The following is a 72089-nucleotide window of genomic DNA, read 5'->3' as shown; positions in this document are numbered from 1 at the left end:
CTAAATAATTGCTAATCCTGAGTTTTCATCTCATAATACAATGAATGTGCCACCAGGAGCACATTTAAAGTTGGTATGTTCGCTCGTGCATCAGATTTTCTGATCTTAACTTTCAGTGAGCCAGTTGCTATTTCCAGAGAAACTTCCCTGAGTAGTAATCTTAAAATTAATAATGATGCTACAAGTGTCTCTGTGGAGTGGTAGTGAGAAAGTGGGTGGATGAGTCCGGGTAATTTCCCACTGATTGATAAGCCACCTTAGAGCACACCCTCAAGCTCACCAGCTGTAAAACCTGTCGTATAAACTGACTATCTCTCAATTTATTTAGCAATTACGTTTAAAAATCTTGAGAGCTATAAAAAAAGTCACAAATCCAAATTGTTTATGTTATTTTAAAAAAAATCAGAGAACTAAAAAAATCCATGCATGCTTAAAAACAAGAAATAAATATACAAATAAACAGAAAACTTTTAGTTACCATTTAAAACTGTGTTTGAACTTGTTCGATTCTCTTCCCCATTCTGGAGGCCTCTCGGAACTACCACTAAAGCCTCTTCCAGTAATGAAATGAACTTTAGTCCACTTTAGCACCACAGTCCCAGAAAAAACAACCATATCACTGGGAAACCCCATTCATACTGTTCGGCCATGGTAGGTGGTGGGGTCTTGCTCTGCTAAAGCCAGGTTTTTCACGCATGATTAATATTGTCAGCTGCACCAACGCAACCCAATTCACCAGGGATGATTTTAAAACAGTAATACATGAATATTGGTGGAACCAAATGTCTATTTCTTATATTTCTGTCTTCTATGCATAATACAACCAGTCACCAATGACTTGTGTGGGAAAATGACCCCCACCCTCCCGTCTCCACTGGCCAGTGATGTGATGGACCAGGGGGTCTGGACCAATCGCTGACAAGTCCTGCCCCCCGGCAACGTCATGTTCGTTATTTGAGTTTTCTGTTGAGCGGCATTCGGTTCGTTGGCTTGTAGGCAACGCAGCCTTTCAGGGATGGTGGCGTTTCGGCAGAGCGGCCATTCAGTGAGTTTGCTTTTAGGCGACGCAGCCCTTTGGTTAGTTGGCTTTTAGGCATCCCGCCCTTTCAGTTAGTTTGCTTTTAGGCGTCCCACCCTTTTGGTTAGTTGGCGTTTCGGCTTCGTACGCTTTTGGTTATTTGGCGTTTCGGCTTTGTTTCCATTCGGTTATTTGACTTCCACTTCTTTGCTTCGGCTTCTCGTCCTTCGACGCCACGTCTGCACATGAATACATCCATTTGACCAAATTTACTGGTCAGTGTAATGCTTGTGGTTTAGAATGAACTCGAATCGTGGGACAGGGGTTTTAGTCTGAAGAAGGGTCTCGACCCGAAATGTCACATTCCTTTTGTCTTGAAATGCCACCCGACCCACTGCATTTTGTGTCTATCCTTTAATCTTTTAGCCTGATATAGCAGAATCTCCCTGAATTAGCTTGTGCAAGAATCTTAGATACAGAGCAAAATTGTCTTAAATCTGGATCAAGGACACAAAAAAATCCAGCTATAGCTTCATACACCAGCCTACAAACCTAATTACTTCTGCCAAAGGTTAGGTCAGTTTCATCAATCTCCAGAACAAATACAGAAGACAGGAACACAATGTTACCGAATTTATTTACTATTTATTTACTATTATTGACATTCTTGTGATTTCTCTCTGCTTCACCTACTTCATTCAACTCCAACCTGTCTCGTTTCATTCTCCAATTTCATTATCGCTGTTGCTGCAATTTTCTGAAAAAAGGCAAGTGTGTGGAAACATGTTACGGAAATGGCGCTGAAGTTTACCCATCACCTACTACGGCTTTTTTGCGGAGTAAACTATCTTGCTCTGCTGTATGATCTTTGGTAAACTGACCAACATATAAACAAGGAAATATAGAAAATAGGTGCAGGAGGAGGCCATTCTTCCCTTCGAGCCAGCAACGCCATTCATTGCGATCATGGCTGATCGTCCCCAATCAATAACCCGTGCCTGCCTTCTCCCCATATCCCTTGATTCCACTAGCCCCTAGAGCTCTATCTAACTCTCTCTTAAATTCATCCAGTGATTTGGCCTCCACTGCCCTCTGTGGCAGGGAATTCCACAAATTCACAACTCTCTGGGTGAAAACGTTTTTTTTCTCACCTCAGTCTTAAATCGCCTCCCCTTTATTCTAAGACTGTGGCCCCTGGTTCTGGACTCACCCAACATTGGGGACATTTTTCCTGCATCTAGCTTGTCCAGTCCTTTTATAATTTTATATGTTTCCATAAGATCCCCCTCATCCTTCTAAACTCCAGTGAATACAAGCCTAGTCTTTTCAATCTTTCCTGATATGACAGTCCTGCCATTCCAGGGATCAATCTCGTGAACCTACGCTGGACTGCCTCAATCACAAGGATGTCCTTCCTCAAATTAGGAGACCAAAACTGCACGCAATACATAGAAACATAGAAAATAGGTGCAGGCCATTCGGCCCTTCACCGCCATTCAATATGATCATGGCTGATCATCCAACACAGTATCCTGTACCTGCTTTCGCTCCATACCCCCTGATCCCTTGAGCCACATCTAACTCCCTCTTAAATATAGCCAATGAACTGGCCTCAACTACATTCTGTGGCAGTGAATTCCAGAGATTCACCACTCTCTGTGTAAAAAATGTTTTTCTCATCTCAGTCCTAAAAGATTTCCCCTTTATCCTTAAACTGTGACCCCTTATTCTGGACTTCCCCAACATCGGGAACAATCTTCCTGCATCTAGCCTGTCCAACCCCTTAAGAATTTTGTAAGTTTCTATAAGATCCCACCTCAATCTTCTAAATTCTAGCGAGTACAAGCCGAGTCTATCCAATACTACAGATGTGGTCTTACCAGAGCCCTATACAACTGCAGAAGAAACTCTCTACTCCTATACTGAAATCCTCTTGTTATGAAGGCCAACATTCCATTAGCTTTCTTCACTGCCTGCTGTACCTGCACGCCAACTTTCAGTGACCGGTGTACAAGGACACCCAGGTCTCCCTGTACCTCCCCCTTAACTAACCTAACCCCATTGAGATAATAATCTGCCCCCTTGATTTTGCCACCAAAGTGGATAACCTCACATTTATCTATATTATATTGCATCTGCCACGCATCTGCCCACTCACTCAACCTGTCCACGTCACCCTGCAACCTCCTAACATCCCCTTCACAGTTCACACTGCCACCCAGCTTTGTGTCACCCACAAACTTGCTAGTGTTGCTCCTAATTCCCTCTTCCAAATCATTAATATATATGGTAAACAGTTGTGGCCCCAACACCGAGCCTTGCTGCCGTCCTAAGGGCCGTCCTTAGGAGGTGCGGGGCCCAATTGGGAATTTTTTTGGTAGATATATAAATAAATAATTATAAATGAGTCACGTGGGGTGAGTAACATGACAATTTGGGGGAGAGTTCCTTTCACAGCGTGTGGGGAATCTAGCCAGGGATAAATTTGCGATGAGGGAAGGAGCGTTGAGAAGGAGGGGGTCGGGGTTCATGCCAGTAACTCACTCATTCACCGCTGCCGCGGCGCTCCGGGCGCCACCACATTGTGGCTGGGGAGGGAAGCAGCTCGTGTGGCTACGAGCGGCCTCCATCACCGGCCAGCGGAACAGACTGCCATCTCAGCGCCTTCTGCCGGCCCGCTCACCTATGGCACGCTCTCAGTCTGAACAGTGAGGGGACCAGCTCAAGAGCAAAGATCATAGAGCGGAGTGGGTCAGCGGGTGATGGATAATATCACAGCGGGCAATGGAGCTTACTCCTGTGTCAGCGCGATCAAGGGATCAATTGAGGTTACGCGCACTGACATATGGAGTAAGCTCCACCGCCCGCTGTCCTATTATCCATCGCCCGCTGACCTGCTCTTAATCGCCCGCTGACCTGCTCTTGAGCTGGATGATCCGCGGCCGACCCCCTCCATCTCAACCCTCCTGCCCTCCTCGCAACTTTACCCCTGGACAGACTACCCACACGCTCTGAAAGGAACTCCCACCTCCCAGCAGCGCTGTCCTTTTGCAGCCGCTTCCCACTTTACAGCTGCTTCCCATCAGCTGCTAGCAATGAGGGATAGACTTGGCAACATCGTTCTTGATGTTGCTGTACCGAGGGATAACGAAGTCTATCTTTCTTGGCTAACAACCTATTCTTCGGCCTCCAAGATGCAGGTACATTTTCTAGCAATGTTACAAAATTTTGAGATTTTAAAAATCAAGTCTGCAATTTATCCCATCAGATAAAGCATAAAAAGAAGTTTAATTTGACACCTAATTCACTTTCATATCACATTCATCCAATGTGATCATGGCTGATCATCCCCAATCAGTACCCCGTTCCTGACTTCTCCCCATATCCCTCGACTCCGCTATTTTTAAGAGCCCTGTCTTGAAAGCTTCCAGAGAACCTGCCTCCACCGCCCTCTGAGGCAGAGCACTCCACAGACTCACCACTCTCAGTGGGAAAAAGTGTTTCCTCGTCTCTGTTCTAAATGGCTTACTCCTTATTCTTAAACTGTGGCCCCTGGTTCTGGTCTCCCCCGACATCGGGAACATGTTTCCTGCCTCTATCGTGTCCAAGCCCTTAACAATCTAATATGTTTCAATGAGCTCTCCTCTCATCCTTCTAAACTCCAGTGTACAAGTCCAGCTGCTCCATTCTCTCAGCATACGACAGTCCCGCCATCCCGGGAATTAACCTTCTAAACCTACGCTGCACTCCCTCAATAGCAAGAATGTCCTTCCTCAAATTAGGGGACCAAAACTGCACACAATACTCCAAGTGCGGTTTCACTAGAACTCTGTACAAATGCAGAAGGACCTCTTTGCTCCTATATTCGATTCTTCTTGTTGTGATAATTGCATAAATGATATTATTGTCTAAGAATAATTGCATTAAAGGTATTATTGTCTAAGAAATTTGGTGTGGAATGATAATCCATCTCAGTACCCATTTAGGCAAGTCCCAAGCTATAGATACTTTTCCCCCACCCCCAATCCCCCTCGCCCGATCTTCATTGAACCTGCCATTTGACCGATCTTTTACTCAGCTGCTGTAATGTTTCCTTCCTATCAAAATCTTTGTGTAACATCTCTGTCCCCAACTTCCAATTCCCACTTTGAAATAAAATACAACTTTCGACTTAATAAATTCGCAGCAGGATCGCGATATAAATGCAAATCAATGGTATTTTATCCTAGCATCTCCCCACCCCCCTTACCACCACACAAGAAGCGTAACTTGAAGCGTTTGCATTTGGAGAAGTTCGATACGGACCAGGAATGGAAATTAATAGCTATGAATCGATTAAAAGCGAGCTACGAGGTGAGTTTGAAACACCTGTCAGAGGGCTAAGAAACAATCCTGAGTTGACGGCATATTGTTTTAAGTGAGCATTTTGCAGCGACCTCACCATATTCTGGTTAAATATTCTTTCCACCAAAATCTCCTATTTCACTTTGAAATTATATTCATTTATAACCGTTTGTAACATCACCTTAATGTTCGTGCGTTTAGTACCGGTTATGCTTGAAACTATTTATTGTAATGTACTGTATATTTTTTTTTAAACTATATCAACCAGGTATGATAATTACACTGAAACGAACAATGATTGAAAATGCATGGGAATCGACTAATTGCGATCCTGCAGCGAAATTCTTAAGTCGAAAATTGTATTTTATTTCAAAGTGGGAATTTGAAGATAGGGACAGAGATGCTACACAGAGATTTTAAACTCGGGAGAGCTCTTGGGTGAACTCGCACGGTGGGACAGGGCTTGAGGCAGCATCTATGGAGCGAAAGAAATAGCCAACATTTCGGGCCGGGTCTGAAGAAGGGCTTCGACCCGAAACTTTGCATATTTCCTTCGAGAGGGAGGGGGAGGGAGGTAGGGAGAGGTAGGGAGAGGGATATCTAAAGGGTAACTGGTTTTGGTCTCCAATCACATCACAAAGGGCAGCCAACAGTGGTGGTGAGGCAGAAGGGAGAACTCTTCCTCTCTCAAATTCTCTCTCATCTCCCCCCTTCTCTCCCCCTTTCCATCTCTCCCCTTCTCTCCCCCTCTCTCTCTCTCCCCCCCTCTCTCCGCCTTCTCTCTCTCTCCTCTTTCTCTCTCCAATTCGCTCTCCCCCTCCTCTCTCCCTCTCCCCCCTTCCTCTCTCTCTACTCTCCAAGTTCCTCTCTCTCTCTCCCTTTCTCTCCCCCTTCCTCTCTCTTCTCTCTCAAATTCTCTCTCTCTCTCCCGCTCCCCCCCCCTCTACCCCCAGCCACGTTTATATCTACAGTTCACTCCACAAGTGTGTGTGTGTGAGAGCCGAGCAGTGTTTTTCATTCTGACTCTGCTCCATGAGCTGCTCGTATTGTCAGTAATCGTGTCCAACTCTTAACTGAAAACGTGTGGTTTGCAACTGAAAATCCCCATCTCTCCACGCCCCCCACACACACACAGACAGAGACACACACACACAGATAGAGACACAGAAACACAGCCACAGAGACACAGAAACACAGCCACAGAGACACACACACACACACACACACACACACACACACACACACACACACACACACACACACACACACACACACACACACACACACACACACACACACACACAGGGTTAAATCCCACCCGTACCCCAGCCCAGACATTAATCCTGACACCAATGTTAACACAGACTCAAACCTCCAACCTGGTCTGCTGTTGTACCGGCACCGAACGAGTTAACACAACCCCCAGATCTGTTTATCCACAGAGTGTCTCCCTATCGCACTTAACCGGCCTGTTGTCTTTCGTTTCTGCTTCAGGTCTTTTAACTCTATCCCCCCCCGACCAAGAGCGGGCCGGTACGCCGCCGATTTCATACATATCTGACCCTTTCTCGTCCCCCCCCCTCTCTCACGCACACACCGCCCGCCTGCCCGCTCCCGGCGTTTAGCGTTGAATACTCACGGCTGAGTTCGCTGCGGTGCTGGGGCTTGCTGCCTGTAGACTACCGCCCCCCCCCCCCGGGTCCAGACCAGAGTCTCGGCTGCTCCTGCGGCAGCGAGTGACACAATTTAACGCATTTACTGAGGAATGTGTGGATCGATATGCATTGATGACCCATTGTATAACTACTTGTTAACTACTGGTTATTAACTGCTACACATCGTTTATTATTCACAGAGGTTGTTATCCATGTTCGTTTTGTAAAAAAATCCGTTTGGCGAATGTTTTTTTTTAAATTTTTATTTAACATAGCCAATTTGTATTTCCATATGAAATATGGAAAATTAACGTGGGGCCCCCTTTGGGCATGGGGCCCAATTTTGAAAAATCGGTCCAATCGGCCTAAGGCCGGCCCTGCTTGCGGCACTCCACTCGCCACTGCCTGCCATTCTGAAAAGGACCCGTTTACTCCTACTCTTTGCTACGTGTCTGCCAACCAATTTTCTATCCATGTCAACACCCTACCCCCAATACCATGTGCTCTCATTTTAGTCACCAGTCTCCCGTGCGTGACCTTATCAAAGGCTTTCTGAAAGTCTAGATACACTACACCCACTGGCTCCCCTTCATCCATTTTACTTGTCACATCCTCAAAAAATGCCAGAAGTTTAGTCAAGCATGATTTTCCTTTCATAAATCCATGTTGACTTGGACTAATCCTTTTACTGCTATCCAAATGCCCCATTATTACCTCTTTAATAATTGACTCCAGCATCTTTCCCACCACCGAAGTCAGGCTAACTGGTCTGTAATTCCCCGTTTTCTCTCTCGCTCATTTATTGAAAAGTGGGATAACATTAGCAATCCTCCAATCCACAGGAACTGATCCTGAATCTATTGAACATTGGAAAATGATCACCAATGCGTCCACTATTTCTAGAGCCACCTCCCTGAGGACCCTGGGATGCAGTCCATCAGGCCCCGGGGATTTATCCTCCTTCAGTCCCATTAGACTACCCAATACTATTTCTCGCCTAATGAAAATTTCTTTCAGTTCCTCTATCCACTTAGATCCTCTGTCCTCCAGTATTTCTGGGAGATTGTTTGTGTCTTCCTTAGTGAAGCCAGATCTGAAGTACCTGTTCAACTCTTCTGCCATTTCCCTGTTCCCATAATAATAGAAAGGCTTCACGTAGTCACTCACATGACTTCGATATAAAATAGAAAGATTAAACGAGAACTTACCATTTGAAGCTTGATCTTTATTTTATGAGGTTGAAGTGAGGGACTACGTGAAGAGCCCGCCAGCCCGCATACGCGTCAATCTTCAGAGCAACTGTATGAAACCACAGACCACTGGCCCGAACTTGAACTATAGAAAGATTAATAATCGTTGACTTACCGAATTATCTTTATGAGATTCAGGGTTGGGAGTGGAGGGCACGTAGTTCCTCACTTCAACTTCTCATAAAATAAAGATCAAACTTCAAACGGTAAGTTCTCGTTTAATCTTTCTATTTTATATCGAAGTCACGTGGGTGACTATGTGAAGCCTTCGAAGCTCCGTGGTTTCATGCAGAAAACCAATCTGTGTGTGAAACACTTAAACAGATAAACCATAAATGTTAGAAAAGACATGGGTTATTAACAACATGATGCTAACTTGCATACATGCCCATTGCCCTTAATCGGACCACAGTCCCAATTGGCTTTGAGTTATTGGCTTAGACAATAACTCATGCAACACTGTTCAGAATTCTATCTGCAATCATCCAGGCATATTCAACCAAATTTTATTACTTCTGAAAGTGCACTATGTAAGCCTCCTGCTGTTGCAAGAAGATGATCAAATGGGAATATCCATTCTATTGGCTGCTAATGAGCCAGCCCCTTGGAAGAGTGAGACTTGAAATTATTTGAATTAACACTCGCTATTAGCTGCTTACACTCTATTCATGTTAAGATGGTCTGCACCAGCAAAACATTGAGAAAACTATTAAATAACAATGAAGAAACTATCCTTCATCTCATAGGTACTAGCAAGCTCAGTGTACCTGTATACATAATAACACCCCAATCTCTGATCTGGTGGGTATGCTGTCAACTACAAATTGTACTCAATCGTGCCCGTTTAGCTTTATGAGGTCATTCCCAAAACAAGCTACCCTCATGTCAGTTTTGACCCAGAGACCGAGCCGGAGATTGAGTAAAGACTGTGTTCTTTGTGCTGAAATCAGTTGCTAAAAGCATAATCAACTTAAAAGATACTGCTCCTATTTGGAATACAATAGATGAATAACTGCCTAATAATTTACTGATACACATTTTACACTACTATGAATCTAGCTTTAGAGCGTAAGTGGCGGCGCGGCTCTGGCTGCAGCGGCTCTCCGGCAGTCCTGTTTGTTTTGTGTTTTTTGGGTTGTTTATTTTCGTTTTGGTTAGTCTAGTTTTGGTTTTTAGTTTCTGTTTGGGGGGGGGGGGGTTGAAACGGGGCTTGCTGTCTCTCCCTGCGGGGGAATGCGACTTTTATGTCGTATTCCCCTTCTCTGCCTCCGTCTGCGCTGAGGCCTAATGGCGGAGCTGGCGACCTCGAGGCTCAGGAGGCAGAGCCCGCCAGGACTCGCACTGAGCTCGCTCCCGTGAGGACGGCCCGGCTCGGGGCTGGAACAGTGCTTCCGTGAGGGGCTGTGACGCTACCTGTGAGGACGGCCGGCCCGAGGAAGGAACGGTGCTCCCGTCGGAGTGGCCGAGCTCGGGGAGGTACGGCGTTCCCAGCCCGAGGGAGGAGCGGCGCCCAGTCGGGGCGGCCCAGCCCGAGGGAGAAGCGGCGCCCAGTCGGGGCGGCCCAGCCCGAGGGAGAAGCGGCGCCCAGTCGGGGCGGCCCAGCCCGAGGGAGGAGCGGTGCCCAGTCGGGGCGGCCCAGCCCGAGGGAGGAGCGGTGCCCGGTCGGGGCGGCCCAGCCCGAGGGAGGAGCGGTGCCCGGTCGGGGCGGCCCAGCCCGAGGGAGGTGCGGCGCCCTGTCGGGGCGGCCCATCATATAAAAGACACCTTGCATAACGTTAGTCAACAGTGGGTGAATAATCAATCATTTATTGTCCCACATGGTACTAGAGAGAATGACAAAGCAGCACAAGCAGTGTCAATTGTGCTATAACATAATCGCTTCTCTAAGCCCAAATTGAAAGAAACACAAACCTCTGCTACTTCTGTTTAAAAGTAGCTCACATGTCTTCTTCACAATCTTCCCATACAACTGTGCAGAGCTAGCTGCACGAGAAATAGGCTGAACTAGCCATCACTCATGACTTTGAGTAAATAGGATCTTCTTTCAGCCGCCTTTTGCAATGGACGCCCTGAATGAATAGGCTAAATTGGCACTATTAAAATTCATGTCGCCTCATCTTTAATATCGTAAGAGGCATCTACTGATAAAACCCCTGAGTCTTATCAGCTACAAAAGCATGTCGTCTATAAACTCCATGACACAATGCCCTTTTGATCTGAGTAGGGCAGATTTAGCTTTAGAATCTTTGTAAATAGCCTAGGCCTGAAGACAACCCCTAGGTAGAGTCTAAACCTTCCACCACTGGCTTTGTCATCAAAAATACCAGATATATCTGTGCCTCTTGTGTATAGATATGGAAAAGTATGCATCTTCAAGATCGATTGAGGCCCTAAATCCTCTGAATCAGCTAAATTGCTGAAAGACAATTATCCATCTTAAACTGGTTAACCAAACACATGATCAAACTAGCCAAATCCTAACCTGATTTGGCATGCCCCACTTTTCTTCAACCTTGAGAAAATATTAGAAATATACCCCTCTTGTTCTTGGGCAGACTACTCATCCTTTGTGAGATGTCTCTGTTTCTACTTGGATAACCATCGTTTCCTCTATTGACCATACGGATGGAAATTTTGGCTTCACTTGCAGCGGAGGATGGATTTATTTATTTATTTATTTATTTATTTATTCGCTCATAACATATAATCAGATCCTTATGACTAGAGCTGAAGCACAACATCCACTTGATGTGGGAATACAAGTTCCCTGTCAACTCTTCACCGTCAGTCACCACAAATCGTCAGCCTCCTTCCTCAGTGGAAAATAGCATAATGCAACCCTGAACCAGGAATTGCTCCGCAGTCCTCTGACTGAAACCACCTGTCAGTCACCAGTGTGCGCAACAAACTCTCTTCGACCAGCCACTCAATCAGGATTTCTGGTATTGAGAGCCTACAGATTATTATATATATATTTTCTAGAGTGGACGCTGGCACGATTTGGTTGCCGCTGCTCTCTCTTCACACTGTGTTTTTGATTTTCTGTTTTTGGATTGAATTCTGTTTTTAATTTGTGTCATTGTGATGTCTTTAATTACTTGTTTTACTCCGATTATATGTTTTTATTCCGATTACTATATAAGGTGTCCTTGAGATGTATGAAAGGCGCCCATTAAATAAAATTTATTATTATTATTATTATTCACAACATGAACCTGCAGGTCAGATAAAAAATGCTACATGCCAGACCGGCTTTCTGCTAGTAGCTACCTATCCCAGAGAGGATGGCAATGATGTTTCCATGGAACTGGCAACTCTACTAACTGAGCTGAAAGAATTAAACATGTGTTGAGGGAAACCGCAGACTACCTCACTCTACTGAGCAGCCTGATAACCTCAATCACAGATGTTGAGGCAGTGCTTACCTGGTCAATATGTTCCATATGGCCAGCCAGTTCCAAGTTGGTCTACCCTGAACCAGGGTAGCCAAACTGTTCCTACTTGGAACTTACAGAGGTTGCTATGCAAGGCACCCTGCCAATGTCTCTGCATCAACCTGCTCTTCTCCAGAGACAGTGAAAGGTACTAGAGACCATGCTGCCAGTAAATCCAAACCCGGGGCGACAGACTGCTCCATTTCGGAGTTTTACGGAGGTTAGTAAAGAGACCTTACCTGCCAGCGTCTCTGAGCCCAGGTCGACCTGCTTGTTGGAGCTTCAGCGAAGTTCCATTGCAGACCATGTCTGACCACACCTTCAGCCCCACGCTTGCTAAACAGCTCTTTTCCAGAGCTCAAAAGCGACATTTCTGAGCCCAATGGGCAGACTACTTTTTCGGCCTACAGCTTTTTTGGAGCCTTGCTGGAGCTTTACTGTGCAGGTCACACTACCAGTTACTCCCAGCCTGGTTTGACATGCCGCTCCTTCGGCCCCTTCTGCTCCTTCGGAGCCTTAGCTGAGCTCATTGAACAGGCCGCGCCTGCCATTACTTCGAGCCTACCTCGACAGGCTGCTCCTGTGGGCCTCATGCCTTTTTTGGAGCTTTTGCTGGAGCTGACTGTGCAGATCGCGCTGCCAGTTTCTCCCAGCCTGGATCGACAGGCTGCTCCTTTGGCCAGCTGCTCCTTCGGCGCCTCAGCGGGGCTCACTGGACAGGTCACGCCTGCCATTACTGCAAGCCTGGTTCAACAGGCTGTTCTTGCGGGGCCAGCTAGTGACTCCCGACTGCTCCTTTTCGGAGCTTCAATGACGCTTCCTGCCCCTTGAATACAGGGGTGAAAACCAGCCAGAATACTGGAGCTTTACCCACATAGGATGGTACTCCACCCCCGCAGCTGCCTTAAATTCCCCCTGCAAGTCATCAACTTGCTACATAAGTCCTCTCTGAAGAGATACTGTGCAGGCTGCACGTTACTGGCCCTGTAAAAATGAGCCATTTTGGGAATTATCTCATGCCTTATAGCATTTTTGCGAAGGCAATAGCCCCAACTGCGTATTACAGAGAAGTGTTAATGCAGCTTTCTGCACTTCCGAGAGTTGAGACCCATCTACTGGCTTGCAAAAGGTGTTAATGACTCCAGTGAGCAGTTTTTGGACTCGCTGAAATAATTATGAGAGATCCCAACTGATTAAATTGACTTATGGAACATCCAAAAGTCTGGCAGTTATCTGGACTGGCATATTTCCCAGCCGTATCCTGCATATTCCCCGTTAGCTAATGAGAAGTTAAATCCCTGATGCTCTTAGCCAGATCTTCCTCCAGTGAATCTCCTTTCCCCAAAGGGATGGCAAATATGTGACAACAGCTGGTAGCTCCTTCATATGATTAAAATGAAGCATATCCCCCATTAGTTCAAGGGATTTGAATTCCTTATCGATATCCACATAGTTGGCATCACCTATGTAATAATCTCCAACACTCCCCTCTTCTGAGCGGGAAATATTATAACGCAACCCTGAGCCAGGTGTTGCTTCCCTTCTTCTGAGCGGGAGATATTCTAACACAACCCTGAACCAGGTGTTGCTTCCACAGGCATCTGACTGGCACAACCTGTAAGTGTCTCCTGAGCCAGGAGCACATTTCCTTCTTCCATTTTATTTATTTATTCATACATTTATTTTTCATTTATTTATTTGTTTGTTTGTTTATTTATTTATTTACTCACTAGACAGGTTGCGCCTGCCAGTGACTCCGAGTCCGGCCTTGCTCCCTTCTGGAGCCTCAACGGAGTTTCTTAGGGGAGGAATATAATGCAACCCTGAACCAGGTGTTGCTTCCTCAGGCCTCTGGCTGGCTCCCTTTCTGAGTTCCAAAGGAGGTGTCTGAACAGGCCTCGCCTGTCAGATGCTCTGAACAGCCACATGCTCCCGTGGAGCCCCATTCCTCCATGGCGGTCGCTGTCCCGGCCGAGCCGTCAGCCGCTATTTTTAGCCGCCAGCTTTTATGGAGCCTCCACGGCGGTCGCTGTCCCGGCCGAGCCGTCAGCCTAAAAATTTAAACCGCCCGCTCTTTACTGAGCTTCCAAGACGGCAGCTGCACAAGCTGTGCCAGCTTTTCCGGGCTCACTGCCCCTATTTTCGGAGCAGCGGCCCGTTCCTGAAACAATAAAAACCCTTACCTGCCGGAACAGTCTCAAACTGCTCCGATTCTCGCGCCATGCGTCGACATATTGACGTGCATGCGGGCTGGCGGGCTCTTCACGTAGTCACTTCGATATAAAATTTCACCCGTGTTTGCCTTCTAGGGACCCACATTTGACTTTGCTACTCTTTTTCCCTTAACATATCTAAAGAAGCTTTTACTGTCATTCTATATATTCCTGGCCAACTTCCCTTCGTACTTCATCTTTTCAGCCCGTATTGCCCGTTTTGTTTCCTTCTGTTGTCCTATGAAAGTTTCCCAATCCTCTGGCTTCCGGCTACTCTTTGCTGTGTTATACATCTTTTCTTTTAGTTTTATTCTATCCCTAACTTCTCTTGTCAGCCACGGATGCCTCCTACTCCCCTATAATCTTTCTTCCTTTTTGGAATGAAATGATCCTGTGTCTTCCGGATTATGCCCAGAAATTCCTGCCATTGCTGTTCCACCATCATTCCTGATACGGCCTGAACGAGTTCTACTGCAGGTTGGATAAACAGAAACTTAACCCTGGAACCCCCTCCCCAACCAACACTTCACACCTACTCGCAGCCCGACTCCAGTCTGCAAAGACTGGGCCCTCGTCCACTACCCACACCCTCCTTGCTGCCCAACATCAGTCTGGACACTTCTCCATCACCAGCGATAGAAATTGAGGTGGAGAGGCTACTCAGAAGACAGAAAAGCCAGAAATCTCCAGGACCGGACAATGTTTCCCCCTCTACCCTCAAGCTCTGTGCCGAACAACTGCCACTGGTCTACACAGACATTTTCAACCAGTCCCTGCAGACCTGTACAGCCCCTGCCTGCATCAAAGTCCCCCCCATTGTCCCTGTACCCAAAATGATAAGGATTACTGGTCTTAATGACTACAGGCCTGTTGCACTGACTTCTGTAGTCAGGAAGACCCTTGAAAGACGTGCTGGCCAAGATGAAAAAATTCACAAACCCCCTGCTGGACCTATGCAGTTTGCATACCGGGCCAATAGATCTGTGGATGATGCAGTCAACCTAGACCTGGACTTCATCCTCCAGCACCTAGACCGCCAGGGGGCCTATGCAAGGATTTTGTTTGTTGATTTTAGCTCTGCATTCAACACTATTGTGCCAGAGCTACTACACTCCAAACTCTCCAAGTTGACTGTGCCTGAACCCCTCTGTCAGTGGATCACCAACTTCCTGACAGACAGGAAGCAGCTCAACTCCTCTGTTGTGCTTCTCAAGTTTGTGGACGACACAATCCTGATTGGACTGATCCAGGATGGATAGGAATCTGTCTACAGACAGCAAGTGACACAGCTGGAATCCTGGTGCCTTTGTAACAACCTGGAGCTCAATGCTCTTAAGACAGTGGAATTGATAGTAGTGTTTAGCAGAGCTCCCCCTCCCCTCCCCTCCCCCCACTCACCATCAACACCACAGTCACATCTGTGGAGTATTTTAAGTTCCTTGAAACCATCTCCAAGGACCTGAAATGGGGGGCCACCATCGACTCCACAGTCAAAAAGGCGCAACAGAGGATGTACTTCCTGCGGCAGTTGAGGAAACACAATCTGCCACAGGCAATGATGGTCCATTTCTAAACTGCCATCGTAGAATCTGTCCTTACCTTCTCCATCATGGTCCGGTTTGGCTCAGCCACCAAGCACGACATCCGGAGGCTGCTGTGAATCGTCCGATCAGCTGAGGTTGTTAGAAACATAGAAACATAGAGGTTGTTGGCTGCAACCTTCCCCCCATTGACGAACTGTACACTGCAAGGGCCAGGAAGCGAGTGGGTAAGATCATTTCTGACCCCTCTCACTCTCGCCACAAACTCTTTGAAGCATTTCCTTCTGGAGGCCGACTCCGGACTGTCAAAGCCACCACAGCCAGACATAAAAACAACTTATTTCCACGGGTAGTAGCTCTACTCAATAACCAAGTCTGTAGCCTCCTTTTGAGATGGTATTGTATTTCATTCACATGTTTAAACTATAATGTTTTATTATTAATGTTTTATGTTTTATGTGTCATTCATAATTGTTACTGTATGTCGTGTTGTTACTTGCGAGTGGAGCACCAAGGCAAATTCCTTGTATGTGTACATACTTGGCCAATAAACTAATTCATACATTCATTCCAAGGGCTCATATCTGGCTGTGATCTGTATCTATGATCTGACTGGAAGATCGAAGGTAGAATGAATCTTTGCCTTCGCTGGGCTCCCAGAAATCCTCCTCAAATGCGGGCCCAGCAGACGAGGTAAACCAGTAGATCAACTAATATACGGTGCGTTTACTATGTAGTGAAGAATGCATGTGCAGTTTGAGAATATTTACATAGTCCACATAAACATTGCGGAGAAGTGTCAGTCAGTCACAGTCTACACCACAACAGAAGGGGGAGGAGTTTGATAGCCATGGGAAGAAGGATCTAATTGAATCCCAGTGAATGTCATTGCATATGTTGCCGTCCTTTCGCCTCCCAGTAACATAAATACACATTTCTGTTATTTTCAATGGTGAAGAGTACAGAAAGGAAATTTGTTCATACAAAAGGATTTTTATTTTATCAGTTTACCTACTTTTATTTTTAAATAGTTTAGATAAAAATATGTTCTGGACTCCCCCAACATCGGGAACATGTTTCCAGCATCTAGTGTGTGCTAGATAATTTTATATGTTACTTTTATTTTTAAATAGGTTAGATAAAAATATGAAAACTTATTCACAGGGGTAAATAATATCAGTGATAGACACAAAAAAGTTGGAGTAACTCAGCGGGTCAGACAACATCTCTGGAGAAAAGGAATAAGTGACACTTCGGGTCGAGACCCTTCAGGCTGAGAGTCAGGAGAAAGGGAACAAGATATATAGACGGTGATATAGACTAATGAATAAAAGATATGCACAAAGCAACGATGATCAAGGAAAGGCGGAGCCCACAAATGTCCATTGTTGGCACTTGTTTAGGTGATAACAATTTATACAGACAGTGAAACTCAACAGGGCGACAGTGAAACAAGTACGATGACTAGGATGGGGGAGGGACGGAGAGGGAAGGGGGATGCAAGGGTTACGAAGTTGGAGAAACCAATATTCATACCTCTGGGTTATAAGCTGCCCAAGAGAAATATGAGCTGCTATTCTTCCAATTTGCATTTGAGCTCAATCTGACAATGGAGGAGGTCCAGTACAGACAGGTCAGTATAGGAATGGGAAGGGGAGTTAAAGTGTTTGACAACCACAAATTCTTCATCTGTACACCATTTTGTGCAGTATCTTCCAAAGATGTACAGGACCTTGGTGAGACCGCACCTAGAGTATTGTGTGCAATTTTGATCTCCTAATTTGAGGAAGGACATTATTGCTATTGAGGGAGTGCAGCGTAGGTTCACCAAGTTAATTCCCGGGATGGCGGGACTTACATATGATGAAAGAATGGATCGACTGGGCTTGTATTCACTGGAATTTAAAAGGATGAGAGGATATCTTAGAGAAACATATAAAATTCTTAAAGGATTGGACAAGCTAGATGCAGGAAAAATGTTCCTGATGTTAGGGGAGTCCAGAACCAGGGGTCACAGTTTAAGAATAAGGGGTAGACCATTAAGGACTGAGATGAGGAAAAACGTCTTCACCCAGAGTTGTGAATCTGTGGAATTCTCTGCCACAGAAGGCAGTGGCGGCCAATTCACTGCATGTTTTCAAGAGAGAGTTAGAATTAGCTCCTTGGGCTAAAGGAAATAAGCGATATGGGGAAAAAGCGGGAACGGGATACTGATTTTAGATGATCAGCCATGATCATATTGAATGGCGATGCTGGTTTGAAGGGCCAAATGGCCTATTCCTGCACCTATTTTTCAATGTTTCCAACCAACCAAATTTTAGATACATTGTCAATAGGTGCAGTAGGCCATTCGAGCCAGCAACGCCATTGAATGTGGCTCATCATCCACAATCAGTATCCCGTTCCTACCTTCTCCCCATATCCCTTGATTCCACCAGCCCCAAGAACTCTATCTAACTCTCACTTGAATACATCCAGTGAATCAGCCTCCACTGCCTTCTGAGGCAGAGACTTCCAGAAATTCACAACTCTCTGGGTGAAAAAGCTTTTCCTCATCTCAGTTCTAAATGGCTGACCCCTTATTTTTAAACTGTGCCCCCTGGTTCTGGACTCCCCCAACATTGGGAACATTTTTCCAGCATCTAGCGTGTGCTAGATAATTTTATATGTTTCTATAAGATCCCTTCTCATCCTTTTAAATTCCAGTGAATACAAGCCCAGTCGCTCCATTCTTTCATCATATTTCGCGCTGCACTCCCTCAATAGCAAGAATGTCCTTTAGGGGACCAAAACTGCACATAATACTCCAGGTGTGGTCTCACCAGGGCCCTGTACAATTGCAGAAGGACCTTTTTGCTCCTATTATGAAATCCTCTTGTTATGAAGGCCAACATTCCATTAGCTTTCTTCACTGCCTGCTGTACCTGCACGCCAACTTTCAGTGACCGGTGTACAAGGACACCCAGGTCTTGCTGTACCTCCCCCTTACCTAACCTAACCCCATTGAGATAATAATCTGCCCCCTTGTTTTTGCCACCAAAGTGGATAACCTCACATTTATCTATATTATACTGCATCTGCCACGCATCTGCCCACTCACTCAACCAGTCCAGGTCACCCTGCAACCTCCTAACATCCTCTTGACGGTTCACACTGCCACCCAGCTTTGTGTCATCCGCAAACTTGCCAGTGTTGCTCCTAATTCCCTCTTCCAATTCATTAATATATATGGTAAACAGTTGCGGCCCCAACACCGAGCCTTGCGGCACTCCACTCGCCACTGCCTGCCATTCTGAAAAGAACCCGTTCACTCCTACTCTTTGCTTCCGGTCTGCCAACCAATTTTCTATCCATGTCAACACCCTACCCCCAATACCATGTGTTCTAATTTTTGGCACCAGTCTCCCGTGCGGGACCTTATCAAAGGCTTTCTGAAAGTCTAGATACACTGCATCCACTGGCACCCCTTCATCCATTTTACTTGTCACATCCTCAAAAAATTCCAGAAGATTAGTCAAGTATGATTTCCCTTTCATAAATCCATGTTGACTTGGACTAATCCTTTTACTGCTATCCAAATGCCCCATTATTACCTCTTTAATAATTGACTCCAGCATCTTTCCCACCACCGAAGTCAGGCTAACTGGTCTGTAATTCCCCGTTTTCTATCTCGCTCCTTTCTTGAAAAGTGGGATAGCATTAGCTATCCTCCAATCCACAGGAACTGATCCTGAATCTATTGAACATTGGAAAATGATCACCAATGTGTCCACTATTTCTAGATCCACCTCCCTGAGGACCCTGGGATGCAGACCATCAGGCCCAGGGGATTTATCATCCTTCAGTCCCATTAGCCTACCCAATACTATTTCTCGCCTAATGAAAATTTATTTCAGTTACTCTACCCCCTTGGATCATCTGTCCTCCAGTACATCTGGGAGATTGTTTTGTGTCTTCCTTAGTGAATGATCATACTCCATTACCTGGAAGAGTTCCTCAGTGTTAAGCAGTTGTTTGCAAGGTTGAACCAATGTAGGTTGCTTCTGAAGGTCTGTATTACATTCTGTTTAGGACATTACCATTCCCTCTTTCCCTCTTCTTCCCTCTCCCATCGGGCGGAGGATCAAAAGCTTGAAAGGATGTACCACCAGATTCAAGAACAGATTCTCCCTCACTGTTATCAGTTTACTCTACAGTCATAGAGTCATAGAGTCTTACAGTGTGGAAACTTTCGGCCCAACTAGTCCACACCGACCAACATGTCCTATCTGCACTAGTAGTCCCATCTGCCTGCGTCTGGCTCATATTCCTCTAAACCTGTCCTGTCCATGTATCCGTCTAAATGTTTCTTAAACGTTATGGTAGTGCCTGCCCCAGCTATCTCCTCCCGCAGTTCGTACACCCACCACACTTCGTGTGAAAAGGTTACCCTTCAGGTTCCTATTTAATCTTTCCCTCCCCTCACCTTAAAACTATAGGTGTTCACCTTATAACTGTTCTTGATTGCCCTACTCTGGGCAAGAGACTCAGTGCATCTACCCAATCTATTCCACTCATGATTTTTAACACCTTTATAAGATCACCCCTCATCCTCCTGCGCTCCAAGAAATAGAGTCCTTGCCTGTTCAACCTCTCCCTATCGCTCAGGCCCTCGAGTCCTGACAACATCCTCGTAAATCTTCTCTGCACCCTTTCCAGCCTTAAACCAGTCCTCAAATAAGATAGCGTGTAGTCCCTATCTTCCAACCTACTTCATTGAGACGTTGCACTTTTTTGTCTACACCTTCTCTATAACTGTGACACTATAGTGCGGTAACATTATATTCTGCACTCTGGTAATTTTCTCTTTAAATTACCTGCTGTACTTAACTATGGCTTGCTTGTACTTGCGTGTAGTATGATTTGATTGGATAGCACACAAAGAAAGCTTTTCATGGTATCTCAGCACATGATAATAACAAACAGACAATAAACAATGATTTTGTGTGTTATTGGCTGTTGCTACTGAAATCAAGGTTTTTAAAATTGTATCTGAACCTCACCATACTGTGCATAACAATAAACCAGAAGTGACTTAATAAACTTTGAGTTTTGCTAGGTCATATGATTATACAACCATTTTTTAAGATAAATTAAAGTTGTAATAGTCCAGTGGAAATCTTGAGAAAAATAAGAAATTGAAGATCCACTGGGATTGCTACATACAATTAAACTTTTCCAACTATCTGGTCTTAATTGGATTTTAATGGAACTGTTCTCTACAATGCTAAGAATTATATTCTGTACGCTGTATCTCTTTGCTCCTGTTTTTAAGTTTGGCTTGATTGTATTCGTGTATAATATTATCTGATTTGATTGGATTGCAGCACACAAACGTGTTCCACAGTTTTACCTCGGCACACGTGGTAATAATAAATCTGAACGTAAACAAATGCAATTTTCAAAGCCAACAGAGTTTTTTTTTCTCCTTCCGTTGCAAAGTTCAGATGAATTTGTCTCTAAAACCTGCAGATGGCATTCTTGATTCTTGAGTCAAAATATAAGCAGGAACAAGAATCGCAACCCGGGTAGGCAGGGCAGAAGTGCAACAAGGAAGAGCTGGCTTGCACAACTGGGGTTGCTTTTCTGTTCCGCTCGAAGGGTGTACAATGATTCTCGGAGTCAAAATATAAGCAGGAACAAGATTCGCAACCCTGGTGGGCAGGGCAGAAGTGCAACAAGGAAGAGCTGGCTTGCACAACTGGGGTTGCTTTTCTGGTCCGCTCGAAGGGCGTACAATGAACCATTGCTGACGTGTTTCGAGCAAAGGTCGTTCCTATTTTTTTTTCCACAACTAGCTTCGGTGACCAGAGAACTAGGTGCAGAGAGACAGATACTCGACGCGTGCTTACAGACTAGTCACGATGAACTTCTTCTTGGAGACGCTCTGGACGTTGCTGCTCTGGCTGTACTACAGCCTGGAAGCGCTGGTGATGCTGGTGGTGCCGGCGCGGAGGAAGAATGTGAGCGGGGAGATTGTGCTGGTGACGGGCGCTGGCAGCGGCATTGGACGTCTCGTGACGCTCCGCTTCGCCCGCCTGGGCACCGCGCTCGTGCTCTGGGACATCAATGCAGAGGGCATCAAGGAGACGGAGCGGCTGGCCCGGGAACAGGGGGCCTCCAGGGTCCACACTTACGTGTGCGACTGCAGCAAGAGAGCATCCGTGTACGAAGTGGCTGACAAGGTCAGGAAACGTAGACGCGACGAACTGCAAATGCAGTAAAAAGGCAAAAGTGCTGGAGGGTACTCAGCGGGCGAGATAGGAGGGTCTAGACACAAAACGTCGTCTATCCATGTTTAGTTTAGAGATACAGCGCTGAATCAGGCCCTTCGCGCCGACCAGCGATCCCCGCTTATTAACCCACTAGGGACAATTTTTACATTGTCCACGCCAATCAACCTACGTCTTTGGAGTGTGGGAGGAAACCAAAGATCTCTGAAAAAAATCCACGCAGGTCACGGGGAGAATGTACAAACTCCGTACAGACAGCACCCGTAGTCGGGCTCGAACCCGGGTCTCATGGCGCTGCATTCGCTGTAAAGGGCCTGTCCCACTTTCCCGAGTTATTCACGAATTTTCCTTGATATATATATCTACAGACTCGTTACGAACATTCTGCAAGTTTGAATCAAGGGGAAAACTCGGGAGAATTCGTGAATAACTCGGGAAAGTGGGACAGGCCCTTAAGGCAGCAACGCTGCGCAACCGTCACGCCCCAAAAATGCTGCCTGGCCCGCTGAGTTAAGGGCCTGTCCCACCAGCATGCGATTGCATGCGTCTAGCGCGACCAAACGTGGTTGCTTGATGCGTACGGCCACGCGGGGCCTGTGCCACTTCGAAGCGTGGAGGCGTATGGAGTTGTGCGGGGCTGGTCTCTACATCGCGCGGGGCACTGAAAATCCCGCGTCTTGACGGCGTACGCAGCGTTTTGACGGCGTACGCCTAACGCGTGGCATTGCGCGATGCCCGGCGTGCCGTTGCGTGATGACGACACCACCCGACGACGTGCGATGTCCAAATTCAGTCGGCCCGCCTCCTGCCCAGCTGTTTGGTGAGTATGACGTAAATTACGTCATGCGCGAACCTTTCGCGTACTTACTGCGAACTTAGTGGGAACTCTGCTTCCGTTTGGTCGAGCCAAACGTATGCAATCGCATGCTGGAGGGACAGGCTACTCCAGTATCTTTTGTTTTACTAGAGGTCGGGAAATGTACTAGCTGGGTGAACTAAGGATTAAGGTTTGCCTTTCCGGAGAAGAATGGGGTGTGTTGTTTTGCTACGACCTTGGTAGAGAAAGTAAACATTGCTATTATATGTATTAAAAAACGTTAGACGTCAGTGTTTAATGAGTGAGCTTAGGGATTGTTAACGGAGTTGAATGCAGATAAATGTGAGGAGTTGCATTTTGGGAAGTCAAACCAGGGAAAGACCTTCAAAGTGAATGGCAGGGCTGTAATCCCTGGGTGTAATCCCTGGGTGAACCAAGAGTTAAGGGTTGTCTTCCCAGAGAGATGGAGTGTGTTGTTCGTCACTGCTGGATGCTGGGACCATTGCTATTTATGGTTTATTCAACAATTCAAAGCTCTATTTATCAATGAAATTAATATTAATTTCTGGAATAGTTATTTGTAGATTTTAGTTCTGCATTTAATACAATCATCCCCAGCAGAATGGTGGACAAACTGTCTGATCTGGGTGTTAATGCAAACACATGCGGATGGATTAAGGACTTTCTAACAGATCGCCCACAGACTGTCAGGATGGGGTCCAATTACTCCCCAGTCCTGACGCTCAGCACAGGAGCGCCACAAGGTTGTGTGCTGAGTCCCATTTTGTACACAATATACACTTATGACTATACCAACACACAGTACAAACAGGATCATTAAGTTTGCGGACGACACGACTGTGGTGGGACTGATAAACAACAACGACGAGTCTGCCTACAGGGATGAAGTCCAAAAACTGACAGTCTGGTGTACCAAAAACAACCTGGTACTCAATCCATCAAAGACAAAAGAGCTGGTCGTTGACTTCAGGAGGAAGAGGAGAGAGGAACCTGCTCCCTTATACATCAAAGGAGAGATGGTGGAGAGAGTCACTGGCTTGAAGTTCCTGGGAATAAACATCTCCCAGGACCTCAAATGGCAAATGAACACCGTCACTCTCGTGAAGAAGTCACATCAGCGGCTGTATTTCCTGAGGTCTCTGCGGAGAGCAAACGTCTCACAGCCGCTGCTGTTGTCCTTCTACCGATGCGCCGTGGAGAGTATCCTCTCCTATGGAATCCTGGTGTGGTTTGCTAGCTGTACTGTGGCTGAGAGGAGGGCATTGCAGGGAATTATAAAAACTGCGCAGAACATTACAAACGCCCAACTGCCCTCCTTGGATGACATATATAGGGCCCGATGCTTGCGCCGGGCCACAGATATCAAGCAGGACACATCCCACCCTGCCAACCACCTTTTTACTCTGCTACCCTCTGGGAGGCGATTCAGGACTCTGAAGGCTCGCACCGGTAGACTAAAAATAGTTTCTACCCATGTGCGATAAAAGAGCTAAATTCCAACAGAGAATGCTGGGGAAGCAAAATGTAATTCCAAGAAATGCCACCAAATTCTTTTAAATTCTTTTAAATTCTTTTAAAAACCTATTTATTTTTTACTAATAAGTGTACATATTTGTTAATGGTTGTCGTGTTTGTATTTTTTTAACCGGAGGAGATGTAATGGAATTTCGTTGCACAGTATTGTGCAATGACAATAAACGTATTCATTCATTCATTTATATTAGAATCAAAGAGTTGTGCAACATAGACACAGGTACTTGGCTCGCCACATCCTCGCTAACATTTTTGCCTTTGTACACAATCATATTTGCTTTCACTGAGACAATATCCTTCTATATCTTGCCTAATTAAGTGCCTGTTTATATGTCTCTTAAACATAATGATTGTATTCGATTTCACCACCACCTCTGGCAGCAGATCTGCATAACTACTCTATGTAAAAGTAACTGTTTTCTCAAATCACCTTTTAAACCCCCTGCCTCCTATCTTAAAACAAATTTCCCCCTACCCACTCATGTTTTTGACACCCTGACCATGTGGAAAGATTCAGACTGTTATTCCATTGGCAATGTTTCAAAGATTGGTTACTCCAATTCAAAAAATTCCTAGCCTTTCACCAGATATGTGCTCCTATTGTAAAAGGACAATAAACTGCCAGCACAACCAGATCAATTTCTCAAGACATGGACACCCCTCACCGAATTCTTACAAGAATAGCATGGTGCAACAGAAATTTAAATTTAAATCCGATAACGGGTTGTGTGAGGTGGGCGGGGGGGACGAGGGGCAAGGTATATTTCCACCTTTCTTTTTCTTTTTTCTTATTTCTATATCTTTTGGCCACACTACTTTGGTAGTCTAGGGGTCTTTCTTTTGTTCTTTTTCGATCTATAATTTCATTTTTCCCCTTTCTTGTTCTCTTTTTCTTTTCTTTATTCATTTACAGGTTATAAGGTTAAAAATGAAGCTGTACAATAATTGTATAATTTTAGATGCCGAATGTTTTATCTTTGTACAATTGCTTCTAATAAAAATGAAAAATAAAAATAAATAAAAGAAAAGGTTCTGAAAGGTAGTGGGTGAACAAAGAATCAACACTGCTTTGTACAAGGGAGATAGACACAAAAACCTGGAGTAACTCAGCGAGACAGGCGGCATCTCTGGAGAGAAGAAAATCAGCATCTGCAGTTCCTTCTTATACATTTATACAAGGGAGATTTTGTCTGACAAATATGGTTGAATTTTGCAAGGAGCTAGCCAAGTGTAATGATGACGACAGTGTGGTCGATGTAGTCTGCATAGATTTCAATAAAACAAGTGATCTGGACTTATATGGGACACTGTTCCAGAGGTTGAAGACCATTAGAGAAATTGGCTTTGTAATACAAAGCAGAGGTTTATTTTCGGAATTGGAAGACAGTGACCAGTGGTGTACCACAGCGATTGGTGCTGGAACGAACCCATGCTGTTTATTATCCATATCCAAATGGTTAATATAGATGTATGAGGTGTGGTGAGTAAATTTGCACATGGCACAACATTTGGCAGTGTTGTTTAGGTACCCAGGGATAATACTGATGAGATGGTAAGACAAAGATAGGATATTCACGGTGAATGGCAGGGCCTTAAGGAATAATGAGGAACAGAAGGACATTAGTCCAAGGATCCCTGAGGTGGCAAGCACAAGCAGATAATTTGGTGAAGAATTCACATGGGGTACTTACCTTCATTAGTGTAATATATAAGAGCAAGGGGGTTATCTACCACGTGATAAACTTTTAAACCTCTAAAGCAGTCACCACCTCCTTCCCTTCAATGGAATCTATTGTAGAATTTCACTGGCCCTCCCCCTCACCTCCACTAGAGTATTGCGTGCAGTTCTGGTCACCATACTACAGGAAAAACATGACTGTTCTAATGAGGGTACAGGGGGGGTTAGCCAGGATGTTGCTTTGGTATAACATTTTAATTTGAGGAGAGTTCAGATAGGTTGGGTTTGTTTTTCTTGAAGTATATAAAATTTGAAGGTGTAAGAATAGGATGGATGGAAAGGATAGAATGGGCCTTATGAAGAATGTTCTTATCTGAAGGGTGTTTGGAGTCTGGAGCATGTTGCCTGAGAAGGCAGTGGAGTTAACGGCCTGTCCCATTTGGGTGTCATTTGCGCGTCACGCAGGTGGCGCACGAAGATTTTGTGAATCCCAAAATCCTGGGGTGCCGCGCGCGACCCTGCCTACTTCACCACACACCATGCGCACGTAATGCGCGTCGTGACGTGCAAATGATGTCGCGCAAATGACACCCAAGTGGGACAGGCCCTTTAGAAACTCTGACAACATTCTAGATGTGTGCAATATTGTGTGCAGTTTTGGTCCCCTAATTTGAGGAAGGACATTCTTGCTATTGAGGGAGTGCAGCGTAGGTTTACAAGGTTAATTCCCGGGATGGCGGGACTGTCATATGCTGAGAGAATGGAGCGGCTGGGCTTGTATACTCTGGAATTTAGAAGGATGAGAGGGAATCTTATTGAAACATACATGTTTATTAAGGGCTTGGACACGCTAGAGGCAGGAAACATGTTCCTGATGTTGGGGAAGTCCAGAACCAGGGGCCACAGTTTTAGAATAAGGGGTAAGCCATTTAGAACGGAGATAAGGAAACACTTTTTCTCACAGAGAGTTGTGAGTCTGTGGAATTCTCTGCCTCAGAAGGCGGTGGAGGCTGGTTCTCTGGATACTTTCAAGAGAGAGCTAGATAGTGTAGTCAGGGGATATGGGGAGAAGGCAGGAATGGGTTACTGATTGGGGATGATCAGCCATGATCACATTGAATGGCGGTGCTGGTTCGAAGTGCTGAATGGCCTACTCCTTCACCTATTTACTATGAAGAGCATTTGAATTTCAAAGGCTTTAGAAGATCATGGCCAAGTACTGGTCAGCATGGGCAGTTGTGCTGAAGGGGCTGTTTGTAGGCTGCATGTTTCAATGACTGACTCAATTGTAAAATATAAAAATTAAGCTTAAAAATAAACAAAAATAAAATTAAATTTGTTGAACTTTGAAGCATTTTGATAAGGGTTTGCTAATCCACACAATTAATTTTGGGGAATTTAGGAGTTGTAAAGCTGCAATTATAGATTAGTACCCATTGATAACGGTCTTGTTTCTCTTGACAAGGCATTCAATTGTCAGGGCTCTTTTTAAACCGTGAGAATAGTAAGTACATGCCTGAACATGGTATTGGTTTATTATTTCAGCCTGTACTAAAATACAGTGAAAAGCTTTGTTTTACATGTTATGCAGGTAAATCATACTATATGTAAGTACAACAGGCAGTGCAAAAAGAGAAGGGAAACAAAATACAGCATGTTACGACCCCAGGGAAAGTCCAGGTTAAAAAAAATGCAAAGTCTTCAGTGCGGTAGATTGGGAGAATGCAGATACATCATTATGCGAGGACTGTTCATGACTCTGAGGGCAGATAAGAAGCTGAAGATACAAGAAACAGTGGATGTTGGAATCTTGAGCAAAACAAAGTGCTTGAGGAACTTGTTGGTCAGGCAGCATCTGGAAAGGGAATGGACAGACAATGTTTTAGGTTTGGGCTATTCTTCAGTGTAGTCTGAAGCAGGGGCGAAAATCCCGGGGGGGGGGGACGGACATGTCCCCCCTCTGTTTTGAGAGGTGGGGGACATCCCCCCCAAGTGTTTGTAATCCGGATTTTTAAACCCGGTGAAATCTCTGATTTCAGCGGGACAATGGGGGTGGAACTGCTGATCGAGGGCGCCGAGAGACGAGAGACGTCGGTCAGCAGGCAATGGAGGCGGGACATGATGATTCAGCGCGATCATTGGAGGAGGGAGGAGGGGGGTGGGGGTGGGTGGGACTGAGGATAGAGTGTGGTGATTGGAGGAGGGAGACGTGGCACAGACCTGCGCCTCATCCTCAGCCACAATCCATCCCGGGTCTCCGGCGCTGTCTCATCCGCACATGAGTGCCCCCCCCACGGGTTGCCAGAGAGGTCGGGAGTCAGATGGGAGCTGTGTCCCCAGGCCCACAGCCAGCGCAGAGAAGCAGCGCTAAACCCAGCTCAACTCTGCCTGTCCTGCCAGGTTAACCTGCCTGGGCTTGCGGGAAATATGGCCAGCGCGGAGAAGCAGCGCTGGTATCCCGTCAGTCCAGTCAGGGCTGTAGGTTCAACCGGCAAGACAGGCAGAATTGTGTTGCATTTAGCACTGGATTGAGCCTCCGAAGGCGCGCGCGCAGGTGTGTGTGGGTGTGTGTGTGTGTGTGGGTGTGTGTGTGTGAATGTGAATGTGTGGGGGGGGGTGTGTGTGTGTATGTACGCACGCGCGGCCGCCAAAAAATTGGGGTCCCCATGTCCCCTCCATATTTTGATAGCGATTTCCGTGCCTGGTCTGAAGTATGATCCCAACCTGAACCATTGCCTGTTCACTTCCCAGATTCTGCTTGCCATGCTAATTTCCTCTAAGACAGCGTTTTGGGAGAAGAAGCTGTTTTTGAACCTGGTAGTATATGCTTTCAAGCTTTTGTATCTCCTGCTTGATGCAAGAGAGCAGAACAGAGAATGATCAGGGTGTGAATGGATTTTGATTAGGTTGCCTGTGGCTAGAGAAGATGCATAGATCTACCTCAAGGCTCCTGCAAACTCCACTCTTGTCTCTCGATATCCTGGAATAGATTCCAGCAGGCCCATGGGATTTATCCACAATGCTCTTCAAGAGCCCCAACACTGCCTCGTTCTTCATCTCAAACTGCCCTTGCATATTAGCATTCTCCATGCGGATCACGTCCTCCATTCCCTCTTTTGGTAAATACAGATGCAAAGTACTAATTTAATACCTCGTCTATATCCGCTGACTTCAAGCACAAATTCCTTTCTTGTTCCTTGAGATCTGAGGATCTCATCTATTTTGTTTAGATCAGCTTGAACAACCTTCAGTACTGGATCCTCACAATTTAGTTCCTGCTTCTTAGCACACATGGTTAGGTGTTCCAAAATGCAGTGAGGGGTTGGAGTGGTAGGTGCTTTTGTTGGTTGTGCAGCAGTAGTTGAGGGTGTGTGGGGCTTTAGATAAACATGATATGCTTTGATGGGATTTTGGCAGTACATTTAAATTGTGCCTGATTGAAGTACCCGACTATGATGAACAAGGGCTTGAGGTACTTTGTTACAAGGTTAATAGACAATAGGTGTCCTTCGAGCCAGCACACCACTATTCAATGTGATCATGGCTGATCATCCACAATCAGTACTCTGTTCCTGCATTCTTCCCATATCTCCTGACTCTGCTATCTTTAAGAGCCCTATCTAGCTCTCTCTTGAAAGTATCCAGAGAACCGGCCTCCACCGCCCTCTGAGGCAGAGAATTCCATAGACTCACAACTCTAGGTTAAAAAGTGTTTCCTCATCTCCGTTCTAAATGGCTTGCCCCCTATTCTTAAACTGTGACCCCTTGGTGGTGGACTCCCCCAACATCGGGAACATGTTTCCTGCCTCTAGCGTGTCCAAACCCTTAATAATTTTATATGTTTCAATAAGAATGCCTCTCATCCTTCTAAATTCCAGAGTACACAAGCCCAGCCGCTCCATTCTCTCAGCATATGACATTCCCGCCATCCCGGGAATTAACCTTGTGAACCTACGCTGCACTCCCTCAATAGCAAGAATGTCCTTCCTCAAATTTGGAGACCTAAAACTGCACACAATATTCCAGGTGTGGTCTCACTAGGGCCTTGTACAACTGCAGGAGAACCTCTTTGCTCCTATACTCAACTCCTCTTGTTCTTCTTCTTGCGTATGGCATGCACAGCCTAAAGTTGTAGGACAACTTGTTCTATTTGATTGTGCACACCGGGTTGATTGCATTAGTCAAAACAGGGCGGGCCACGTGAAGATTGCAATCTTACACCCCAACTCCTCTTGTTATGAAGGCCATACAACGCCTCCACGGGGTCTATAGTCCACAGAGATACAATGAGTATGTGAATAGACACAAATTGCTGGAGTAACTCAGCGGGACAGGCAGTAACTCTGGAGAGAAGGAATGGGTGATGTTTGGGTCCAGACCCTTCTTCAGACAGAACTGAACTATCGTCAGTGAGAGTACTTGTGATTGTCTGAAGAAGGGTCTCTCCCCCAAACGTTACCCATTCCTTCTATCCAGAGATGCTGCCTGTCCCGCTGAGCTATTGCAGCATTTTGTGTCTCTCTTTGGTGTAAACCAGCATCTGCAGTTCGTTCCCACACAAGAGTACTTGTGACTTGTAGCTGAATGTCTGGGTACTTTACAATTTGAGTCTCGTGATAAATGACTGTCCGAATACACAATCGGATGCTCTGGGACCGTTTCTTCAGGAGACCCGTTTATTTAATGTATATGAATATTGGATGCAGATCGGCAGTACATTTCATATGATTCATTATTAAAGCAGGCTTCCGTCAGTTAATGGCTAGTGTTTCATCGCATTATGAGTCCATTTCCTAATACCCCTGATAATGAGACCAAACAACTAACGTCCAGTTTACAACATAATGTGGAGATTTATACATCAACAGGTCAGAAAGAGTGGGGCGTATGTTCATTATTTTTTAAAGTGTCGTTCGTTGAAGATAAGTGAGTTCGTTGCTTGCGGATTCCCTCAAGTTTTTATGTGGATTTGTATCAAGTTGCATCGTTTCAGGTTTCACATTTGGAATTTATTTTGGAGCTGGGTTCAGCTGGGGGTCCACGGAAGTTGGAAGAATTCTGCTTACTGGGAATAAAGACCAGAGGCAGCGCAGCGCGGACACTTCCCGTCTCTCGTGTGTGCACGCTGGCACTAACTCACGGCGATTCACACTTACTCACACACGCGGACGTACGCAGGTGTGATCGAATTTTATGCACGGACAACGCATAATGCTGAAGAAGGGTTTAGACACGAAACGTCACCCATTCCTTCTCTCCAGAGACGCTGCCTGTCCCGCTGAGTTACTCCAGCATTTTGTATCTATCTTCAAGTTCAGAGTTAAATTAAAAAAACACAGAGTGCTGGAGGAACTCAGCACCCAGCAATCCAAGACAGGTGCGGGGGAAAAAATACGCTTGCTGGCCGGAATGGTCTGGGGCGCGCTGAGCAGCAGGCACCGCAGCCGCTGCAACTACACTTTTAGATGTGGGGGGAAAAAAAATTACGACCGCGGGCCAAATAAATGCAAAAAAAAAAAAAAAAATGTGTATATATATATATATACTAGACCAAGTGCAGACCCGTTGCGTCTGTTTCCCCAACGGCGTTTTGCGGGGGGGGGGGCTGCGGCATCAAACTCACATTAACCACCCCCCAAACACACAGGTGGGGGGAGGGGGGATGTGAAGAGGGGAGGGAGGGGAGAGGAGGTGGAGGAATCGGGACAGATTTGGGAGGGAAAGGAGAGCGGGGTAGGGGGTGAGAGAGTGGGATGGGGAGAGAGATGTGGGGGAGGGGGAGGATGGGGAGGTAGGGGAGGAGGGAGGGAGGGGGAGAGGGGTGGGGGAGAGAGGGGAAAGAGTGGGGAGGGAGAGTGGAGGGGGAAGGGAGGGGAGAGGTGGAAGAGTGGGGAGGGAGGTGTAGAGGGGTAGGGGGAGTGATGGAAGAGGGACAGAGGGGTAGGAGGAAGGGGGCGGGTGGAGAGAGGGAAGGGGGTGGCGTAGAGAGGGAAGGGGGTGGGGGAGAGAGGGATGGGTGGGAGAGGGAGAGGGGTGAGGAGAGGGAAACAGAACCATTGAAATTAAGTGCAGGAGTAGGCCATTCGGCCCTTCGAGCCTGCACCACCATTCAATATGATCGTGGCTGATCATCCAACTCAGTATCCTGTACCTGCCTTCTCTCCATACCCCCTGATCCCTTTAGCCACAAGGGCCACATCTAACTCCCTCTTAAATATAGCCAATGAACTGACCTCAACTACCTTCTGTGGCAGAGAGTTCCAGAGACTCACCACTATCTGTGTGAAAAATGTTTTCCTCATCTCAGTACTAAAGGATTTCCCCTTTATCCTTAAACTGTGACCCGCTTGTCCTGGACTTCTCCAACATCGGGAACAATCTTCCTGCATCAGACAAATGCAATTCAGGACTTTTCTCTTCACAAGCAAAGTCAGAATGACGGTTAGTGAAGAATTCGAATAATCGCTGGAGCGTTAAGATGCTGCGCGCGCCTCCTGCACCAAAGGGGGGGGAGGCATGTGTCGTCACACACAAAGATCTTGTAGCGGAGATCTCCGCTATAAGATATTTAGTCACACACTATGCTCGCGCCTCCACAAACAGATGAGCGTCTTCTTGAATGGAGAGCGCGTGGCCGCCTCCACAAACAGTCACGCACACTGTGGACCTGCCCCCACAAAAAATATTTTGTGTGGAAGGGGAGGAGGAGGGTGGAGAGGGAGAGGGAGAGGGGGGGGGGAGGAGAGGATGGGGGTGAGAGGTGAAGGGGGGGGGGGGGGCGGGGTTCGAGCGGGCGTGCATGAGTCGAGAGAAGAGAGAAGGGCAGAGAGAGAGAGAGAGGCTGGTATAACAACAAAAAACCTGGATAAACTCAGCGGGTGCAGCAGCATCTATGGACCAAAGGAAAAGGGCAACGTTTTTGGCCGAAACCCCTTCTTCCGGGTTTCGCTCCATAGATGCAGCCGCACCCGCTGAGTTTATCCAGCTTTTTTTATGTCTACCTTCGATTTTCCAGCATCTGTAGTTCCTTCTTAAAGACAGAGACTGTGCACGGTAAGGGAATGAGGAGGGAGAGGGGGAAGAGTGTGGAGGGAGGGGGAGAGTGGGATGGGAGGGGGAGAGGGGTGGGGGCAGAGAGAAGTGGAAGAGTGGGGAGGGGGGGAGAAGGGTAGCAGGAGTGGTGGAAGAGGGGGGGGGGGAGGATTTGATTAAAAATGTGTACATAAACACGACGAAATGTAATCAGGAGTTTCTATAAGCCCCCCCCCCCCCCCCAATCTTCTGAAATCTGGCGAGTACAAGCCGAGTCTATCCAGTCTTTCTTCATATGATAGTCCTGACATTCCAGTAATCAGTCTGGTGAACCTTCTCTGTACTCCCTCTATGGCAACAATGTATTTGAGCATTGGGCATTGTGACATCACACAATGGAACGTTCACCATGGGCTGGGGCTCCTGCAAAGGCATATGTAAATGAATCCATTCCGATTGGACATATGTGAGCATCGGGCATTGTGACATCACACGATGGAACGTTCAGCAGGTGCTGGGGCTGGTGCGGATTCTTTGGGTGAGAAGCCAGTTTAGTTTTGAAATATTGTGGGGGGGGGGGGGGGAGGATTTGATTAAAAACGTGTACTTAAACACGACGAAATGTAATGAGGTGCGGATACTTAGAAAGAAAAGTGAAATCTCTACCAAAATGGAAAAGATGTCGGCGATTCTGCGTCTGGTTTCGGAGTTGCAGGGAATCAAAGGAAGAAATGCGGCCGGAAGCCGTACATGTAAATGGATCCATTCCGATTGGACGTCTGCGGGGTGGGTGGAGAGAGGTGTAAGAGTGGGGAGGGAGAGTGGAGGGGGAATGGTGAGAGAAGTGGTAGCGTGGGGTGGGAGGGGTTGCGGCAGTGTTGGAAGAGAGAGGGATAGGGGATGGGGGAGGGGGGAGATGGAAGGGGGTGGGGGAGGAGAGGGATGGTTTGGGGAGGGGGGGGGGGTGTTTGTGGATTGGGAAACATAGGAACATAAGATTCTATAAGATCATCCCTCAATTTTCTAAATTATAGCCTGTAATAAGCCGAGTGTATCCATTCTTTCTTCATATGAAAGTCGTGACGTCCCTTGAACCAGTCTGGTGAACCTTCTCTATGGCAACGAAGTCTTTGGGCATTTGGGCATTGTGTCATCACACGATGACACGGTCACCAGGGGCTTGGGCTTGTTCAAAGGCATATGTAAATTGATCCATCCCGTTTGGACATCTGCAGGCATTGGGCATTGTGACATCATGTCAGGTTTTTTTTGGGGGGGGTTGATTATTAACGTGCACTTTAACACGACGAAATGTAATGAGGAGGGGATACTTAGAAAGAAAAGTGAAATCTCCACCGAAATGGAAAAGATGTCGGCGATTCAGCGTCCGGTTTCGGAGTTGCAGAGAATCAATGGAAGTAATGCGGCTGGAAACCGTACATGTAAATTGATCCTTTCCGATTGGTCGTCTGGGAGCGTCGGGCATCGCGATTGGACGTCTGCGAGCATCGGGCATTGTGGCATCGCACGGCGGGAACGAATCGAAAGGCAGAAAGGCAGCCGGACGGATGTCGGACGGATGGGGCGAGAGTTTTAATATAAGATAGATAGATAGATAGATAGATAGATAGATAGATAGATAGATAGATAGATACTATCTATCTATCTATTATTATATAAAACTCTCGCCCCATCCGTCCGACATCCGTCCGGCTGCCTTTCTGCCTTTCGATTAGTTCCCGCCGTGCGATGTCACAATGCCCGATGCTCGCAGACGTCCAATCGCGATGCCCGACGCTCGCAGACGTCCAATCGGAATGGATCCATTTACATGTACGGCTTCCGGCCGCATTTCTTCCATTGATTCCCTGCAACTCCGGACGCAGAATCGCCGACATCTTTTCCATTTCGGTAGAGATTTCACTTTTCTTTCTAAGTATCCGCTCCTCATTACATTTCGTCGTGTTTAAGTACACGTTTTAAATCAAATCCTTCCCCCCCCCCCCCCCCCCCAATATTTCAAAACTAAACTGGCTTCTCACCCATAGAGTTCCATCGTGTGATGTCACAATGCCCGATGTTCACATATGTCCAATCGGAATGGATTCATTTACATATGCCTATGCAGGAGCCCCAGCCAATGGTGAACGTTCCATCGTGTGATGTCACAATGCCCAATGCTCAAATACATTGTTGCCATAGAGAGGGAGTACAGAGAAGGTTCACCAGACTGATTACTGGAATGTCAGGATTTTCAAATGAAGAAAAACCGGATAGACTCGCCTTGTACTCGCTAGATTTTAGAAGATTGAGGGGGTATCTTATAGAAACGTATAACATTCTTAAGGGGTTGGACAGGCTAGATGCAGGAAGATTGTTCCGGATGTTGGGGAAGACCAGAACAAGGGGTCACACTTTAAGGATAAGGGGGAAATCCTTTAGGACAGAGATGAGAAAAACATTTTTCACACAGAGAGTGGTGAATCTCTGGAATTCTCTGCCACAGAAGGTAGTTGAGGCCAGTTCATTGGCTATATTTAAGAGGGAGTTAGATGTGGCCCTTGTGGCTAAAGGGATCAGGGGGTATGGAGAGAAGGCAGGTACAGGATACTGAGTTGGATGGTCAGCCATGATCATATTGAATGGTGGTGCAGGCTAGAAGGGCCGAATGGCCTACTCCTGCACTTAATTTCCATGCTTCTACGTTTCCCTCTCCTCACCCCTCTCCCTCTCACACCCATCCCTCTCTCCCCCACCCCCTTCCCTCTCTACCACCACCCCCTTACCCCTACCCCTCTGTCCCTCTTTCACCAGTCCCCCTACCCCTCCCTCCCCACTCTTCCACTTCTATCCCCTTACCCGACGCCTCTCCATCCCCCACCCCTCTCTCTTCCGCTCCCTTCCCTCATCTCTTCCCCCACCCCTTCCCCTCTGTCCTCTTCCAACCACTCCCCCGTGCCCTTCTAACACTACCCTCTACCCCTTACCCCTCCCTCCCTCACTCCCATTCTCTCCAACTTCTCTCCCACACTCCCTCCCCCTCTCCGCACCCCTCTCCAACAAATTCCCTCTCTCCACCCACCCCCTTCCCTCTGCTAAACCCTACCCAACCCTTGCCCCACACCCCCCAGCCCCCTTCCCCTATCCCCTCTCCCCCACCTCTCTCCCCCACCCCTTCCCATACCCCTCTGTCCCTCTTCCATCACTCCCCCTACCCTCTCCTCCTCCCTCCCCACTCTTCAACTTCTCTCCCCCTTCCCCTCCACTGTCCCTCCCCACTCTTTCCCCTCTCCCCCTCCCCCCATCTTCCCCATCCCCCCTCCCCCACATCTCTCTCACCCCCTACCCCGCTCTCCTTTCCCACCCAAATCTATCCCGTTTCCTCCTCCTCCTCACCCCCCCCCCCCCCCCCCCCCCCCCCCCCCCCCCCCGCAAACGCCATTGGGGAAACAGACCCAACGGGTCTGCACTTGGTCTAGTATATATATATATACGACCACGGGCCGGATGAATGCAGAAAAAAAATCTGTCTACGGGCTGGATGATTTTGGGTTATGGGCTGCATTCAGCCCGAGGGCTGTAAGTTTGCCAACCCCGTGTTAGATGGACCATACATCAGATGGATGCTTGATTGTGAATAGTGCAACTTCTGTGTTGATCAAATGATCTGTTTTGTTTTGAAACTTTGTAAGTTATCTTGATATACAGCACTTTTTTTTTGACATCCTCCAATTCTTGGCAGTTACATTTAATCATACATTATGGTTTTCCAAAAGTTCCGACTGGTTAATTAGATTTGCACAATAAATGCCAATTCTAAATGTTGTGACCTCTCCTTGCTGCCTTTGATCAGCATGACTAAGCTCATGATCGATTTTTAATATTCGGTAGGCGGCGTGACTTTCGTCAGCAGCGGCCTCTGCAGTCCGTCTGCGTTTTTATTATTTTATGTCTATGTTTTTATGTAGTTTTTGTTATTTTTTGTTGGGGTATGTGTGTGGGGGGGTGGGGGTGGTGTGGGGGTAATTTTTAAATCTCTCCCTGCACGGGAGACCCGACCTTTTCTTTGTCGGGTCTCCGTTGTCGTTGGGGCTGCAACGAGGAGCGGCCTCCAACAGGAAGACCGGGGGCTGTGTTGCCGACTACTCACCTCACCGTCGCGGAGCTGGCCGAGTCCAGAGTGGGTGGAGCTGTGGTGGACGCTGCTGCGGCCCGACCTCCAGAGTTTTGGAGGCTGCAACTGCGGGTCTGGCTGACGGCGGCACCGGGAGCCCGCGGGTCCCTGGAGGGAGACCGCTTTTCAGGGCTCCCGCAATGGCGACTTCTCCCGCCCGAGTTGCGGGGTTGAAGAGCTCCTGGAGCGGGGCCTACATCACCGCCCCGCGCGGCTTGGAATGGCCGCGGGACTCTGCGAGCGCACGCGGGGGGCTCTAACATCAAGAACCCGGTGTGCGACCTTGCATCACCCGGCGTGGCTTTAATGGCCGCGGGACAATCGCCATCGCCCGCCGGGGGCTTTGACTTTGACTCTGACATGGGGGGGAGAGTGCAGTGGAGAGATAAGTTTTTTTGGCCTTCCATCACAGCAATGTGATGGATGTTTATGTAAATTATGTTGTGTCTTGGGTCTATTTGTTTGTAATGTATGGCTGCAGAAACGACATTTCGTTTGGACCTCAAGGGGTCCAAATGACAATAAATTGAATTGTATTGTATTGTATTGTATTAATATATTAGATACAAGGTCATGATCTAGAGCATTGATCTGAACAAAATACATATTTGTTTTGGTTTTCACATAACTTTTCTCGTTCCATATAAGAAAGAAAATTATCAATTAAAGATGCAATTAAAATACCAACCTCTTTGGAAATCAAAATTGAATTAAATGGAACAGTTATTTTCAAAGGAACAGAGGAGTGACGTACTTTTTTAGAAACCTTTTAAACCCTCACATTGCTATTTTACTTGTATTTGTTTCTTTTCACAGGTGAAGAGAGAAGTTGGAGATGTTAGTATTTTGATAAACAATGCAGGTATTGTTACTGGAAAGAAATTCATTGATTCACCCGATGATTTACTAGAAAAAACTATGGCAGTGAATGCTGTTGCACATTTTTGGGTAAGCAATCATTGTTTTTTTTAATACAAAACCAGGCATCATTTTCATTTTAATGTAACCTTTTGAATAGTTTATGACTAACTTTCATTTGCCTACTATTAATAGGGAAGAATATGAGCCCCACATTTATTATGGGTAATCCTAAAATCCCTCCTACGTAAAACCTCAATTTCATGCGTGTGGACTCAAAAAATACATCACTGTACTTGTATCATCCTTATTGATCTCTGATGATGATTAACTAAGGCTTTAATTGCCTGTGCAAGCAGCCTATGTTATATCGATAGATCTGCATATGCAAATCGCAGTCATCAATTTCAATTTTTTTTAAATTTATTTGATGTTACTATGCTGAAACAAATGTATCTAAACTAACATCAATCTTTCTAAAGATTTCCTCCTAGATTATAAACCTTGTTATTATTTTTAATATTCAGCATTCTAATTTTCCTTAAACCTTATGAATTTAGATGAGCAACCACTTGCATTAAATATCATACACTATTTAAAAATACAATTTCATGCAGTATTCCTTTATAAAACTTTTTTTTTTTTTTTTAAATCTTCCACCTTCTTTGCCAAAAATCTGTTCCATGTACTTAAATACTATGCAGAGTGGAAAAGTACACTTGGATCCAATAAAAACAAATATTTTACTATTTTATGAGGTACAAATTAATAGCTGCTAAATTCTGCAATTTTCACATTAACTTCTTTTTGGAAAAAGTTTCAGGCAGAAATTAATCATTAATTAACACAAAACAATCACCCAAATACTGAATGCGTCAAACACTTTTAGCTCATCGGCTCCTGTACCACGTCTGAGTCTTTCATGTTTTCATCAAAGAGCTACGGGCTTCCTTGAATCAATTGTTAGAATTTTCCTATGATGTTGAACAAGTTAGGGCTTTATTCTTTGGAGCGCAGAAGGTTAAGGGGGGACTTGATAGAGGTCTTTAAAATGATGAGAGGGATAGACAGAGTTGACGTGGATAAGCTTTTCCCACTGAGAGTAGGGAAGATTCAAACAAGGGGACATGACTTGAGAATTAAGGGACAGAAGTTTAGGGGTAACATGAGGGGGAACTTCTTTACTCAGAGAGTGGTGGCTGTGTGGAATGAGCTTCCAGTGAAGGTGGTGGAGTCAGGTTCGTTTTTATAATTTAAAAATAAATTGGATAGTTATATGGACGGGAAAGGAATGGAGGGTTATGGTCTGAGCGCAGGTATATGGGACTAGGGGAGAATACGTGTTCTGCACGGACTAGAAGGGTCGAGATGGCCTGTTTCCATGCTGTAATTGTTATATGGTTATATGCAACATGCATGATTAAGTGAATATCTAAAACTAGTTGAAAATTATATAAACATTTCTAAATTGTCACGGCCTGGTACAGAAATAAACGGTTTCACCTACTGCGCAATCAAACATTTAAAGATGCAAATATAGAGAGTACCAGGTTGTGGGGATTTGTACAGTTGCAGAGGATGTTGGCTGCCCCGTGCATAACAAATCATGCACTTATGGCCTTTTTATTTAAAACAAAAGTTTATTTTCTATTGTTCTCAATTTATAATAGATTTTGCATCAGACACAAAGATGTCCTGAAAATAGATCAGTAAAAGTATCCAAAGAAAATGCTCGTTGATGTTGCCTTTCTCTTAGCTTGATACACAAAAGTAATTGAATTAGGTGTAACCGAGGCAGGCCTTGGAGTCTGCTCCACCATTTGATAAGATCTCATGCAATGATTGCTGGTAATTGTAAATGTGTGTAAAGATCTACAGAATTGTAATGATTAATTCAACCATCAGAATGAAGAAGCATTCTCAATCCTAAATGCCTTTTTCTCCTGCACCCCTGAGTCAGCTCTGCCTTCTTAATGGGCCTGTCCCACTTCGGTGATATTTCAGGCGACTGCCGGTGACTTTCAAGTTGCCGGCAGTCGCCTGAAAAACTGGCAACTGGAACGACGACTGTCAGAGTGGAACACACACATACACACAAACACATCGCTTCCTTCACCAGCCCTTTATGCAGGCGGGTGACAGGGCAAGCGGGGGGAGCGCTGTCTGAGTGAAATTCACACGGTGCAAAGCCAATGTGATAAAGATGAACAGGAAGGTAGACAAAAGTGCTGGAGAAACTCAGCGGGTGCAGCAGCATCTATGGAGCGAAGGAAATAGGCAATGTTTCAGGCCGAAACCCTTCTTCAGACTGATGCCTATCCTAGCCTATTTCCTTCGCTCCATAGATTCTGCTGCACCCGCTGAGTTTCTCCAGCACTTTTGTCTACCTTCGATTTTCCATCATCTGCAGTTCCTTCTTAAATGCGATGAACATGAAGTATGGCGCTGTAATTAAGAAGCTAAAAAGCACAGTGTCCTTTTAAAAGAGGGGGGAGAAGGAGTGGAGACAACTTTTAAGAAGTTGAGATACACGGCTGTTAAGCTCGGCGGACATTTAACATTACCGGTCGGTTATCCTTGATTCTGAAAACTACTGCTTACGTTTTCTTTTCCCAATGAGCCAATGAAATACACCGGTGTAAATAGCTTAGTCTCACACAGGTTGAAGCACAAGCATCTTTATTGTCTAGTTCATTATCACACATGCAGTACATCACACGTCCTGTCTACTGCAGCTACTGGCCAACATTCCATTAGCTTTCTTCACTGCCTGCTGTACCTGCACGCCAACTTTCAGTGACCGGCGTAAAAGGACACCCAGGCCTCGCTGTACCTCCCCCTTACCTAACCTAACCCCATTGAGATAATAATCGGCCCCCTTGTTTATCCCGCCAAAGTGGATAACCTCACATTTATCTATATTATACTGCATCTGCCACACATCTGCCCACTCACTCAACCTGTCCAGGTCACCCTGCAACCTCCTAACATCCTCTTCACAGTTCACACTGCCACCCAGCTTTGTGTCATCCGCAAACTTGCAAGTGTTGCTCCTAATTCCCTCTTCCAAATCATTAATATATATGGTAAACAGTTGCGGCCCCAACACCGAGCCTTGCGGCACTCCACTCGCCACTACCTGCCATTCTGAAAAGGACCCGTTCACTCCTACTCTTTGCTTCCGGTATGCCAACCAATTTTCTATCCATATCAACACCCTACCCCCAATACCATGTGCTCTAATTTTAGTCACCAGTCTCCCTTATCAAAGGCTTTCTGAAAGTCTAGAGACACTACATCCACTGGCACCCCTTCATCCATTTTACTTGTCACATCCTCAAAACATTCCAGAAGATTAGTCAAGCATGATTTCCCTTTCATAAATCCATGTTGACGGACTAATCCTTTTATTGCTATCCAAATGCCCCATTATTACCTCTTTAATAATTGACTCCAGCATCTTTCCCACCACCGAAGTCAGGCTAACTGGTCTGTAATTCCCCGTTTTCTCTCTCGCTCCTTTCTTGAAAAGTGGGATAACATTAGCTATCCTCCAATCCACAGGAACTACCTTATTAAGTTCCCAGGCACGATCCTCCTGCAGCCACGTCTCAGTAATCCCCACAATGTCATCTTCACACTGTGTTTTTGATTTTCTGTTTTTGGATTGAATTCTGTTTTTAATTTGTGTCTCTGTGATGTCTTTATTACTTGTTATATTCTGATTATATGTTATTCCGATTACCATGTAAGGTGTCCTTGAGATGTCTGAAAGGCGCCCATTAAATAAAATTTATTATTATTATTATTATTATATTTACCAACCTCTAACTGAGCCTCAAGCTCATCTACTTTACTTCTTATACTTCGCGCATTCATATACAATACTTTTAATTCCTTACGCATCTCACCTCTAACATCGATCCCTATTACACTTGGCCATACTCTCCTATCCCTTTGTGAGCTTCCTTTCCCGTTAATTCTGGGGTCATTAACCATCCCTTTAATCTCTTTCCTTTAAACTCCATCCTCGACTATCCCATTTGACACCCCAACCCCCTTATTCAGTTTAAAACCACCCGTGTAGCAGTGGCAAACCTGCCTGCCAGAATGTTGGTCCCCCACATGTTAAGATGCAATCCGTCCCTTTTGTACAGTTCCCCCTTACTCCAAAACAGATCCCAGTGATCTAAGTATCTAAATCCCTGCCCCCTGCACCAGTTCCTCAGCCACACATTCAGGTCCCTTATCTCCCTGTTCCTGCTCTCGCCAGCATGAGGAACTAAAATAGTAATAATGATAAAGAGTGAGGTAGAAATATCAGGGGTTATATCTGTTCAGACTGTGCATATTTTAAAGGCAAATATTGTGAATTTGCATCTGCCACCAAATGAGCCTTTAGTTTTTACTTTTAGTTTTAATTGCTGTATTTCTATATTGCACGAAATTCTCTACTCTGTAGTTCACTGTATTAATTTCCTTCATTTGATGGTAATTAATATCAATTATTTGGATGCAAATGATTGTCCATATAATTTTCAAATATGTGGTAAACATTTCATTTTCCTCTTAGAAATTCTTGTAACTTTCTTTGTCAGTTCTAGTTCATTTTGTAATTCTGAGGTTACATATTTTTAGACCTACAAAGCATTTCTGCCTGCAATGATTGCCCGTAACCATGGCCATATGGTTAGCATTGCCAGTTCAGCTGGCTTCTTTCCAGTGAATGGATTGGCAGGTAAGAATCAATTCTGCGGTTTACTGATGATTTTCTTTATTAATTATATTTTGATTAAGATGTGAACCATGAGGCAGTAACCATGAGGCAGTGTATGTTGAGCTTTGCATTGCTGTTGTTTTCTGCAATGTTCTTTGTGCATATATTTGTGAAATGTCTGTTTCTTTTTTCTAAGCAGAAGTACAGATGCTATACTCTTATATTTAGAGGACCATTAGTGTATTTCACCTGTATTTTGCTCTCACTGGAGAAGGAACAATGCTTGCCCTAAATTAATTGCAACCTTGTCTGCATGATTTCCTGTAATCCAGTATCCATCAAATGTGTTGCTTTAGGGCAAGAAACCAATCAGAATAGATCTTAGTGAAATGCAGAGTCAAAACCAGAACATTTAGGATATTCAAATTTAAAAGTATTCATGGGTATTGTGGGGGGGAAAAAAGTTGGAATATGCAGACTCAGGATTTAGGAAGATGGAGACAAAGATGCTGAAAAGGAAAATTAAGAGTGTATTTTTCTTTTCTTGCAACAGTCAATGCTCATTTTTGCAGTGAATGAAATTATATTTTCAAGCTGAATCGATTAGTTCACTGTACTTATCTGTTGACCCATTTAAAAAAAAAACTCACTTTATTGCAACAACCCAAGTTTGGTTTATTCCATAACTAGTGAGCAAGGCCTTACCAATGAATTGATTTTGATGTTTTGTGTATTAATGGATACAGTACTAAGACATCCTGTGTCGCAACGTTTTCTGCAATAGAAATCTGTCGATGACATCAGAAATCCCTGTCAGGAATACATTATTAAAACATTGAGATCTGACAACAATATTATTGATCTTGATATAAATTTTGGACATTGGCAAATTCTTCTATGATGAAGATAGAACTGTGAAGAGTGGCAAACAACTGACAAACTGCTTAATTGGCATATGAAGGTTGCAATATTCTAGAGCGAATAATGTAAAATAGCAAACTTTTTAAGTACGTGATTTTTAAAGTATGATCGAAACAACAAAAAGTGCAAGTACTTTGCTTCAATGGTGTAGAATTCACAGTGTTTGCAAAGATCAAAAGTAGCACAGCTGCAAGCTACATTAAAGCTGTCTTCCTCTACTTTCCCTAAATAATGCAAGTTAAGGTGGATCTGAATTAACTATAACATTCACTGCAGCTTCATACCAAAATTTCCTCAGCAGCATATCTCAAGTTTGAAGATGCCATCAAGAAGTACAAGGCAGTAGGTGCATGAAACTACTATCACATCCAAGTTCCCCAGAAAATATATTTTTGAGTCGCAAAACATACTGACATGTTCTCGACCCGAAATGTCACCTATCCATGTTCTCCAGAATGCTGCCTGGCCTCCTGAGTTAATCCAGCATCTTGTGTCCTGATGTGTTCTTTCATCATTACGTGGTGTAAATAATAGAATTTTTAATCACCTTTTTAGAAGCACCTTCAGTACCTTCACATCCATTTCACAGTAAGGCTCATTACTACCTACTAACTAGGGTTACTAACATGTTAGTAATCTCCTTAACATGAGGAAACATTTTGAAAAAATTGTATATGCTGCTGTTCTGCTGACCTATACTTCAGAATGGTGCCACAGATGGTGAACAGAAGCGGTCCCAGAGCAGAACTTTGTGGACAGCTCCAAGCATTTCCATTTGCTAATTTTAATTAAAAAAAGCAAGCCAGATTTTTAAACAGGGAATACTGTTTTATTTTTACAAAATACATGATGAAATGTATATTCATGTGCAAATTCTTTCGCATTAGAAAACAAAATGTAAATGCTGTAAAGTACCTAGTGCAGTAGGTGGACAAGCATTTTTAGAGCAGGTTTTTTACGCAGAGGGAGGTGCATATATATGGAATAAGTTGCCAGAGAAAGTGGTGGAGGTGGGTACAATGATGACATTTAAAATACATTTGGATAGGAAAGGTTAGGAGGGAAGTAAAGGAGGTTAGGGGGGAAGTCAACCAGGCAGAGGTGTGGGACTCACACAGTTAGCAACTAGGTTGGTATGGACAGTTGGACTGAACGTTTGCCCATAAAGTTTCTGCGATATACAGACTATGCCTTGGTTATTGGAGCCCATGAAATCATATTGTTGCAAATATAAATTACTGGCCATCTGAAACAATAACAGAAAATACTGTAAATATTCAGACAGTATCAGTGGAGAAATAAAAATTAACTTTAAATAAAATACAGAAATTCTAATTTGGGAGATCTGATAGCATCCGTAGAGAAATCTGTAGAGTTCTGTAGAGGAATCTGTGGAGTTGAGTATATCTGTAGAAATCTGTAGAGTTGAGTATATCTTTTTGTATAAATTGAGGATGAACAAAATAATTATGGCTGGGTGCTGGGCAGAATTGACAAAAGTGAAAAAAGATTTTTGTGTTCATAATGGTAGTTTGCAAAAGTTAACAGACACTTTGTTTTGGTGTTGGAGCGGAGAGTCATTTTAAACCACATATAATTTGTGTCTTTAAAATCCTTTTGTATGAATTGTCTTGACAAATACGCGGTACTTACTATACTGCAGTTAATTCCTCCAATACAGGGAACTGGTTTGATTCAGAAAGTAAATACAGTAAACCCTGGTTATTACTGACTTTATAACAGATTTTGGATATAGCAGACCGAGCTTACCCCACAGTAATCAGACAGCACTGTATAAGAACACAGGCTGCTATTTACACTGCAGGGGCATTTAAGTTGCAAGTCATTGCTACCATAGATACTTCATTAAACAATGTTACAAACAGCTTTTAACTCTGGCTGGGCCGATACCAATGACTCCGCCTATCTTTGCCTCTCCGCCGGCCGCCAGCAATACAGGGCCATCAACTCACCTGTATTTCACTCCCAGTTCCTGACCGAGAGTCTGAAGAAGGGTCTTGACCCAAAACATCATCCATCCATGTTCTAAAGAGATGCTGCCTGTCTCGCTGAGTTGCTCCAGCTTTTAGTCTATCTTCGCCCCCAAGTCTATATAGTTCGAAGCCCATTTGGAGGTTGTAGTGTTTATTAACCTGATAGTTGCTGGAAAGAAGATGCTCCTGACCTACTGAATTACTCCAGTTCTTTGTGCCCTTTTGTGTATTCACTAGCATTTGCAGTCAATTGTATCTACTACTTGTGCAACTACCACTATTACTCAGTAATCACTTACTTGGTTATAGTGGACAATTGGCAATACCATACATTTTGGTTTCACCGTGTAGCAATTACAGCTGTGTTTATATATAGTCCCCCCATTTCAGGGCACCATAATGTTTGGGACACATGGCTTCACAGGCGTTTGTAATTGTTCAGGTGTGTTTAATTGCCTCCTTAATGCAGGTATAAGAGAGTTCTCAGCACCTAGTCTTTCCATCACTTTTGGAAACTTTTATTGCTGTTTATCAACATGAGGACCAAAGCTGTGCCAATGAAAGTCAAATAAGCCATTATGAGACTGAGAAACATGAATAAAACTGTTCAAGGCATCAGTGCATTGTTCAATGCATGGATTTTAAACATTAATATATTAAAATTAATACAATAAAATCAATTGTGCAAGTGAAAAGATGTATGAGTCTCTCCCCTCTTCCCCCTCCGGCCCCATCCCTCCTTCTCCACTCCCCCGTACCTTTCCCCCCTCCCCTCTCTCCCCTCCTTCCCTTCCCCCTCTTCCTCCCTTCTCCCCGCTCCACTCTTCTCCCCCTTATCCACTACCGTAATCCTAACTCCAGGTTGACAGGCTTGGTATAAGTATAGATTGTCCCTAGCGTGTGTGGGATAGTGAGCGGGGGATCGCTGGTCGGTGCGGACTCGGTGGGCCGAAGGGCACTGTATCTCTGAACTAAATGTGACATAGGGGCCTCGGGAGTTGGAATCGAACCCCTAATGTTCTGCCTGCTCCTCATGGGAACTAATGTGTTGGTCACGAGTTGTCCCAGAGGCAGATCTCTCTTCCAAGTCAAGTCAAGTCAAGTTCATTTGTCACATACACATACGAGATGTGCAGTGAAATGAATGGTCTCTAATGGTCTCTCCAAACCCCCAGAAGCTGCGGGCTTTTCAACTGGGTACAGGCAATGTTGTCAATATACCAGTGCCACCCACCTGCTCCGGCCACTGAGTCTAAATACCCACCACCCATTTTGAAGCAAGGCGAGGGGGCGGAGGGAGAGGAGGAGGGGGGGGGGGGGGGTGTTGTTCCCACAGTCTGCATTTATCCCATAGTCAATGTTACTAAATCAGATGATGTGGCCTTAGTGCTGTGCTATTGGTGGGATCTAGCTGTCACAGGCTGGATCCACAAATGCTGGGCATCGGGGAAAGTTCGGGGGGGGGGGGGGGGGTGTTGGAGCATGGGAGAAGGGAGGGAGAGGGCAAGAAGGGGATGTGAGGGGAGGGGGTAGTGGATAAGGGGGAGAAAAGTGGAGCGGGGAGAAGGGAGGAAAGAGGAACGCCCCCCATTTGTGAACCCAGCCTGCGACAGCTAGATCCCACTAACAACTCGTGGCCAACAGTTTTGTTCCAATAAGAAGCAGGCAGAAGTTAGGTTTAGGGTTTGGGATTCCTCCCGCACTCCAAAGGTGCACAAGTTTGTATAAATTGTCCGTAGCATGTGTGGGATAGTGTGCGGGCGATCGCTGGTCGCAGGCTTGGTCCACAAATGGGGGGAGCGTCGTGGAAAGTGTGGAGGGGGGGTTGGAGAATGGGAGAGGGGGAGAAAGGGATGTGAGGGGAGGGGGTGGGGGAGAAGAGTGGAGCGGGGAGAAGGAATGAAGAGGGGGGAGGGAAGAAGGGGGGGGAGAAGGGTAGGAGGGAGTGGAGAAGGAGAGATGGGGGCGGGAGTGGGGAAAGAGGGGAGAGGGGAGTTCAATCTACACTCACTGAAACCATCCCTATGAAAAGTTATAGAGACGGTGATCGGATCTGGAAGCGGACCAATACATCCATAAATAAAACGACTCGGACATCTTTTCATTTGCACAATTGATTTTATTGTATTAATTTTAATATATTAATGTTTAAAATGCATGCATTGAAGGAAGAATATTTTACAGCCCATCTGTGGTCCCTATCCCCAACCGGGCGTCACCCTCAGGACAGCATACGTCAGCGTGTGACAGGGCGCACGACATGATGAGACACACAAATGTCGCGCAGGATTTTGAACATTCCAAAGGCGCACAAGTTTGTATAAATTGTCCGTAGCGTGTCGCCTAAATGTCTCCCAAATGTCGCCCAAGTGGGACAGGCTCTTCACTTATCTTCACTGATGATACAACTGCTGATGTTAGCAGCATAATTAATTCTGAAGTGTATAGACACATCCTATCTGCTCAAGTTTAAACAAATGCCTCAAAACTTATTGGCCGGCGGTTCATTCTACAGCAAGACATTGATCGCAAACATACTTCTAAAGCAACGAAAGGAGTTTTTCAAAGCTAAAACAATTGTCAATTCTTGAGTGGCCAAGTCAATCACCGATCTGAACCCAATTGAGCATGCCTTTTATATGCTGAAGAGAAAACTGAAGGGGACTAACCCCCAAAACAAGCATAAGCTAAAGATGGCTGCAGTACAGGCCTGGCAGAGCATCCCCAGAGAAGACACCCAGCAACTGGTGATATCCATGAATTGCAGACTTCAAGCAGTTATTGCATACAAAGGATATGCAACAAAATACTAAACATGACTACTTTCATTTACATGACATTGCTGTGTCCCAAATATTATGGTGACATGAAATGGGAGAATTATGTATAAACACTGCTGTAATTTCTACAGGGTGAAACCAAAATGTATAAAAATGGCTTTTATTAAAATCTGACAATGTACATTTTAACCACATGTGATTTTTTTTTTTCTATTACATATCACAAATTGTGGCGTACAGAGGCAAAGAAATAAATGATGGGTCTTTGTCCCAAACATTATGGAGAGCTGTATATTTAATACAGCTGACATTGTTTCAAGTAGCCTTGGTAAACAATGTGTCTTTATCTTCTTTTGCAGATTATTGTGCAAGCAAGTTTGCAGCGATTGGTTTTGCTGAGTCTATTGCATTAGAATTGTTTGTTTCAGGAAAAGATGGTATCAAAACGACCATTGTTTGCCCATACTTCATAAACACTGGCATGTTTGATGGCTGCTCAAGCAAGTAGGTAGCACATTCATTAAACGTGGAATTTGTATTCAACATTCAAGCTTAAAAATATTGATTATTTATCAATGAATATTTCATTAATACTGAATATGAATGATTTCAAGCTAAAGGATTGTGATACAAAATACAACGGGTGATTCTAAATTCTAGTGATTTAATCAGACATTCTCTATCTGAGCATTTTCCATTAAGTGGAAAGAATAGTAGAGAAAGCAGGAGTCCAAATCGGAAGTAAAAGCAGTAATATTAATGATGAGGATTTTTTTTTAATGAATTGTTTAACATCGCTGACTTCCTTAAAGGTAAGGTAGACAAAAATGCTGGAGAAACTCAGCGGGTGAGGCAGCATCTATAGAGCGAAGGAAGAGGTGATGTTTCGGGTCGAGACCATTCTTCAGATTGTTGTGGGGGGGGGGGGGGGGCAGGTAGAAGAAAGGAAGAGACGGAGACAGTAGGCTGTGGGAGAGCTGGGAATGGGAGGGGAAGGAGGGAGAAAGCAAGGACTACCTGAAATTGGAGATCAATGTTCATACAGCTGGGGTGTAAATTGCCCAAGCAAAATATGAGGTGCTGCTCCTCCAATTTGCAGTGGCACTCACTGTGGCCATAGAGGAGGCCTAGGAAAGAAAGATCGGAATGGGAGGGGGAGTTGAAGTGCTGGGCCACCGGGAGATCAGGTTGGTTAGTGCGAACCGAGCGGAGGTGCTGGGTGAAGCGATCGCCAAGCCAATGCATGGTCTTACCGATGTGGAGCAGCTGACACCTAGAGCAGCGGATGCAATAGATGAGGTTGGAGGAGGTGCAGTGAACCTCTGTCGCACCTGGAAAGACTGCTTGGGTCCTTGGATGGAGTCGAGGGGGGAGATAAAGCGACAAGTGTAGCATTTCCTGCGGTTGCAAGGGAAAGTACCAGGGGAGGGGGTGGTTTGGGTGGGAAGGGACAAATTGACCAGGGAGTTATGGAGGTAGCAGTCTCAGCAGAAAGCCGAAAGGGGAGGAGATGGGAAGATGTGGCCAGTAGTCGGATCCCGTTGGAGGTGGCGAAAATGTCGGAGGATTACCTGTTGTATGTGACGGCTGGTGGGGTGGAAGGTCAGGACAAGGAGGACTGTCCTTGTTACGAGTGGGGGGGGGGGGGGGGGATAGAGAGTGAGAGCAGAGTTATGGGATATAGAGGAGACCCTGGTGTGAGCCTCATCTATAGTAGAAGAGGGGAAACTCCGTTCCCTAAAGAATGAGGACATCGCCGATGCCTTGGTTTGGAACACCTCATGCTGGGTGCAGATGCAGCATAGACAGAGGAATTGGGAGTAGGGGATAGAGTCCTTACAGGAAGCAGGGTGGGAAGAAGTGTAGTCCAGATAGCCATGGGGATCAGTGGGTTTGTAGTAGTGTTCAGTCAGTAGTCTGTTACCTGCGATGGAGATAGTGAGGTTAAGAAACGGTAGGGAGATGTCGGAAATGGTCTAAGTGAATTTGAGTGCCGGATGGAAGTTAGTGCTGAAATGGATGAAGTCAGTGAGTTCTGCATGGGTGCAGGAGGTAATAATAATAATAATAAATTTTATTTAATGGGCGCCTTTCAGACATCTCAAGGACACCTTACATAGTAATCGGAATAACATATAATCGGAATATAACAAGTAATAAAGACATCACAGAGACACAAATTAAAAACAGAATTCAATCCAAAAACAGAAAATCAAAAACACAGTGTGAAGAGGGAGCAGCGGCAGCCAAAGCGCGCCAGCGTCCATTCTCTCTTCACGGCAGCCATCTTGGACACAGACCTACAGGACTACAAATTAGACAAAAAAATCATCCCCCCACAATGGATAGCACTGTGGAGGAAGGCACAATGTCCAGTCCCCACCCCATGTTCACCCCAAAGTCAGGCCTATTGAGGCCACCACAATTGCCTCTACGGAGGCCCGATGTCCCTGGCCGTTCTCACCGGGTGGTCTTGCCCCGGCGTCGGGAGAGTCCTTTCGGCGGCTGGGCCACCTGGAACGGCCGCTTCCTGGTTGGACCCCGCGGCTGCCGAAGCCGACAAGGCCGCGCCGGTTTGGAGCTCCCAGGCTCCCGATGAAAAAGTCGGCGCCGCCTCTCCGCACGCCGCCTCTCCGCTCCGCAGACCCGCAGCCCGGAGATGTTGCTCTCGGCGGTCCAGCGCGGCGACCCAGGCAAGGCGTCGCCCGCTCCGCTCCAGCGCTTCAACGCTGTGCCGCCGCCGAGGCCGAGGTGCTGGGCGGTCCCCGCCAGGAAACGGCGCTCCAAGCCCGCTGGTAGGCCACGAGGACGGGTCGACGGGCAGCCCGGAGAAAAGGCTGCCACACCGACCAGGTAGGGACCTAGAAATAAAGTTTACACCTACCCCCCACATTAAAAAGACCATATCCCCTACAAACAAAAAACAGGACTCACTAAAAACTATAAAAAAAAACGAATTTAAAACGGACGGCTGCTGGCTAGCAGCCGTTCACCAAGATGGCTCCTCCTCCTGAGGTAGTTCCAATGCAGTCGGCAATGTAGTGGAGGTAGAGTTCGGGGAAAGGGCCGCGGTATGCCTCGAACAATGATTGTTCGACGTACCCTACAAAGAGGTAGGCACAGCTGGGGCCCATGTGCATGCCCATAGCTATGTCTTGTATTTGGAGGTAATGGGAGGAGTCAAAGGAAAAGTTGTTGAGGGTAAGGACCAGCTCCGCTAGGCGGAGGACAGTATTTGTAGATGGGGATTGGTTGGTTCTGCAGTCGAGGAAGAAACGGTGGGCTTTAAGACCGTCCTGATGGGGAATGGAGGTGTAGAGTGACTGGACATCCATGGTGAAGATGAGGGAGTGGGGGCTTGGAAAACGGAAGTCATGGAGGAGACGAAGAGCGTGTGAGGTATCTTGGACATAAGTAGGAGGAGGTGCCTGAGAGTTGGCACCTGCCTCAGAATTGTAGAGATCAGCGCGCCAGACTACCACAGCACCTCCCTTGTCGGCAGGTTTGATCACCCAGTTGGGGTTGTTGCAGAGTGAATGGAGGGCGTACCTTCAGGGGGGGAGAGGTTAGAGTGAGAAAGGGGAGTGGAGAAGTTGAGGCGGTTGATGTCCTGCCGGCAGTTTAAATTAAAAAGGTTTAAAGTAGGAAGATGGCCATGAGGGGGAGTCCAAGAGGAGGGGGTCCGTTGGAGACGGGAGAAGGGGTCATCACTAGGGGGTGAGGACTCCTTCCCATGGAAAAACACTTGGATGCGGAGGCGACAAAAGAAGAGCTCCACATCATGGCGGACACGGAACTCATTGAGGTGGGGATGGAGGGAAACAAAGGTGAGGCCTCTGTTGAGGAAAGATCGTTTGGTATCAGAGAGGGGGAGGTCAGGGGGGATGGTGAACACACGGCAATTATGACTTTTTATTAGTGTTATAAAACTAATCTGAGGTATGCCTTTTACTTTCAAAGTTGGAATATGAAGAACAGGGAGTAACCACTAGATTGCTATATCATGGCAGCGTCCTAGGTTAGGTTTAGGTTCATGATTATCACAGGTACCGAGGTACAGTGAAAAGTTTTGTTTTGCATGCTATCCAATCAGAACAGACATACCATGCATGAATGCAATCAAGTCAAACAATAGATAGAGCAAAGAGGAAAACACAGGGCAGAATATAGTTCTTGGTATTGTAGCACCTCAGTTCCATAGACAAAGTTTACAGTGGGGTAGAGGTGAATTGGATAGTACCCTATCTTATGGATGGAGCATTTAGAAGACTGATAACAGAAGGGAAGAATCGTTTCTGAGTCTGGTGATGTGTGCTTTCAAGCTTCTGTACCATCTTCCAGATGGAAGCAGGGAGAAAAAAGAATGACTGGGGTGGAACAAGTCTTTAATTATGTTGGCTGTGTTTCTGAGACAATGTGATGTGTAGATGGAGTCAATGGTGCAAAGTCTGGATTATGTAATGGACTGGGCTACATTTTCACCTTTCTGCAATTTCTTACTCTCAGATATGGTACAGTCCAGGTAAATAGTTATCTTAAGATACTAAAGAAAGTAAACATAATACTCCAGGAGGTTTTTTAGCATTTTGAGCATTCAAGCATAGAGATGAAAAGATGACCAGACACTTGACATGTAAAAATATTAACTATCTAGTCCTCTCGAAAAGATCAGCCGGGCTACCAATGACAGTTATGATAGTGGGAATATCACCGTGTATATACACACACTGATATTTCTCCGTTTATTATATTGTTTAGTGTACAATGTTTACATATTCTATTGTGCTGCTGCAATTAAGAATTTCATCGTTCTATCTGCGACATATGACAATAAACCTCTTGACTCTTGACCTTTACACTCTTAATGATCTAAATCGAGAGAAATTCAAGGTATCTCCTAACTTGTACATTTATCTGATTTGTTGTATCGGCCAACAAGAAATTATGCCCCTCAATTACTTATTGGGAAACATATACATTTCTCTGCTGAGATAAGATGTTAGTATTGGCAAATTGTTCATCTGTTTACTCCAACCAAGTTCTCATAGTTCTTTATTGCAATGAGAATATCACAGATATATTGCTCCATTCAGAGATATCTGATAAATACAATAGGTGGGAGAATAATTAAGAGCTATCAGCAAGGAGATCCGAGTGAAATCCTGTACAAAAATGCCATTTAACATGTTTTACAAGTATTTATAATAAACTAATTTGAATGGTACGACTTTTTTTTTTTAAATGTAGTGAGATTTTCACTATTAAGCAGACTTTCATGTTCTAATTTATATTAAATTCTGTAAAGGTGGCCAAATTTTATTCCCATTTTGGATCCAAATTATGCTGCTCGGAGAATTACAGATGCGATTTTACGGGAACAAGTATATCTTGTGATGCCACGGAGCCTGGGTTTTTTGCTTTCTATTAAAAAGTAAGTAATTTATCTTGAACTGCTATTCTTTTTTACTGCAATATCTTAAATCATACATGTAGTATCATATAAATGTAATAATTCTTTTATGGCAATTTTTTATCCAGGTAAATTTTTCAGTTAAGTAGTTAGTTATTGCCTACAGTAATACAAGAGTACAACATTCAATTGATGTGCAACATTTCATAAAACTTAATGTATGTACATTAATTTAGTTAAATTATTTAACTTGGGTAATTGTCATATAGCTAATGCATCTGTGATGAACAAAAAATGGTTAATTGACATACCTCTATAATACAAATTATAACACCATCTTTTATTGGCCAATAGTTATTAAAACCTACTGACACGGATGAAGTAACACTTGTTTAACATGTCTGACATGCAGAGTTAGCAAATTACAAAACTCATACTTCCAAAGTAATATTGAAGATTTAAAACAAAAGCAAAGAGTTGATTTTGGTGTAATTAAACTTACTATTATGCAAAATATATTTTAACATTTAAGGTCTCAGTAGGTAAATGGTTTAAAAGATCATTGTTAACGAACCTATTAGTAAATGCTCACTGTCTAAGAATACTTCACTTCCTTTTAGAAGATGAGTTACATATACATTGAATTTGTACTCTTAAAACAGCACGGAATCCGGCCTCTAGACACAATGTCCATGCCGAAGTTGCATAACTGAGCTGGTCCCATTTGCTTACGACTGACCCATATTCATCCAACCCTTTCCTGTCCAGATACCTGTCTATGTGTCCACCTCTATCATTTCCATTTCAGGATCTATTGCAACCTAATATGTTAATAATCATGTGCATAACCAGATCCTAGCCAACAGATAGAAATCAAACAGATTGGATAGCTGTCTATGATTTATTGCATGAATGTTAACCAGGGTACACAATGACAACTTACCAATAAAAATCAACATTAGGCATTCAGGATATACTTCAGGTGGATGAAGCCTCCAGTAGCCAATGTGAAGTATAGCATTTTGAACAGGCCTTCATTTCTGCACTGGAGTTTTACCTCATGGGCTTTGACCTCCGAACTGCTGGCCAGAATTTCCCAAGTCTACACTGTCTTTGGACACTCAATGGCAGAATGTCAACTTCCTCTAATTTGCCAGCAGTCACACTGGGAAATCTGCCCAAACCTGTTATTCATTGCATTGGTCATAAACTGCCTCAAAGGAGTGAGGAAGTTTCAAGCATATTTAATGAATGAAGTTTACTAAAGTATTTAATTTCTAAGAGGTCCGTAATGCTTTAAAAAAATTTATTAAAAATTCTTTGCGCTATTGAATTGATTTTGAGAGTTGGAGAACTTTTATGAACATTCCAACTCAATTTGTTTCTATCTTGTAATTCATTACAATTGGAATGTTCATATCTCTTTCTAATTTTTCCCAAATCTGACAAAAGGTCAGCATGAAAATTAGCGCTGCTTTTCTTTCCACGTATGCTTGCTGGCCTGTGAAGAATTTCCAGTGTTTTCTGTTTTCAAATTCAATAATGGTTTTAACAGCTAGTTATGCCCATGGGCATTGTTTAACGAGCTTGTCAAAGATTGTGTATTGAGGGTGTTCAGATCCAAGACCCGCAGCATGATACTATTTGGAATTGTCACTACAGGAACTTGCTGACCAAATTGGGACCAGTTCAAGAAATTGCCATCAGAAAAGGGCTCCAATGCAATCCAATCGGATTGCAGAGCAATGAGCACAGGCAGCTTGTCCCTTCAGAGATATCCCCGCCTGTTCACTTCCTAGCTCCTTGCAATAACATTAAAAGTCAAAGTTAAGACTGAATTAAAAACAGATTATCATAAAAATTCTTAATTAAAGAAAAAATGTTTTAATCCCAGTTTTAATTAATTTGTACCAGTCCATTTGTCTAACCCTTTGTCTATTACAATTGTAACAAAAGCAATTATTAATATTTTTTTCTTATCAAATAGTCTACTTCCATTAAAAGTCGGTCTTGTTTTTGGAAAGTACCTTGGCATTTTTGAAACTATGGATAATTTCAAGGGTCGCATTAAGAAGGATTGACGTGATCATCAGCAATGATCTGGAAGCAACTGCTTTAAATATATTTGGAAGAAGAACTCGTTCGTTAAAATACCATTACAATACATTTTTGATACTATTTTATGTTATTGTTAATGCATTTACACTTAAAATATTTGCAGTTCAAAACAAATATGTACTAACAATTTAAAGCTTGTGGAAAATAGTTCTATTCCAGATTATTAAAAATGTATATCATGTTTTAATAACCCAGAACTTGAGAAGTAAATCTTAATTAAGTAACACATTTAGAAAATTAGTAAATTGCCTATTTTTTTGTAACTGTGCATTTAGTCTGTTTAGGAATAAATAACTGAGAAAAATAGTAACATGTCAATGATAATGATTCATAATGGCAGATATGTGTGTTAAAATCTGAGAAAATTGAAAGATAAGTGCAAACTGAAAACCTCTGATTGTATTTCCTGCTCCCAATTCAAGAAAGAGTGCATTTGACGAGAATTGATACATAGATCTCATTATCTGTTGTTGAGTTTGCAGACGAAAATAATTTGAGAATAAACTGTCTTTCTCTCAAACTGCATGACATTGTTACCCTATGTGCAAAGGTATTTTGCCACTAGAGATAATTAAAGTGATTGAAGAATTAAGAACAAGAGTGAATTTTGAATAAAGGTTTATGAATGTAAAGCATGATTGCTGTGAGGAATGGCACATCAGGTGATCTACAAGGGCCAAATGCTAATTAAATGTGTATTGTCAAACTTCCCATGCTTAATGTAATTTTAATCAGGACAGCAAGTTTGTGTTTAGGAGCAACTTAAATGTAAACACTAACTTGTTATAGCTCTCAAAGGTTGTTGCAACATTTTTTGTGGCTGAAAAAAAAAATTATGGTTGAGGGGAAAAGTAACTTGAGCAAATTCTATCGTAAAAACAAATAAAAACTTTTGTTTGTAGATACTAAACATGTGGTCTTCTACATCAAAAACAATGGGGTTAAATACGCGGAATGGTTGAACAACACAAGGAATTGAAGAAAAGGAGAATGGTGCCGTTGATGACTGTATTGATCATGTTACCTGGTGTTTCCCCCAAACAGGAAAAGTTAATCAATTATGCTTCTTATTGCCACCCTTCTCTTGCCTGCATGTGGTTCATCTTTGAGTCTGGCAGCTTGCTTGTTACAGTAACTTATTGTGGTCTTTATCTGCTTTTTTTGTCTCCCATCACCCATAGAAGTATTAACTCATTACCCTTTTGGTACATTTTAATTCCCTTGTATTACTACTTTCTTTTTAATCAATGATCCTGAATTATTGACCCCTCTGCTGAGTGAAGTATGCACTTTTTATCCATGCTGACCATATCCTTCAATGTTATAACTTGATGTAAAACTTCCCTCAATCTCTCCTTAATTCAGAAGAAAGTAATCTCAGCCTGATTAATTGCTCTTGAAAATAAAAATCCGCAACCCCTAGGCAATGTTGTTGTAAAATTCCACAGCACCCTCTCTGCCATAATCATTTCATTCCTGTAGTTAGTGACCAGAACTGTACACATACTCTAACTGTGGCCAAGCTAATGTTAGAGAGGCTCTAATATTAACTCCCTGACCCTTGCCATGGCTGCTTTTTAAAAAAACTATAATTCTTCTGCTTCGTAACCACTTTATTTGCATGTCCAGGTATCTTCGGGATCCATAAACATGAATTCCAAGGCTCCTTTTTTCCTCCTTCCTGTTTGTCCTTTGCCATTTGTTTTTTATTTCCTTCCTGTCTCTCCAAATGACATCACCCATTGAGTTTTATCCTTTCCGCTATTTCTTCAGCATTCTCAGCAGGGACGGGGTGCTGATGAGGGGGTCCTTTTTCTTCTTTTGGCACATATTTAATCTAACCCTTGATTTTCCCTCTGAATGTTTCTCGCTGTTCTGACACGCATTTACCTTCAAATAACTGCTCCTTATTCCCTTTTACTAAATTGTACTCTATCAAGTAAAAACTCACTTTCGAACTTCTACTGGTCTTTCTCTATTTTCCAGCGCCAGATTAAACCGAACTAAATAATAAATGCTGCCAACAAAATGCCCTCCTTTTTCACACACTGGTATTCATCCATTCTCTCATTGAGTATCCCACATATTAATTTTGGTAAAGAAGGTTGCATTCTAATAATACCAATGCATTCTAATAAATACCAATCACATCATAAAATGCTGCATGCCAGTCTGAAGAATGGTCCCAACCCAGAACGTCACCCATTCCTTGTATCCAGATATGCTGCCTGTTCTGCTGAATTTCTCTAGCAACTTCATGCTGCATGTTAATTTCCTCTTTTATGCCTTTCAGACTAGTTTGATAACTACTACATTCCACAACCAATCTGAAAGGCAGTCAAGTTCCCATTCTCCTGCCAAGCTAGATCTGGCAACTGTCCTCGGCCCTCACATGCAGGTTTTTGTAGGTTAATTAGCCTGTAAATATCAACTAGTGTATAGGGAGTGGATGAGAAAGTGGTGTGAAAGTCTGATAACCTTAAACTGTTAAAACAAGTCTCAGTCATAAGTCTACTAGAATCACCTAGGTGGGAGTGAAACACAGGCAGCTTGCGTGTATCACTAGCTCACACAAGCGCCTGCTACCGTTCTCTCAAGGAATACAAAGAAGTACAAGCTCTATTTATACCTAATAGAACAGCTTAAGATACATGTAGAATTTTTCCATTGACACATAAAGTCATGTTGCAAAGAGACATAATAGAGTCCCTTTAATTGTGTCAAGGAGTACCTGGGAGGTATTGGGAGTATTAGGAAGTTGCTGAAACAAGAAGGCTCTATTGTTAGATAAGAAAGTATCAGAATGTCTAAACTCAAGAGAAACAAATTGTTATCAGTGTTTCTCTGGCATAGTGAAGGTCGGTCTGTGAGGCCTGCTTGTCTACTAAATGAATACTTAAAATGTCGGCTAGAGCTAGAATAAAATGGTTGCTACTGCATTAACTCTTTCAGTGGGAAAATGAATGGTCGGTGTGGGCTGAAGTGCCTGTTTCCATGTTGTATCACTAAATCTAAAACTTAATGCCCCAAATGAAAGACCATGGATCTGAAGGATTAATTGTTTACACTTCCACAGAGGCTGCACAACTTGTTGAGTATTCCAGCATGTTGGGACCTATAGATGGTGTTAAAGGTGCTGGACTGGGTAGGTTAATAGTTGCCCACTGCTTATGCTGCCATTTAAGTAGGATTTTTGGGTGTTGCCAGCTGCACTTCGAGCAACTTGCACTTCGAAAATGGCGCCCAAACCTGGCGACTGGTGTACATTGCGTCGGTGGACTATTTCTACACAATGTACTGAATCCAGGATTGTTCTTATTTGTAAGTAATACTTTGCTGAATGCAAAAATAGAATTTCACTGTACCTCAGTACATGTGACAATAATGCACCATTGACCATCGCCATCCTGCATAATGCTGTTGACAATCATATTCTGCGGTGGCCCTTTTTCATCAATTTGAAGAGACAATTTGATATACAGCACCCTGATGGTCTCAATTGTCATCATTATTTTGCAAGGTAATTTGCATTCAATCATTGGAGTTGCCTGCTCTTGCGCCTCCCTCACTAGGCTTGTATTTACTGGAATAAGCGAGTTCGGTATTCCGACTGCGCATACCCAGGCCGTGGCCCTCGCTCCTGCTCGGGGTTGTGGACGAAGTGGCAGCGGATACCTTGGGGGCAGATGCCGGTGGTGTGGAAGATGCGGCACGGCTCCGTCTTTTACTTGGGGTGGCGGCTGAGGGAGCGCAGCTCAGCCAAGCCATGGGCAGACTGGCACTTGTCGCCGTAGCGGCCAATCGGAGGCGCTTCTTCTCCGCGCTGGTTGGCGATCGCTGTTCCGGCCGCCCCCCGGGAGGGGATCGGGCACTTGAGTGGGGGGGGGGGGACCGGGACCGGGGACGGTCCAGTGGTGGTTCGGCAGCGCTTGCGGGGCCGGGGGGATGGATTCGATCCTGGCTGCAGATCTGTGTGTGGGACTAGACCGAGGGCCGGTCTAGTCCCCCCCCACCGGTCTTTACCCCACCCCCAACCTTCGGTCTCTGACTCGTATCGGCCCCCTCTGCCTGCGCCCTGACAAATACAAACTTGAAAAATAGACAATAAATCGGACCCAGACTATACTCACTGAGGGATGTGGGAGGGGGTGTGTGTGGGAGGGGGTTGTGTGTGTGTGGGTGGGGGTGTGTGTGTCGGGGGGTTGTTGGGGGAGGGCTGTGGGGGCAGGGGGGGGGTGTGTATGTGTGGGGGGGTTGTGGGAGGGGGAGGGATGTGGTCGAGGAGGTTGTGGGAGGGGTGTGGGCGAAGGGGTTGTGGGAGGGGGAGGGATGTGGTCGGGGGGGTGTGTATGTGTGGGAGGGGGAGGGGTGTGGGCGAAGGGGTTGTGGGAGGGAGAGGGGTGTGGGCGAAGGGGTTGTGGGAGGGGGAGGGATGTGGGCGAAGGGGTTGTGGGAGGGGGAGGGGTGTGGGCGAAGGGGTTGTGGGAGGGGGAGGGGTGTGGGCGAAGGGGTTGTGGGAGGGGGAGGGGTGTGGGCGAAGGGGTTGTGTGGGGGCGGGGAGGGTTGAGGGCTGGGGGTGATAGTGGGGGGTGGATTGTGTGGGTTGTGGGGGGGAGGGGTGGTTGCAGGGGGGGTTGTGGGGAGGGGGGTGGTTGTTGGGAGGGGGGTGGTTGTGGGGGAGGGGGGTTGGGGGGGTTCTGGGGTGGGATGGTTGCGGGGGTGGGGTGTGTCGGTGGGGGGAGTGAGATCGGAGAAAAGACGAGGAAGAGCCATGGGGGAGAGGAGGGCATCATGTGGGGGGGGGGGGGTACCAGCGAGGGGGACCAGAGGGGTAGTGGCTAGAATTGGCGGAGCGATGGGGACTCACAGCAGGCGCTGGTCATTGGTCATTCCCCGCCGGGATTAGAGACTGCTTTCTGTTTGGCGACATCTCCGACTCTAGATTGGGATGGGTCTCCGACTCTGGGCTGGGCTAGGTCTCCCATGCTGGGCTGGGTCGGGTCTCTGACGCTGGGCTGCTGCTTGGGGCGGGGCTGCTGCTTGGGGCGAGGCTGCTTGGGGCTGGGCTGCTTCGGGTCCCTCCGAAAGTCCGGTTAGAAACCTCTGCCGACCATCCTCAGCTCCAGTAAAGGCACAATGGCGCAGGAAACGGTGGACCGTCCCATGGAGTGACGGGACGAGATTAATCTGCGCGGTGCTGACTGGCAGAAGAGATCGATCAGCGCACGCGTAGTTTTGAAGATTTTTAAACCTTTTACGACATTCAACCGATCGGAACAAAACTCTCAGTGCAGGAGAATGGTGAGTGAACTGGCGAAAAATCGTGGCGCTATCGAGAACCTTTTTTGTGCAAATCGAAAGACTGCAACCGGAAGATTACAAGATCAGAGTTTTAGAGATAGACTAGACTAAGTGGGACCCGTTGGGTTCCTTGTTCACACGGAAGGGCTGGTCCCCCAATGCAATATTCCACCTCTCCACCAATTCCAATATTGGTGGCCAGTAGGGGGGGGGGGGGCGTTCTGGAGCGCTAGTATGGGTGTTGTGGGCAGAAGGTACTGGTTTCCAGAGGGCTACTATGGACATTGTGGGCCAAATGGATTCTTGGGCTGGCAGCTCAGTCACTCCGGCCTGTTGGGCTGGCAGCTCAGTCACTCAGGCCTGGTGGGCTGGCAGCTCAGTCACTCAGGGCTGTTGGGTTGGCAGTTCACTCATGGCTATTCCTTGAAATTCAATTTCAAGCAGAGTGCAGGCCACCAAATTCGATTTCATAGCATTTGAAGCAGAGTGCAGGCCACCAAATTCGATTTCATAGCATTTCAAGCAGAGTGCAGGCCACCAAATTCGATGTCATAGCATTTCAAGCAGAGTGCTGGCCACCAAATTCAATTTCATAGCATTTCAAGCAGAGTGCAGGCCACCAAATTCGATTTCATAGCATTTGAAGCAGAGTGCAGGCCACCAAATTCGATTTCATAGCATTTCAAGCAGAGTGCAGGCCACCAAATCCGATGTCATAGCATTTCAAGCAGAGTGCTGGCCACCAAATTCGATTTCATAGCATTTCAAGCAGAGTGCAGGCCACCAAATTCAATTTCATAGCATTTCAAGCGCAATGCTATGAAATTGAATTTGGTGGCCTGCACTCTGCAGGCCACCAAATTACCAACAATTCATTGCATTGTCATTAAGGACTAACAAATCATTTATTGCAAGTACATTGCAGACTCACAGTTCATTTGATTCACAGCTTAGAATCACAGTTGTGGACTCTCCCTCACGATCCTCCAGAGTGACTGACTCTGATAGTCCTGCCCCCCTCCCCCGGAAGGGGCGTTACCTTCATCGTGGTGATTGACAGGCGAGAGGACCAATCAGCTGATCACAAGATTTTTTTAAACACTCATAACTTTTTTATTTTTCATCGACCGGTAAAATCCTTGGGGCTGCCTCAGCGGAGGAGGACTGTGAGTAAGATGGCCAAAAATCATAGCGATATATGGTAGCGTTTTTTCTAAAATCAATATACAATGCAAACAGGAAGTGGTCAAGATGAGACTTTCAGTTATACAGATAGATAGATAGATAGATACTGAGATATCAACTGATTTCTCCAAAATCATTAACCTGCACAGCTGTCTTAGCCCTATAACAATGCTTTGTTTGATCAGACCTACTAATTCATTAACTTTGTTGCAGTAGTCAAGCGCAAATGTACAAGATTCCACTTTCACGGCCATGCTGAATTTTGCAAAGTCTAAAACATAATTTGTGTTGAATGAATGTCATATAACCTTTCTTTTTCAATAAGACCTTGTACACGACCATAAAGGGATTTTATTTCATCAATCACAACTGTGATCATTCCATCTTGACGCATATGCACTGCATTTCATTGCCGCCTCTTGCAATTGCCAATGAACCTGTAAACGTTAGCACAAATACGTTTTTACAAAATTATTTTTTCCCAAAAATATGTGTTTGATTTCATATCTTAATGCCATTATCCTCTAAATCTGCCTTTCAAATCCAGAAACTAACGGAATGCACAGAGGTGCCGGTAGTGTACCAATGATTGTGGTCGGCATGGATTCGGTGGCCCGATGGGCCTGTTTCCACGCTGTAAAACTGAACTAAACTACCATTTAAATGCATCAGGGTGCACACTGTTCATTTTTCAGTTTCTTTGCAGTTCTGAGCTGAATTAAAACAGTCTAATATTTCACTTGTCATGACTTCAATACGACCTAAAGTGTAATAAATAATTGAAACCAAGTAGTCACAAAGCAAGTGATTTTGGCGAAAAGCAGAAAGAGGTCGGAGGGGAAGATGCAACTGGTGCTGGAATTACATTGAAGCTATAGGAAATGTCGGAGAATGATGTGGAGGCTAGTGGAGTGAAAGGTGATGACCAGGGGAAATTCTTCAAGACTCTCAGCACAGAATTGGGCTTGGAATCCAGATGAGGTGACAGACTCGGCCTGGTGGCTGCCGGGAGGGAAGCGAGCAGAGTCATGGTCAGGGGCCGGAGTGCAGGTAATGGTCGGCGGTAGCAGTGGCAGCAGAAGACACGGCTTGGATGAGGCCGAGGAAGCTGTGTGGCCTCGCAATGGCAGTAGTCAGTCTGTCCTGGAAGTGTCGAGAGCCGGGGACGGCGTGGGGCAGCCATCGGTAAGTCGGTCCGCTATAACTGAAATCCATTATAAAGAGGTCTGTTAAAATGAGGGTTATGGTATTCTGATTTTCATTAAAAAATTATCAGAAATGAAAGTAATGCTTTGACATTGCAGCTCAATTGCCCCATCTACAGGCTGTGGAGCTCTCTACACCAGTAGCCACTGGAAAACAAAAAAAGTTTCAAAATTACAAAGTAATTCAATAAGAACATACTGAGAAAAATTAAAGTTATAGCGTAAATGCCTTGTTTACATTTTACAGTGGAATACGTCACGAGCATAAAATTCTCCAGCTTAATTATACACTCCGTGCTACTTTATAACCAGTTATATTTTTGAAGCCTGGATACAGCATCAAAATATAGTCAAAATCTTTTTCCTTGGGCAGAGGAGTCTGGAACTTGACAGCACACATTTAAGGTAAGAAGTGAGAAATTTAAAGAAGATTTGTGGGGAAGGCTAAGCCACACAGGATGGTAGTCATATGTCCAAGCTGCGAGAAGGAGCAGACACAATTTCAACATTTGAAAGGCATTTGAACAGGAACCTGGATAGGAAAGCCATAGAGGCACACGAACCGAATGTAGGCAAATATGATTGGTGCAAAAATATTATAATATTCAGGGTTATACATCCTATAGAAAGGACAGGCAGGTGGGCAGAGGAGGGGAGGGGTAGCTCTGCTGGTGAGGGATGGAATTCAGTCCCTTGCGAGGGAAGACTTAGGGACTGACGAGGTAGAGTCACCGTGGATTGAGTTGAGGAATTGTAAAGGCAAGAAGACACTAATTGGTGTTATCTACAGACCCAAAAATAGTAGCCCAGATGTAGGGTGTAAGTTGCAGCAGGAGTTAAAACTGGCATGTAACAAAGGTAATGCCACTATGGTGATGGGGGATTTCAATATGCAGGTAGACTGGGAAAATCATGTTGGTTCAGGATCCCAAGAAAGAGAGTTTGTAGAATGCGTCCGAGATGGATTCTTAGAGCAGCTTGTAATGGAGCCGACCAGAGAAAAGGCAATTCTGGATTTAGTGTTGTCCAATGAACCAGATATGATAAGAGAACTCGAGGTAAAGGAACCGCTTGGAGGTAGTGATCATAATATGATTAGTTTTAATCTGCAATTTGAGAAGGAGAACGTTAAATCGGAAGTGGCAGTGATGCAGTAGAACAAAGGGGACTATGAAGGCATGAGGGGGGAGCTGGCCAAGGTAGACTGGAAAGGGATCCTAGCAGGAATGACGGTGGAACAGCAATGGCAGGAATTTCTGGGCATAATCCGGAAGACACAGGATCATTTCATTCCAAAAAGGAAGAAAGATTCTAAGGGGAGTATGAGGCAACCGTGGCTGACAAGAGAAGTTAGGGATAGAATAAAACTAAAAGTAAAGATGTATAACACAGCAAAGCATAGCCGGAAGCCAGAGGATTGGGAAACTTTCATAGGACAACAGAAGGAAACAAAACGGGCAATACGGGCTGAAAAGATGAAGTACGAGGGAAAGCTGGCCAGGAATATAAAGAAGGACAGTAAAAGCTTCTTTAGATATGTTAAGGGTAAAAGAGTAGCAAAGGCAAATGTGGGTCCCTTGAAGGCAGACACGGGTGAAATTATTATGGGCAAAAAGGAAATGGCAGAAGAGTTGAATAGGTACTTCGGATCTGTCTTCACTAAGGAAGACACAAACAATCACCCAGATGTACTGGAGGACATGGGATCTAAGGGGGTAGAGGAACTGAAAGAAATGTTCATTAGGCGAGAAAAAGTATTGCATAGGCTAATGGGACTGAAGGATGATAAATCCCCTGGGCCTGATGGTCTGCATCCCAGGGTCCTCAGCGAGGTGGCTCTAGAAATAGTGGATGCATCGGTGATCATGTTCCAATGTTCAATAGATTCAGGATCAGTTCCTGTGGATTGGAGGATAGCTAATGTTATCCCACTTATCAAGAAAGGAGCGAGAGAGAAAACGGGGAATTACAGACCAGTTAGCCTGACTTCGGTGGTGGGAAAGATGCTGGAGTCACTTATTAAAGAGGTAATAATGGGGCATTTGGATAGCAGTAAAAGGATTAGTCCAGGTCAACATGGATTTATGAAAGGGAAATCATGCTTGACTAATCTTCTGAAATTTTTTGAGGATGTGACAAGTAAAATGGATGAAGGGGTGCCAGTGGATGTGGTGTATCTAGACTTTCAGAAAGCCTTTGATAAGGTCCCGCACGGGAGACTGGTGACTAAAATTAGAGCACATGGTATTGGGGGTAGGGTGTTGACATGGATAGAAAATTGGTTGGCAGACCTGAAGCAAAGAGTAGGAGAGAACGGGTCCTTTTCAGAATGGCTGGCAGTGGCGAGTGGAGTGCCGCAAGGCTCGGTGTTGGGGCCGCAACTGTTTACCATCTATATTACTAAATCTCTGTTCTTGACCGCTTTTGGCCGTCTGTGCTGCGATTTCCTGAGAGAACGCCGCCACCTACGGCCGTCATTTTTGGCCACCTTGCTCAGAGCTCCCCTCCGCCGCATGTGTGCCGAGGATGTTTCCCGTCGATGAAAAATGACAGAGATATTAATGTTTTTACAAAATTCCCCATTCTCTCTGCTGCCCCCGCTGGCGGCAGGGGGAAGGGACTATAAAACCAGGAAGTGGTGTGCCTCACTCACTCTTCAAGATGGAGGAAGGCAGAGGGTCACGTTTCTCTGAGCTGTGAATAACACTGAACACATGTCTACTCAAATGCGAGTGCCCTTAGTGGTTCTAAAATGCTTGCAAAAATTGTCTATTGGTTCTAAAATGTTTGCAAAAAGTGTCTATTGGTTCTAAAGCTTGCAAAAAATGTCTCTATTGGTTCTAAAATGCTTGCAAAAAATGTCTATTGGTTCTAAAGCTTGCAAAAAATGTCTATTGGTTCTAAAATGCTTGCAAAAAATGTCTATTTGTTCTAAAGCTTGCAATAAAATGTCTATTGGTTCTAAAATGCTTGCAAAAAATGTCTATTGGTTCTAAAGCTTGCAAAAAAATGTCTATTGGTTCTAAAATGCTTGCAAAAATGTCTATTGGTTCTAAATCTTGCAAAAAATGTCTATTGGTTCTAAAGCTTGCAAAAAATGTCTATTGGTTCTAAAGCTTGCAAAAAAATGTCTATTGGTTCTAAAGCTTGCAAAAAATGTCTATTGGTTCTGAAGCTTGCAAAAAAATGACTATTGGTTCTAAAATGCTTGCAGAAAATGTCTATTGGTTCTAAAGCTTGCAAAAATGTCTATTGGTTCTAAAGCTTGCAAAAAATGTCTATTGGTTCTAAAATGCTTGCAAAGGTGGGAGGGGGATGGACTATAAAACCCGGAAGTGGTGTGCCTCACAGTCTCTTCAATATGGAGGAAGGCAGAGGGTCACGTTTCTCTGAGCTGTGAATAACACATGTCTACTCAAATGTGAGTGCCCTTAGTGGTTCTAAAATGCTTGCAAAAAGTGTCTATTGGTTCTAAAATGTTTGCAAAATGTGTCTATTGGTTCTAAAATGCTTGCAAAAAGTGTCTATATGTTCTAAAATGTTTGCAAAAAGTGTCTATTGGTTCTAAAATGTTTGCAAAAAGTGTCTCTTTTGGTTCTACAATGCTTGCAGAATGTGTCTTTTTTCGTTCTAAAATGCTTGCAAAAAAAGTCTATTGGTTCTAAAGCTTGCAAAAAAATGTCTATTGGTTCTAAAGCTTGCAAAAAAAGTCTATTGGTTCTAAAATGCTTGCAAAAAAAGTCTATTGGTTCTAAATTGCTTTCAAAAAATGTCTATTGGTTCTAAAGCTTGCAAACAAATGTCTATTGGTTCTAAATGCTTGCAAAAAGTGTCTATTGGTTCTAAAATGTTTGCAAAAAGTGTCTATTGGTTCTAAAATGTTTGCAAAAAGTGTCTCTTTTGGTTCTACAATGCTTGCAGAATGTGTCTTTTTTGGTTCTAAAATGCTTGCAAAAAAATGTCTATTGGTTCTAAAGCTTGCAAAAAAAATGTCTATTGGTTCTAAAGCTTGCAAAAAAATGTCTATTGGTTCTAAAATGCTTGCAGATAGTATCTCTATTGCTTCTAAAGTGTGTGTGCGCGTCGTCTGTCTGCGTGCGTATGTATGAGTTGCTGTGTCTGTGTAAGTGTCTGTGGATGAGTGTGTGAGTGTCTGTGTATGTGTGTGAGTGTTTGACTGTCTCTGTGTATGAGTGTCTGTATGTGTGTCTGAGTGTGTCTGCGTGAGTGTCTGAGTATCTGTGTGTGTGTGTGTGTGTGTGTCTGTGTGAATGCGTGTGTGCGTGTGTGGAGAGCCACTAAGAGTGCATGGGGGGAGATTGAGGGGAGATGGACTGAATGCGTCTGGGGGAGGGGAATGGCATGGAGCAGAGTGGTGGGGAGAAGGGAAGAGGGGTGACTGAGTGAACTGCCACCACCAGCTGTGAGTGACTGGTCTGCCAGCCCACCAGCCATGAGTAAGTGAAATGCCAGCCCACCAGCTGTAAGTGACTGAAGTGCCAGCCCACCACCCATGACTTTGTGAAATGCAAGTCCAAAAATCCATTCAGTCCACAATGTCCATACTAGCCCTCTGGAAACCAGTTCCTTCAGTGCACAACAGCCTGAGTGACTGAGCTGCCCGGCCAGAGTGACTGAGCTGCCCGGCCAGAGTGACTGAGCTGCCAGCACAAGAATCCATTCAGCCCACAATGTCCATACTAGCCCTCTGGAAGCCAGTCCCTTTGACCCACAACACACATACTAGCGCCCCAGAAACCCCCCCACTGGCCAGCAATATTGGAATTGGTGGAGAGGTGGAATATTGCGTTGGGGGACCAGCCCTCCCGTGTGATGCTGGGACCCAACGGGTCCCACTTAGTCTAGTATATATTAATGATTTGGAAGAGGGAATTAGGAGCAACACTAGCAAGTTTGCGGATGACACAAAGCTGGGTGGCAGTGTGAACTGTGAAGAGGATGTTAGGAGGTTGCAGGGTGACCTGGACAGGTTGAGTGAGTGGGCAGATGCGTGGCAGATGCAGTATAATATAGATAAATGTGAGGTTATCCACTTTGGCGGCAAAAACAAGGGGGCAAGATTGAAAAGACTAGGCTTGTATTCACTGGAGTTTAGAAGGATGAGGGGGAATCTTCGAGAAACATATAAAATTTATAAATGGACTGGACAAGCTAGATGCAGGAAAAATGTTCCCAATGTTGGGCTAGTCCAGAACCAGGGGCCATAGTCTTAGAATAAAGGGGAGATCATTTAAGACTGAGGTGAGAAAAAACTTTTTCACCCAGAGAGTTGTGAATTTATGGAATTCCCTGCCACAGAGAGCAGTGGAGGCCAAGTCACTGGATGGATTTAAGAGAGAGTTAGATAGAGCTCTAGGGGCTAGTGGAGTTAAGGGACATGGGGAGAAGGCAGGCACGGGTTATTGATAGGGGACGATCAACCATGATCACAATGAATGGCGGTGCTGGCTCGAAGGGCCGAATGTCCTCCTCCTGCACCTATTTTCTATGTTTCTATGTAAAAATGCATTATGGTCAGCATGGATAAGGTCAGCCAAAGGGACCTGTTTCTATGCTGTACGATTCTATGATCCTACAAAAAATGTAGCTGCAAAGTAACATCCCATAAAGCACATTAATAAAGCCTTATTTAGTTTAAGCCATGTTGCTTATAGAATAGCTACTCCTGCACTTTTTCAAATTAGTGTCATAGGAGGTTTTACCTGAAAGAAAGTGGATGGACCCATAGATTAGATGCCATCTCACAGACAGCATCACTGCTATCTGCTAGAGATTTTATCTTCAAGTCATGAACATCTCATTGCAGCTTGTTGGGTTTCATTTACTAGTTGCAAGCAGTAATTTCACTTCCTCAGAATGATGATGTCAGAAGATCCTTCACAAGCATAAATCATATACAGTCATGTTGCTTATAGAATAGCTACTCCTGCACTTTTTCAAATTATCATAGATAGAACTTAGAAAATAGGTGCAGGAGGAGGCCATTTGGCCCTTCAAGCCAGCACCGACTTCATTGTGATCATGGCTGATCATCCACAATCAGTAACTAGCAATGTTACAAAATTTTGAGATTTTAAAAATCAAGTCTGTAATTTATCCCATCAGATAAAGCATAAAAATAAGTTTAATTTGTCACCTAATTCACTTTCATATCTTCAGTATTAAAAAAGTTATGGCCATTTTCATACTCGGAAATTAGCATCTTGTTCTCTATTGCTTTTCCATTGACTTAACACAAAAGCTGTGATCGAGGACAGACAAATGGCCATAACTTTCTTAAAAATTAAGAGAACTAAAATAAATTTTCAGTTATTATATATTGAAGCATTCTGAAACAAATATGAAACAATCTTACTTTGATGACTTGAAATTAAAGCATATAATTAGTTAGTTACCTAATTGTAGCCAATTACAAAATTCAATTACTAGATCTAAACATCTATCAATTTCTTAAGAATAGATTAACATTTTTATATAGCCTAAGTGTCCAAATAACATTCACACAAGAATTCACAATATAACATAATTTTTTAATCCCATTGTCATGGATTTATAGGCCAAATGGAAGGAATTTAATGTTTATTACCTGTAAATTAATGGCCATTTAAATCATCTTGTGAGTGTGTTTTTCTGGAACGCGACCATTTGGAACGTTGCGGTTTGCAATGATTTATTCACCCATCTCTGCATGAAAAACACTGCCGGTTGGTATGGGGACTAAATCACCGTTTTGCAACTTAAAATGTGAACTAAAGGTATCTTAAGGACCACTTTTATACATAAAAATAAACCGCTTTATTTTACCTGTCACCTACCTGAAATCCGTCCCCGTTGTCGCCGTTGACGGCTTTAGAAGCTGATTTTAAAATGACTCCAGCGCTGAACGAGTCGGGCGATTTACAAAAAAATATACACAGAGCGGCCGTCGGAACGATTCTTCAGCAAAAGCTTGCACTTCAACCAAATATAATCCAGGACAAGCGTTTTAACCCCGCCCCCCCCCTCCCCCCCTTCAAAGGCGCCAAAATCGCGCACACGGCCAGTGGCAGAATTGCAGCGCCACTGAAGGTAAGTATTGTAACATACCTACAGTAACCCGTGCCTGCCTTCTCCCCATAGCCCTTGATTCCGCTAGCCCCTAGAGCTCGAACTAACTCTTTTAAATTCATCCAGTGAATTGGCCTCCACTGCCTTCTGTGGCAGAGAATTACACAAATTCACAACTCTGGTTGAATTATTTTTTTCTCATCTCAATTTTAAATGGCCTCCCCTTTATTCTTAGACTGTGGCCCCTGGTTCTGGACTCCACCAACAGTAGGACCATCTTTCCTGCGTCTAGCTTGTCCAGTCCTTTTATAATTTTATATGTTTCTATAAGATCCGCTCTCATCCTTCTAAATTCCAGTGAATACAAGCCCAGTCTTTCCAATCTTTCCTCATATGACAGTCCTGCCATCCCGCAGATTAACCTTGTGAACCTACGCTGCATTGCCTCAATAGCAAGGATGTCCTTCCTCAAATTAGGAGACCAAAACTGTACACAATAGTCCAGATGTGGTCTCACCAGGGCCCTGGTACAACTGCAGAAGGACCTCTTTACTCCTATACTCAAATCCTCTCGTTATGAAGGCCAAGATGCCATTAGCTTTCTTCACTGCCTGCTGTACCTGCATGTCTACTTTCAGTGACTGGTGTACAAGGACACCCAGATCTTGTTGCACTTCCCTTTTTCCTAATCTGACACCATTGAGATAATAATCTGCCTCCTTGTTCTTGCCGCCAAAGTGGATAACTTCACATTTATCTACATTATACTGTATCTGCCATGCACCTGCCTACTCACTCAACCTGTCCAAGTCACCCTGCAACTTCCTAGCATCCTCTTTGCAGTTCACACATCCAGCTTTGTGTCATCTGCAATTTGCTGGTGTAACTTTTAATTCCATCATCTAAATCATTAATAGATATTGTAAATAGTTGCAGACCCAGCACAGAGCCTTGCGGCACTCCACTCGCCACTGCCTGCCATTCTGACAGGGACCCGTTTCTTCCTGCTCTTTGTTTCCTGTCTGCCATGCTGACTTGGACTAATAATTTTACTGCTATCCAAATGTGCCATTATTAATCTTTAATAATTGACTCCAGCATCTTCCCCACCACCGATGTCAGGTTAACTGGTCAATAGTTCTCCGTTTCCTCTCTCGCTCCTTTCTTGAAAAGTGGGATAACATTAGCTACCCTCCAATCCACAGGAACTGATCCTGAATCTATAGAACATTGGAAAATTATCACCGATGCATCCACGATTTCTAGAACCACCTCCTTGAGTACCCTGGGATGCAGACCATCAGGCCCTGGGGATTTATCAGCCTTCAGTCCCAAAAGTCTACCCAAAACTATTACTCGCCTAATGCAAATTTCTTTCAGTTCCTCTGTTTCCCTAGATCCTCTGTACTTTTGTACATCTGGGAGATTGATTGTGTTTTCCTTAGTGAAAACAGAACCAAGGTACCTGTTCAACTCTTCTACCATTTCCTTGTTCCCCATAATAGTTTCACCTGTTTCGATTAGATTAGATTAGATTAGATTCCTTTATT

General features: G+C 44.7%; 1 protein-coding gene across 2 annotated transcripts; it reads left to right on the top strand.

The window, feature by feature from the left end:
* Positions 1 to 20980: 20980 nt before the first annotated feature.
* Positions 20981 to 56685, top strand: sdr16c5 (short chain dehydrogenase/reductase family 16C member 5). Of its 2 annotated transcripts, XR_004411754.1 has the most exons (7): positions 20981 to 21679; positions 37799 to 37930; positions 42479 to 42578; positions 48612 to 48756; positions 53558 to 53683; positions 55650 to 55861; positions 56060 to 56685. XR_004411754.1 is itself a non-coding variant. In XM_033019755.1 (6 exons), exons 1-6 carry the CDS (start codon positions 21359 to 21361, stop codon positions 55741 to 55743), a joined length of 918 nt encoding a protein of 305 aa, XP_032875646.1. In that variant the 5' UTR covers positions 20981 to 21358; the 3' UTR covers positions 55744 to 56685. The 2 variants fall into 2 exon arrangements, 1 of the variants encoding a protein (XP_032875646.1); XM_033019755.1 differs by having other exon boundaries at positions 55650 to 56685.
* The last annotated feature ends 15404 nt before the right edge of the window (positions 56686 to 72089 follow it).

The sequence above is a fragment of the Amblyraja radiata genome, chromosome 4, assembly GCF_010909765.2.
Source record: "Amblyraja radiata isolate CabotCenter1 chromosome 4, sAmbRad1.1.pri, whole genome shotgun sequence".
Lineage (NCBI taxonomy): Eukaryota > Metazoa > Chordata > Chondrichthyes > Rajiformes > Rajidae > Amblyraja > Amblyraja radiata.
This window is presented reverse-complemented; position numbering and strand designations above follow the sequence as displayed.

Coding starts and splice junctions, on each gene's coding strand:
- sdr16c5 (XM_033019755.1), top strand. CDS start 21,359: ATGAACTTCTTCTTGGAGACGCTCTGGACGTTGCTGCTCTGGCTGTAC. Junction 48,757..53,557: donor TTTGATGGCTGCTCAAGCAA/GTAGGTAGCACA, acceptor AATTCTGTAAAG/GTGGCCAAATTTTATTCCCA. Junction 53,684..55,649: donor TTTTTGCTTTCTATTAAAAA/GTAAGTAATTTA, acceptor CTTATCAAATAG/TCTACTTCCATTAAAAGTCG.